Source organism: Bufo bufo, chromosome 11, assembly GCF_905171765.1.
Source record: "Bufo bufo chromosome 11, aBufBuf1.1, whole genome shotgun sequence".
Classification (NCBI taxonomy): Eukaryota; Metazoa; Chordata; class Amphibia; order Anura; family Bufonidae; genus Bufo; species Bufo bufo.
In genome coordinates this window covers 84,915,506-84,987,594 of record NC_053399.1, presented here as the reverse complement: position 1 = coordinate 84,987,594, position 72,089 = coordinate 84,915,506, and the positions used below count along the sequence as shown (strand labels likewise).

The following is a 72,089-nucleotide window of genomic DNA, read 5'->3' as shown; positions in this document are numbered from 1 at the left end:
CACTGCATAGCAGCCCCAATGACCCAGTGTCCTGCTCATTGCATATGCTTGATAGGCTTCTCCAGCAGAAACATGCAGTTAACGACTTCCTGTACGAACTCTGCGGCAGGACAGCTTCTGGGAGATTTTTTTTTTTTCACCGCTCCAGTGGCTGCTAATGCGCGACGCATGCAGACTTTTGCAGCCATTTGAAGAGATTACCAAACTGGTCAGTCGCAGCCAGGGCGCCATTGTCACGCCCTGCCCTGTGGGTGTTCTGAGGAGATCTGTCAGAATTGCTGCACATGACTCGATCTGACTGTTTGTTTTGTTATGGGTTTGAGCATAATCACACCTCCTCCCAGGTGTTTTTCTTTATGTAATTGGTGAGGCTATTTATTCCTCTCTCTCCCTATAGCCTTTGCAGGTTATAGTTCTGCCTTGTGTGAGCTCTGGAAGTTTGGTGGATCGTCTGCTCCAACACATCTCTAGATAAGCCCTTTTGCCTTTATCCTTCTGTGTCTGTTTTGACTAGGCCTCCAGGGTGACGGTAGCTACTTCAGTTCTAGAAGAAGCTAGGTGTCTCTTTCCCTCTTCCCTACAGCTGAGGGTTTTGTTCATTGTGTTATAGTCCTATGTATGTGGGCATGTGCATATCTACCATCCAAATATGCACATGGGCATAGCAGCTTAGGGAAAGTGTTTTAGGGATTGCTAGGAGGTGACCCCTTTGTTCCCTAGCATCTGGGGCCTAGTCCATTGTTTTGTTTGCTTTGCCATGTTTTGTTTCCTTCCCTTATCTTACCTACCGTAACAGCCATTAGTGACATCATACCTTACTCCTTCTTTCTGGAGCGTACATTGCGTTGTGTCATTGATCAAGCTGTCGAGGAGCAGGAGCAGGAAGATGAGGAAGTCGCAATGCTGGATGAATTCCCAGGGGGCTACTTCATCTGAGACAAGTCAACAACAGGAGTCTGAAGAGAAGTCAGAGGAGGATGGTGGCAGGGCAGAGGAGGAGCAAGAAGAGCATGCTTTAAATGTTTCTAGGATCCCTGGTGTTGTCTGTGGCTGGGGGGAGGAGAACGAGGACGACATTATCCTGGATGATGAGCAGGAGCCAGGCCACCCTACCACTTCCAGTTTAGTGCAAATGGGGGCCTTCATGCTCCAGTGTTTGAAGAGGGACCCTCATATAAAAAGCATAAAGGGCAAGGACCAGTACTGGGTGGCAATTTACTTAGACCCCCGGTACAAACAAATTGTGGAAATGTTACCACCATCACAGAGGGCTGTCAGAATGCAGCACTTCCAGGCCTTGCTTCGAGAAATGATGCATTCTTCTTTTGAGGGCCCTTGCAGAGGAATTTCCACTCACAGAGAAACAGTTGCAGGTACCAATCCAACAGCGCATGCAAGAAGAGGGCGTTTTGAAGATGTGTTGGTCACTTCAGATATGAGATCATTCTTGCAGCCAACCCATCGACAGCCGTCCTCCTGGTCCAGCCTCAGGGAATGCCTAGACCGACATGTGTCTTACTACATCGGGTTAAGGCCGATGTGGACGCTCTGAGAAGCGATGAACCCCTGGACTACTGGGTGTGCAGGCTTGACCTGTGGCTAGAGCTGGCACAATTTGCCATGGACCTGTTGACTTGCCCCTCGTTCAGTGTCCTGTCCGAAAGGACGTTCAGCGCAGCAGGGGGGATTGTGACTGATAGCGCACTCGCCTAGCTCACGACAGTGTGGACTACCTCACATTTCTAAAAATGAATGAGGCATGGATCTCTGAGGAATTCAACACATGTGACGAGTCGACCACGTTTGATTGAATTTCCTCATGACAGCCCACAAATATCCGCCACCACCCAGAACAAATCATGGTCCCTGTCCTAGGTAAATACAGCGGCATAAAAGGCCTTTTATGTCCGTTGAATGCCTAATTTTTGTGGCCTGTACTGGTCGACAGTTACATATTTATCCTGTGACTACCTAATGTACCTCCAGCCACAGAATCAAAGTTCTTTGCTGTCAGGTGAATGCCTATTGACTAATTTTTGGGCCTGTACTGGCCGACAGTTACATTTTTATCCTGTGCCCGCCTAATGTACCTCCAGCCACAGAATCCAAAGTTCTTTGCCTATTGACTAATTTTTGGGGCATGTACTGGCCGGCAGTTACATTTTTATCCTGTGACCGCCTAATGTACCTCCAGCCACAGAATCCAAAGTTCTTTGCTGTCAGGTAATGCCTATCGGCTAATTTTTGTGCCTGTACTGGCCACAGTTACATTTTTTATCTCTAGCCGCATAATCACACCCCTGTCTCACTCCTCTGTTTCTCATTATGGTGGCGTATAAACCGCATTCACCATAAGGGCCTTCTAATATCACAGGGTCATGTGACTTTGCCCCCCACCCTGTACTGTGAACCTCACCCCATACTGTGCCCCCTTATACCCTGCATTGTACCCTCTTACCACACCCTGTGCAGTGCCCCTAGTCATTCCCTGTACTGTGCCCTCTTATACTCTTTTATCCGGTCACGGTATGGCGGTGTTATCCCGTCACTTTTTTTTAGGTGTTATCCGGTCAATGTATGGCAGTGGTATCCAATATCTGTATGGCCATAACTTTATCCCTTTCCCTGCCCACGCCATCCTTTTTTAGACCTGGCATGAGCGGGAAAAATATGCAGATTGCGGTGCTAAGGACCTTTGCGCCACAATCTGTGTCAAAAATACGCCTAACATACACCTAATTGTATTATCATTCGGAGGTAGGGCTAATATCTTTATATTATATAGATTCTAGTGTATTATAATGTGCCCTGTATTTCCCAGTAGAAAATGATCCTTGGGAAACAGTTCTCATTCCTGACCACCAGGACCAGGTAGCGCTCTATCAGTACATGGCGGCTACCCCTCTCCGCCACGCTGCTCCGCTGTGTACTGGTGCTTATTCTGACACCAGGGCTGGGTTCACATCCTATTTTTGCCATCCATTTATTGCATACCAAAAATGTGTGCGTTAACAGATGCCTCAGACTGACACCGTACAGTGGCGTCCGTTCACCATACAGTTCCATGGTAGAAAAAAAATTGTGGGACTATTTGTGTACTTTTAGTAAGTATTTGGTGACTGCAAATATGAGCTGAAGGTTTTTCAGGTTCGCCTGCTATTAAAGTGAATGGGGCCCGCCACAAACTTGTGGTTTGCTAACATTTGATCGCGTTCACGCGTCCGCGAACCGTGCCGGCCAATGTTCGTCCATCACTAGTTAAAATCTCCCATTATGACCACTGTACCTGCCGATGCCGCCCGCACTACTTGGTTATACAGTTGCGTTTCTATCTCCTCTGTGATGTTAGGGGGTCTATTGATTTCACCAAGTATTATTTTTTCAGTGTTTTTATCCCTTTAAACCTATAAGGTTTCTACATCCTCACCCGCAATTGCCTCTTTCACACTAGACTTCAGATCACTCCTCACATACAGGCACACGCCACCTCCTTTTCTGTTGACCCGGTCTTTCCTAAATAGTGTAAAACCTTCAATATTTACAGCCCAGTCATGCAAAGAATCCAACCATGTCTCAGCCACACCAACTATATCTGTTTTCTTCTAGTACCATAGCCTCCAGCTCCCCCATTTTGCTAGGTAGTGTATGACCTCCTCAGAGAAAACAAAGGATCAGACATGTCATATTATATCATAGGTTGATGCCAGAAGTGTTTTCGATTGCAACTTACTTCTCTCTCTTTACAACACACACTTTGTCAAACCATGCTTGCATTTAAATGTGTGGAATTTGAAGGAATAGCTGTTTGGCCTACAGCTATTGAAGGCCACCTTAATAACCATTAGCTCATTTCTAGGATATAAGTGTTGCTGAATAGTGGTATTTAACCCTGACATCAAGTTTAAACTGGAAAATCCATACAAAACGTTGGCCAAACATTTGCAATTGGTGTTCTTTTGCCTTTATGTAAAGTCATGATATCTTGGGCTCTTACAGCCCCTTATAGTACGGTTAGCTGTACAATAGATCTTGCCTTGATGCAACCATTTCAAAGGGTCCCACCAGTCACTACCACTGAATGCTGTGCAACGTTAGCCTTAGCGGTAATTAACCTGACCTGTTTTTCCCATATTCCCTTTCGCACTTTACCAAAACATTTGTCCTCAGAAACCCCAAGTACATTGAAGTGCACAAGTGAAGGTCGTGATCAGAATATTTCAACAGTGGCTTAAATGAAGAAGTCGTTCCATATTTTATAGTTACCCTCTACTGTAGGATGGGAGATAACTTTGCAATTGGCAGGCGTGATTGCCAAGACCTCAACAATTCCAAAGAATGGGGTCCCATTCCATTGTCCTAATGGAGTGGCAGGTTAAGTATGCACACCTCCACTATCTTCATTCTCTTAATTAGGATGGGGGAATGGGATACCCATTCTTGTGATCATAGTGGTCTCAGCGGTCACCCTCGCCTATCCAAAGTTATTCTCTATCCTTTGTAGTGGGGAAAAAGATGGCACATCCAAAACTTGTCATAATTCTTTTAAACAGTAGCTTAGAAGTCAATTAAGAAAACTGGAAATGAAAAGGTAGTGTGTCACTAGACATTCACTGTTACACCAGACACACCGCCTAGTAGGACTAGCTCAACTGAATGTAATGATACCTTCACTTAGTGATCTGTTGCTGAAGAAATGAGCAGCTGAGTGCACTGAGGGTGGGCCCAAGCTACTCTGTGCACCGTTGTTTATATTGCTTCCTCTGCCAGTCTCTCCTTCTTGATTAGTAGGGTCAGGTTCCTGCATAGTCATTTCAACTGGCCTGTCAATCATGAAGGAACAGGAGTAGCTGATGGAGGTAGCAGGAGGAGCAAGGCAAGCCCACCCACGGTGCACTTAACTCCTCATGATATGCATTAACCCCTTCCCGACCAGCACCACACGTTTTTAAAGATGGCGCCATCTCATGAACGCATCAGGCATCATAACTGTTTTAAATAACACACTTGGGTTAAGCTCTGCAATTGGATATAATGCAGATCTCAGAAATTTAACCCCTCAGTTGCCATGTTCAAAAGTGACCTTGACATCTCAGAGCCAACAAACTCGGAGCACGTGCTCTTGGGCCAGCAGCAGCTCCCCCTAGTGCTGATCAGGGCCATTCACAGTCTGAGGCAGCCTCAATCTCTGAGAAGGATCCGAGGCTGCTCAGGCTACCGTATGTTCCTATGGACACCCTGCCTGTATCAGGGATCCATAGGAGCATAGGGAAATTCTCATAGACTCCAATGCTAATGCACTGGAGCCTATGAGAGAAGCAATATAATGATTACAAGTTCAAGTATAAAAAAAAAAAAAAGATTTAAAAAATTGAAAATTCAAATCATCCTCCCTTACAATAAAAAAAGAGGTTGCTGGTTTGTGTGTGCATGCACACAGTAGGGTATTTCTTTGGCGCACAAAATACGACCTCAGTTGAGACTTTTGGTGAAATAGCTGTTTTATTGTTCAGTAGACAACGCGTTTCGGAGTTTATAACTCCTTTCTCAAGTCTAAAAAAAGATTATAACAAAAGTGCCGGAGCCAAAATGTATCCCCACATAGTTAGAGGGGTATGGACATACCTTATGCAATAAAATATTAGAAAGGTGTGCACGTACATATATGCATTAAAAGATGTATAATTATATACATATTAAATAATAATGATAATGGGAACTGTAGTTTACAGAGAGGAATAAAATGCAAATGTCAGTTTCAACTGTAGTTAGTTAAAAGCAAAGAGAGTCAATATGTGTTCAATGTTACGCGTATAACTCATTGACCCAGTGGTGTCTAATATTCTGCTAGCATAAAATTGTATACTCCAGTGTGTCTTAGATGAACTATGGTTCATGGACTATGGAAAACTTGGTGTCCCTAGTGTGGTGTTTGTATGGTGGCTTGTATAGTTGTGCTGTTTGTTGAAGTATAATTATGGGGAAGTGTGTAGGACAGAGGAAGGTTTACCTTGGGGGCGTCGGCAAAAAGAGTGGCCAGATGGCTGTGGGTAAAAGACACAACAGATGAATAAACGGAGAGGGTACAATGAGGCATTTCTGTATGTATGTATGGTATTGGTGAAATGAAATAGGGAAAAAGGAGGGGAATGGACTGGTGATGGCTTGCGGCGGGGTGGGGGGAATGAAAACCTGTGGTGGCTGCGGTATGATATAATATGATGTTTAATTTTGGCCATAGGGGTAATCTGATGGAGAATGGGGCCGGTGGCCGGTGATAACAAGAAGATATGAGGTGGGCGCTTTGTATTAAAATATTATTATGCTGCTGGTGTATGCCGGTTTGTTCCGGCGAACCTCTTATTGAGCGGAGAGGGTATGATGAGGCATTGATGTATATATGTGTGGTATAGAAAGGATTGAAAGAGGCGGCTATGGATGGCAGTGAGAGGATGGGGAGGATGAGTAACCTGTGGTGGGTGATAAAGGTAATCATATAATAAAATCGAATAAAGTAAAATAAATTAAATAAAGAAATTTGGCCCTATGGAGTGGTTGGATGGAGATGGCAAAACGGTTTTTGGTGGGTGCAGTGTATATTATCATAATTGCGCTGCTGGTGTATGCCGGTGAGCCTCTTACCTGGAGCCTCTTCTGGTGCGTCTGGTTGCTAGGAGCGCCGCTCTCCATGTGTGTGAGCGCGCGCTATTTGAAGATCGGGTGGCGGGGGCGGGGTTGTGATGTCAGGCGGGAAGGTTCTCTCTGCTCGCGGCGATGATCAGCTGGTCTGCTGGAGGCGGGGTGGTGACGTCAGGGGATGCCGCTCGGGAAGCGCTGGACAGCAGGGGGGTGTGTTTATGTGATGCGACAGGGATGAATGGACAGCGCAGGAGGGGAAGGGGAATAGAAGGGCTAGCACTGTGTACTAATGTGTGGTGTTGGGGTTGGTGTAATGGGACGTGTATATTGGACGTGATGTGATACGAGGGCCGGTGTATTATCAGACTAGGGCATGCATATAGTATTTAGTAGTGTTATGTGGAAGGATGGGTGATAAATTGGTGGTGGGAGTGGTGGGGTGGTAGTGGGACATGTGATATGGTGTTATGCTTGGTGTGTGGGTATTGTGTGGTATGGCTAAACCATGCAGAGGGGGATAAGAACGACCTGAATGGCATGGGGGTTGGCAGGCGGGCAGATGGGATGTTGTGGTGGAGATAAGGGGGTGTTGATGGAAATTGATGGACTGGGGTAGAGAGGTGGCGGTGGGGTAATGGTGAGTGTGGTGGCAAGGCGGGGAGGTAATGGTGAGTGTGGTGGCAAGGCGGGGGGGAAGGGGACAGGAGGAGGGACAGATTGGTACTGGGGGCGGGGAGTTGTGGGGGTGGGGGTGTGTGTGTTTTGTATGGACATGGCATGATGTGGTAAGAGAGGGTGGAGCTGCTATGGAGGGAATAGAGATTTCGGGGTGGACGTGTTGGAGCTGCGGTGTATTGAGGGGGGTGGGAGGTAGGGGTTAGGGCAGGTGTGCGTGTGTGAAAAAGATGGGGAGGTGGAGTGAGTGGTGAGGTTTGGAGAACAGTGATCTGGGTTTTAGAAACAGTTGGTAGCGGTTTCCATGGGTGGCTGAGATTTCTTCGATGGGTAATAGGGAGAGATCCCCTGGATCTTTGTTGTGTGCCTGCAAGAAATGTAGGGACACCCCATGTTTGAGGAAGCCGTTCGTGATGTTCCAGCGGTGCTTGTTCATCCTCTCTCTCAGAGTGAGGGTGGTCCGGCCAACGTATTGTAATCCACAGGTGCATTCCAATAAATAAATTATGTATGTCGATGAACAATTTAGGAAGTGCTTTATTTCAAAATTCTCTCCTGTCACATTACTGGAGAACTTGGTGGTCCGATTTGAGATGTTTAGGCAGCACTTACATCTACGGTGTCCGCATTTATAACTTCCCAGCACTTTGGGGAACAGGCTCAAAGTAGGTGAAGGATGTTTCTTCTGAGTGCGCAAGCAACTAGGAGCAATGAGATTTTTAATTGTTTGGGCTCTTCTAAAGGTTATGTGTGGTTCTGGTTGTATATGTTTTGTTAGGAAGGAATCCGCTTGTAGTATCTGCCAGTGTTTCTTAAGTATATTCCTCAGGGTCGTGTGGTTGGTATTGAACGTGGTTATGAAGGACGTCTTGTATTTCTTAGTAGTGTCTAGATCAGTTTGTTTGGTAATTGGTAGTTTAGTTTCTGACGGTAGGCAGTCCTCCTGGGTATATTTCTGTGCCTGCTGTAGCGCTGCCTTGACGACGCCGCATGGGTACCCTTTGTTGTGAAATCTTTTCTCAATCACCCAACTTTGTAGTTTGAAATCTTCATCTTTTGTGCAGTTTCGACGGATCCGCTTGAATTGGCTAAATGGGATGTTATATTTCCACTTTTTGTGGTGCGCGCTCCTGTAGTCCAGATAGCTGTTTCCATCTACCTTTTTGAAAAAGGTCTTGGTTTCGATGGTGTTTTCCTTAGTGGATAGGACTAGGTCCAGATATTCTATAGAAGTTTCGGAGTAATTGGCTGTGAAGGTGAGGTTGAAGTTGTTGTTGTTGTTTAGATGGGTGGTGAAATTGTTGGCCTCCTCTAGGCTACCGTCCCAGATCAAAAGCAAGTCGTCAATATAACGTTTGTAGAAAACCAGTTTGTCTTGCCAAGGGTGTTCGTTAAAAATTAATTGGTCTTCGAAGACCAATTCATTTTTAACGAACACCCTTGGCAAGACAAACTGGTTTTCTACAAACGTTATATTGACGACTTGCTTTTGATCTGGGACGGTAGCCTAGAAGAGGCCAACAATTTCACCACCCATCTAAACACAACACCAAAAGGTGAGCACACTCCATCTATTTCACTAAACCACATTATCGTTACCCACCACCCTATGAGCGCCTCTCCCTTCGTTTTGTCTCTCGCCGTAATTGCTGCCTTACAATAAAAAAAAAATCATAGGTATTGCGTCTGGAAATGCCTGTACTATTAAAATACAAACATGTTTATCCCGTACAGAGAATATTAAAAGCAAAATGGATGATCAGCTGTATTTTGGCCGTTTCACCTTCCCTCAAAAATTTAATAAAAAGTGATTAAAAAGGCAAACACACTCCAAAATGGTATAAATGTAAAGTATAGATTGCTCTGCAAAAAATAAGCTATCACACAGCCCCATTAACATAACGACAAAAACATTATGGGGCAGAATATGGCATGAAACGTTTATTTTTTTTAACCATTTAAAAACAAGAAAATGATACAAATGTGGTATCACTGCACTTATACTGATCTGGAGAATGAAGGTAACAGGTCAGTTTTACAGCATAAGGAACACTGCAAAAACAGAACCCATAAAACTGTGGCAGAATTGATTTTTCCACCCCATTTGGAATTTTTTTCCAGCTTCCCACCACATCGTATGCAATATTAAATGGTGCCACTAGAAAGTACATCTTGTCCCAAAAAAAAAAAAAATAAGCTTTCATATGGCTATGTGAATGGAAAAATAAGAAAGTTATGCCTTCAGAAAGGTCGGGAGTAAAAAATAGAAACACAAAAATGACAAATGGCCTGGACTTGTACTGTTAAAAACACGTTCTCTCTAGTATGAGGTGACAGATCGCTAAGTGAAAGGTATCATTAGATTCAGTTGAGCTAGCCCACCAAGGAATTGTGCCTGGTTTAACAATTCATTTCCAAGTGACAGACGCCCTTGCACATGACCATATTTTTGATCCATGTCTGATCCACATTTTTTTTGTGGATAGCACACGGACCCATTCCAATCCTTTATCCTTTTTGAGGACAAAAATAGGCGTTTCTAGAAATGGGATCGAGAAAAATGTGAACTGCATATGGAAGGTATCTATATTTTGCGGATCTGCGGTTTGTGGATCACAAAATGGATACGGTCATGCGCAGAAGGACATCAGGGCATACAAATAAGGTAGGAAAGTAAAGAGAGATAGCAAAAATAACCTACAAAGTTTATACATCTCAGACAATTCTACTTACATATAAATAACAATATCATTGTACAATACTATACCTTGAAGTGCGTGAGACCCACCAGGAGCAGGGTTTGTAGTGTCATCCACCTTAATGGTAAAATATTGAATATGAAATATATAGGCCTACTTCGCAAGAAACATTATTATATTTTATTAGTAGAAAAAAGTGTATGCCTAAATTGGCCTGTAGAGTAGTGAAATCCAATGCAAATTCACAGCAACTGTAATGTGAATTTTGTTGCAGGTTTGGCATGGATTTACAGCAGAAACATCTTCCAAGTGTGCATCTACCTTAAGAAATGTAAGTCAGCCAACTCAAAACTTTGAAAGCTTCTTCAAATCATCAAAGGGCATCTGTCAGCAGATTTGTACCTATGATACTGGCTGACCTGTTACATGTGTGCTTGGCAGCTGAAGGCATCTGTGTTGGTCCCATGTTCATATGTGTCCGAATTGCTGAGAAAATATATGCAAATGATCCCTTAGGAGCAACGAAGGCGTTGCAGTTACACCTAAAGGCTTAGCTCTCTCTCTCTCTCTGCAACTGCCATGACCTCTGCACTTGGATTGACAGGACCAGGCAGTTAAAACGTGATTTCGCCTGGTCCTGACTTCTCCTAAAATGATTTAGATTGTAGATCATGTTCTCTGTTCACATAGTGACCTCATTGTTGAAACAGGAGCTGGTCCCAGAGGTGGGGTCAGCACCTAATGAACATTTATGGCATATCCCATTGATGGCAAGAATGTCCAAGATGATGTATGTATATATATATATATATATATATATCTCTATATATCAAAAATTATCTGTACTACAAAATAGACCAATAAAACCTTAAAAAGTCCTAAACCTGCATACAAAAGCCATCATATGCATATGTAAGTAAAAAAAATAGAAGGTTATAGCTCTTTCGATTTTTTAGCAATTTTCCTAAAGGCAGATAGAGATGAGTGAATCAATTCAAATTTGACCCAAATTTTGTAAATAAAAAAATTAATTCAAGGTGACTCAAATCCAATTTTTTTTTTTATTTGAATGCAAATCACATTTAGGAGATTTGCTTATCACTAGTTCTAAAATAAAATTTTTAAAAAAGTATTACACAACTCACTTTCTCCTGTTGTTACTCACTTGTCCCCATGGTCTTAATTTCTCGCCTTAATTTCTCGCTCTTCCGATGAAGCCAGCAATTGAATAAGTTACATGGAGTATTTGGGCATATCAATGATGTGATGGAGAACCAACGCAGCAAAGCTGGAAAAGGCTCTTTTTGAAAATGTCATAGTATTCACTGCCTTCAGGAAAATTGTTTAGGTCCCCTTTTAATGCATTCCTTTTGTTATTTTTTGTTAGCAATCTACGCTTTTAAGTACAAGAAAAAAGAAAAAGAAATTATTCACATGTAAACCTCTCAGACATATGTCAAACATTTGGCATATGTCTTCCCCTATAAATGTATGAGAATGGGTTACATCATAACACGTCCTAAAAGCCAGGCAGTAGCCTGAGGCTGGGTTCAGACCTGAGCGTATTTGATATGCGCGTTTAACGCGCGTTTTTGTCGCGCGTTTTTATGCGCGTTTTTTGCAATAGTAAACGCGCGTTTGAAGCGCGTTTGTGTGATTGACTGCAGTGTCCTATGGCCACAAACGCGCGTCAAAACGCCCCAAAGAAGCTCAAGAACTTGTTTGAGCGTAGGGCGTTTTTCAGCGCGTTCAAACGCGCTGTAAAACGCTCAAGTGAGAACCAGGGCCATAGGGAAGCATTGGTTTTCATGTGTTGAGCGTTTTACAGCGCGTTTGAACGCGCTGTAAAACGCTCAAGTGTGAACCCAGCCTTAGGGTAGGGACACTTTGCAGCATTCATGTGCAGCCGAAACCCTAAGGCCTTTTTCACACGAGCATGTCCGGAGTAGGTAGCCAATTGCAGTCAGTTTTGACTGCGATTGCGTTCCGTTGTTCAGTTTTTATCGCTCGGGTGCAATGCGTTTTGCACGCGCGTGATAAAAAACTGAATGTGGTACCCAGACCCGAACTTCTTCACAGAAGTTTAGGTTTGGGTTCAAGGATGTGTAGATTGTATTATTTCCCCTTATAACATGGTTATAAGGGGAAAAAATAGCATTCTGAATACAGAATATATGGTACAATAGGGCTGGAGGGGTAAAAAAAGAAAAAATAATTTAACTCACCTTAATCCACTTGTTCGCGCAGCCGGCATCTCTTCTGTCTTCTTCTTTGAGGAATAGAACCTTTGATGACGTCACTGCGCTCATCACATGGTCCATCACATGATCTTTTTACCATGGTGATGGATCATGTGATGGACCATGTGATGAACGTAGTGACGTCATCAAAGGTCCTATTCCTCACAAAAGAAGAAGACAGAAGAGATGTCGGCTGCGCGAACAAGTGGATTAAGGTGAGTTAAATTTTTTTATTTTTTTTTTAATCCCTCCAGCCCTATTTTACTTAGCATTCTGTATTCAGAATGCTAATATTTTCCCTTATAACCATGTTATAAGGGAAAATAATAATGATCGTCTCCTAGCAACCGTGTGTGAAAATCGCATCGCATCCGCACTTGCTTACAGATGCTTGCGATTTTTACGCAGCCCCATTCACTTCTATGGGGCCTGCGTCGCACTGGAAAACGCACAAAATAGAGCTTGCTGCGATTTTCACGCAACGCACGGGAACGCCTGGGGGTTAGAATATACCATTGGATCTGAGTATACCCGGCGTATAAGACGACCCCCGACTTTTGAAAATATTTTTTAGTGTTAGAAAGTCGTCTTATACGCCGGCATATACGGTAGTTAGTGTATTGCATGCCATAGACATTAGTTTTCTTCTTGGTAGATTTAATAATGTAAGATGGGAATATGCATATACTGTATAAGCACAGAAAAAATGCTACAGGATAGTTTTTCAGGGGTTGGCTTAGGCCGCTAAGTTACAGTAAGGGCAAATCTTCATGCTTCAGCATACCAAGAGATTTGCAACAATTGTATGCTTCCAACTTTGTGATAAAAAGGATGCAAATGAGCTCTTAACAAGCTTTGCCTCTAATGCCACCAGATGCAAGCCATCCTATAAGTCAATGTTCAACCCTCCAAATAGGCCTTGAGGCATGACTAGGATATTAAATAAGCCAGCACCTCATCTGCAGGGGTGATTTCCCCGCATCAGTGCAGAGTAGAGAGTACTGTCTTAACTGGGTGAGAAGCCTAGGTCAGGATTTGAGGGTATTATCTCTCCTTGGGGAGAGAGACTAAAGCCTCTTTCACACTTGCGTTGTTGGGATCCGGCATGCACTTCCGTTGCCGGAGGTGCCTGCCGGATCCGTAACAACGCAAGTGTACTGAAAGCATTTGAAGACGGAACCGTCTTCCAAATGCTTTCAGTGTTACTATGGCACCCAGGACGCTATTAAAGTCCTGGTTGCCATAGTAGGAGCGGGGAGCGGGGGAGCAGTATACTTACAGTCCGTGCGGCTCCCCGGGCGCTCCAGAATGACGTCAGAGCGCCCCATGCGCATGGATGACGTGATCCATGTGATCACGTGATCCATGCGCTTGGGGCGCCCTGACGTCACTCTGGAGCGCCCGGGAAGCCGCACGGACGGTAAGTATACTGCTCCCCCGCTCCCCGCTACACTTTACCATGGCAAACAGGACTTTAGCGTCCCGGCAGCCATGGTAACCACTCTGAAAAAGCTAAATGTCGGGTCCGGCAATGCGCCGAAACGACGTTTAGCTTAAGGCCGGGTCCGGATCAATGCCTTTCAATGGGCATTAATCCCGGATCCGGCCTTGCGGCAAGTCTTCAGGATTTTTGGCCGGAGCAAAAAGCGCAGCATGCTGCGGTATTTTCTCCAGCCAAAAAACGTTCCGTACCGGAACTGAAGACATCCTGATGCATCCTGAACGGATTTCTCTCCATTCAGAATGCATTAGGATAATCCTGATCAGGATTCTTCCGGCATAGAGTCCCGACGACGGAACTCTATGCCGGAAGACAACAACGCAGGTGTGAAAGAGCCCTTATTCGGAGTGAGGGATCTTATAGGCCATTCATTCTCCTCTGGGATTCTGGGAAGAAAGGCATGCAAATGATCTCTTATCTTTAAGGATATTCTTACGGACCAGGGAAAATCTTTATGTCTAGGTTTATGAAAGAATTATTATTATTATTTATTATTAAAGCGCCATTCATTCCATAGCGCTGTACATATCAAAAGGGGTATACATACATAATACAGACAATTGCACTAAGCATAAACAAGATGAGTTACAAACTAGTACAGGAGGAGAGAGGGCCCTGCCCGTGAGGGCTTACAATCTACATGGTATGGGAGAAGGACACAGCAGGTGCGGAGGAAGCTGGTCATGGCGGTATAGAGGCAGCAGGGTCACTGGTTGTAGGCATGTCTGAAGAGGTGGGTTTTTAGGTTTCTTTTGAAAGATTCCACTGTTGGTGAGAGTCTGATATGTTGGGGTAGCGAGTTCCAGAGTGATGCCAGTCAGGGGCGTACATAGAAATCACTGGGCCCCATAGCAAAAATCTGAATTGGGCCCCTTAACCCCGCCCACTACCCACCATGGCCCCTCCCACTTCCTGACCTGGCTCCTCCCATGCCACACCACCATTAAATAAATTTATACATGACCTACTGAAACTGTTAGGGATAAACATTTATATTTTATTATTAACCAACTTTGTTGCAGTAACGTATAAAATGTACATGTATTTTCCAATAAGGATTTGTTCTGTTTGTTTGCGTTTTGATAGTGAAAAAAAAAAAAAATTGGACAAAAAAAAATCAGTTTTACTTTTTTGTCGCCATATTTGGACCCCTATAACTTTTTTGTAATTATGTATACGGAACTATATGGGGGCTCAAATTCTGTGGGGCGATCTGAACTTTCCATTGATACCATTCTGGGGTGTTTATGACTTTTTGATCACTTTATTTAAATTTATTGTGGAAAAGGAAGCGACCAAAAACAGCTAATCCGCCTTTTGGACTCTTTTTTTCTGTTTTGCTGTTTGCCATATAGGGAATATTTTTTTATATTTTCATACAATGGGCGTGTCACTTGCCACGCTTGCCAGAGTGGGCACAGGACAGTGGACATTAGGGCGCAATATGTATGCCACACAACTGAGCGAGTGCAAGGCAGGAACGCATACACATCACTCCTCCTGCCTCTGTACACTGTGCTAAAGCCGGACGTAAGCCATCCCCCACATCTTAACCCCTTTGCTACCTGCGCCATTTTGTCATCACTTCTCTTACCCCAAACCCCTTTAACTCCTTGCTGCTGATGCTGAGTGTGCACATATGTTTGTGTGCGTGGGGGGGGTTTGGCTGGTTGGTGAAATATCATTTGGTGGCTATGTGCACACTCAGCATTAGCAGCAAGGAGTTAATATCCATCCAACCCTGCCTAATGCCCTCCAAAATGCCCAGGAAGGGGGGGGGGGTTGTTAGGAAGGAGTAAGTGTAGGTGTAGGAGGAAAGCACACTGTCCTCTATGAGCCCCCCCCCCCCCCCCCCAACTCCTAATGCCCCGCCAAAATCTCAGGACAGTCACAGTGTGCTTTCTTCCTTCTCCCGCATGGGCATTTTGGGGCTCATAGAGGACAACAGGACTCACTGGAGTGGGATTGAAGCATGTCCCACCCTGTCCTGGCTGTCCCCCTCCCCACCCCTCCTCTCTCTTGCTGCCTGGCCTGTCAGTGTCTGACAATCTGAGTATCCAGATGGATCTGACATATATTAGTGAGTGTCTGAGTGACATAACATACGGTACCTACTAGTCTCTGCTGACTGAGTGCTGACTGAGTCTGCTCTGACTCTCTCTGTCTCACTCGTCTCAGGCAGCCAGGGCCAGGCACTGCAGGCAGTGACACGGCAGGAGTCAGGACGAATGGTTCTGACTTACTTCAGGCCAGGGAAACACAGGTGCTTCTGTTCTAACTTCTTCCTTTCCTCAGCTCAGGCACACTGTCAGGATCAGGTCAGGATCAGGTCAGATGGGGGGGGGGGTGCTTGGCAGCAAAGAAGAGTTGGGGCTGAAGATTCCTGAAGAAAAGCAGCCGCATAGCCGGCCCGCATGTCATGGGTGGGCGGGGCCAAATAATGTGGGCGGGGCCTTCTCTGCGCTCCGGGCCCCCCAGTGCCGCGGGCCCCATAGCAATGGCGTGGTCTGCCTCTATGGGCGGTACGCCACTGATGCCAGTTATCAAAGAGCACCTGCAAAGAGCTCAGGAGGCTCAGAGCAGAATTTGTAATTGATCTGCTAGGGTAAGAAGCTTCAATCCAGGGGACAGGGTGCTTATTTTATGCCCACTGTGGAATGTAAGTTCCTGGCAAAGTGTCAGGGTCCCTACGAGGTTGTTGAAAAGGTGGGTGAGGTAAACTACAAGGTGCACGAACCAGGCAGGAGAAAACTCCTCCAGATTTACCATGTAAATCTGATCAAGCCGTGGAAAAATCAGGAATCCTTGGTGGCCACACAGACCATGGTTAATGATGTGTTGCAACCAATTCCTCCAGTAAAAATTAGTGAGGCACTGTCATTGCACCAGAAACAAGAGGCCAAGGAGTTCCTGCAGAAAAAAAACAACGTTTTCTGACCTACAAAACTGTACCCACCTCATAAAACACCACATTAGAAATTATCCTCACAGTAAGGAAAACCTAAAGCCAGACAAAATACCAGAAGCATGCTTGATTGAGGAATCAACCAGTAAGCAGTGATGAGCATAAGGAGCAATATTCGAATTTGCGATATTTTGCAAATATTTGGTCGAATAGTCGAGAATTTGTGATCTCGTCATTGTTTTCTTGATTGCAAAAATTCACAATCGGAAAATTTGCGATACGAAAATTTGCGATCAACACTACTCCTAAAGTCAAAGATTTTGCAGCCTTCTCATTGGCCCACAAGCAAAAAGCAGTGAGGGTTCATGGGTACTGATGAAAAAAAATCTAGAATATTCGCGATTACGAATATATAGCACTATATTCTAGATATTTGCAAATTCTCAAAGTGCCAATATTTGCAATAAAAATTTGCGATTAGAATATTCGCAATCAACACTACCAGTGAGTGGTCGAGCCCCATTGTACTAATCCCAAAGTCCAATGGGACTTGGAAGTTCTGCAATGATTTCAGAAAGTTAAATGAGGTGTTAAAGTTTGACGTGTATCCCATGCCCAGAGTAGATGAACTGATTGAGAGGCTTGGGTAGGCAAGGTATGTCACAACACTTGGCCTTGAAAAGGGTTATTGGCAGATACCATTGTCAAAGAAGGCTAAAGAGAAGATGGCATTCTCCACTCCAAAGGGGCTATTCCAGTATGTCGTGATGACATTCGGGTTACATGGAGCCCCTGCTACGTTTCAGAGGTTGATGGACCTAATCTTGAGGCCACATCGTGACTATGCTGCCGCTTACCTTGATGATGTGGTAATTTTTTCATCGGATTAGAAAAGTCAACTCTGTAAGGTACAGGCCATGATAGACTCTAATAGTCATGCGAGCCTAACCATAAACCCTGAGAAGTGTGCAGTGTGTCTAGAGGAAGCGAAATACATAGGCTACTTTAGTGGTAAAGAGCTGGTTAAACCCCAGGTCAATAAAGTGGAGGCAATACAGAACAGGCCTAAGCCCATAACGAAAAAACAAGTCAGGGCTTTTCTTGGCATAACTGGGTAATACTGTCTGTTTGTACCAAATTTTGCCTGGATTGCAGCACCATTGACCGATTTAACGAAAGTTGGTAATGGTGAAGTGGACCCCAGAGGCAGAGAAGGCTTTTCAGGGCCTAAAATCTGCTTTGTGTCAAACAACCAGTGCTAGTTTCCCCCGGATTTCAGAAAAGAGTTTCTGGTCCAGACTGATTTGTCTAATAGAGGCTTGGAGCGGTCCTGTCACAATTAGTAAATAGGGAGGAACACCCAGTGATGTAACTAAGCAGAAAACTGACCCTAGCAGACAAAAATTATGCCATAGTGGAACGGGAGTATCTGGCCATTAAATGGGCACTAGAGTGGCTTAAATATTATCTGCTGGGTAGAAAATTTGTGTTGGTGACAGACCATGATCCTTCGGCCTGCATGACGCAAAACAAGGAGAAAAATGCAAGAGTGACTAGGTGTTTTCTCTCCTTGCAGAACTTTAATTTCAAAGTGGAACATAGACCAGGAAGATTGCAGAGAAATGCAGATGTGTTGTCCAGAATATATTGTGTGGTCGCTAAAAGTGCCCAGACCTCTGGTCTGGAGAAGGCAGGTGTGGATATTTGGTAACGTGTATGGTAAAGTAGTGTAGGGAGTGTATATCTCACTCAGGTTTCTTAGCTGGCTGAGGTATGGTAACTGAAATCCAGAAAGCTGCATTTGCTTCAGCAGAGCTCTTTGTTTAAGTTTATATGGGCTGGATTTCTTTGGACTGGAACATAGGTTTGATAGGCCTGTAGGGATCATCACTGGGGGAATAAAGCAGACCTCATAATGTCAGTCTGGGGGAATATAGTCTGAAGAGCTGACCTGTGTCGTTAAAGCTTAGAGACTGGCTGACCGTGAGGCTCAGTGAAGCCTGATCTTCCCTGGTGTGAACAGGACTCTATAGGTAAGAAAGGAACCACCTGTTTATTATGTAGAGCCCAGATGGGCAAGTATTTATTTTGTTTTATGTTATGTTATGCTGGTGCTATAACTTCAACTCACCAAGTGATGCTATAGCTTGGAAGCTACTGTTATGCTGAAGTGAATAAATAAAGCACAGTTTCAACTTTGAAACCTGCTGTTTCCATTAAAATCTGTCATTTCCAACCCTACTGCGAGTACAGAACCCTAGACACTACTAAATATACCTCCTCTTAGTGCCCCCAGTAAAGCCAATGACCCCATAATGTGTGTCATGCCCCCTTGTGTGCTAGGAAAAATATAACCCCTTAGTGCCCTCAGTTGAACTAATGTCTCCATAGAGCCCACCATACTGTGTACCAGTACAAAATGCCCCTATTTGGTGCCCCCAGTAGATGCCCCCATAGTGTTACTCTACCTTCTTCTCCATAGTGGTTCAACAGCATTGAGTGGCGCCAAATGATAAAAAAAATTATATATATTTACCTTCATGCTGCTGCCAGCCATGTAATGCAGGTCTCTTCTGGCCTCTGTCCCGTGCTTATGTTGCTCAGCTCAAGCGGCGATGATGATGTCACCGCCGCATCGCCTGTGCCCCCCTCTGATAGGCTACAGGCAATATGCCTGTAGCCTATCATATGGAAGGGGGCAGGGAGACATTGTTCCTGTGCCCCACCGCAGGACGGAGATAGAGTTCATTATAAAGAGATGAGCTCTTCCATAAAAGTAGCGCTCATTTATCACGGCCCTGCCACTGCCCTCACTTTCCCCACCTGAGGCAATCGCCTCAGCTTGCCTAATTGGCAGTGCACATAGGCCAAACATGGATCATTCACAGGCGTTTTCATGGATTAATCACTGAACATTTTATCATGGCTGTCATCACAAACATAGAAATGTGAAAAAGGCCTTATTGATAGAGGTTTACTTATGTATTATTTTAGAGCAGCTTCCACATTATTTTCTTTTCTGGTCTGGTCTGCTATAAAGTATACAGGTATCATAATATTTCTGTTGGCGAAGTAGAGAGATTGTTTTGTTCTACAGGTCATACGGTGAATTGTTATTGTACTTTTACATGTTTTCTCTGGTGAGAGAACCAATAAAAGTTATTATTTGACTACTTTAGGGTAACCACCAAAGACTAATTCGGTTTTAGAGTTGACTCATGCTCAAATTAGTTTACAGTCTGTTTCTCTTGCCAGTGAAGTATTTAGTCAAAGAAAAGGTGGCTGGAGGAGGCGGCAAGAATCCCTGATGAGCTGCCAGTGCATGAGATCTAGATGCACATTCTCTAACTTGTAGCAGAATGTAATCAGACATCTGTGTACTGGTCATCCTGTGGAGCATGGAGTTCCATCACATGAAAATATCTCACAGTAGATGATAATGTGGAAGGTGGTTTTAGGCCTCTCACAAGTCAATAATTCATATAAATGTGCACTATCCGTGGTCTACATGGATCACTCATGTATCCATTGACTGTAATGTATTTATTCACACATTAGCAGTGGTAACACCACGGAAGCATGCTTTATTTTTTCAGTTATTGATTACAGATTTTTCACATACCCTGACAGATGCCATCACAAACCATTGGTAGGAGTAGAGATGCTCTGAAAACTACTTTTCAGCCTAGTACTATCTGTGGGATATAGATGTCATCACAAACACAAAAGAGGCCTTTCTGATACCGGTCCAGCAAAGCATTTTTGGCAATATTTGTTCTTCTAAGGCAAGACATTTTCTATATTGATCAACTTACCCCTTGTGGGTCAACTTACCCAAGCAAACAAAATCACCTTATTTTTGTGATGGTCATTGGCCATTTAACAGTTAAAAGGTTATCATATCTGATTCAGGATGATATTTTCCTCATATTTACTAATTACCTACTATATAATGGGTGGAGCGTCCTAGCTCTGAGACACTGACAGTTCCGTGCTTTTTCTTGCAGAGAAGGCTCTGAAGAAGGTTCAGTGCTGAATTGGTATTGCAGCCCCTTCATTCTCAAGATTGATGATGGTCCAAAAATTTGGATCATAAAGTGATAGCATATTGTAGTTATACATATGTCACCACTTTATTAGATGTGGAAACCCTGTAAATAAGATATGGGGAAAGCCAGCAGAGAATTTCCTGGATGGACACCACCTGTCATGTAAAATCTTTTCCCAACTTCAAGAGGTACAACATAGCATGGCAGAACATAAAATCTGTAGGCTATAAGGAGATGCCGATTTTGAATGGGAAAAGGCTCTGCTATAAATAATTTTACCAGTTGACTACTGGATGGAGATGCCCATTGATGTCAGAGGTGTTTTATTGTTCAAGTGTCAAAAACTCCTACAAAGATTTTTGATACTGTTCAGCTGTAGAAGTCTTCTATCTCTGCTTCACCTCATTGGTCTACTTTATATAACAGAATCCTTTTTACTGTCCAACAGCAATGCTACAAGCATTGGTGATAACAGATGTAATGCTAATGACTCACTATAGTACCCTGTTTCTTGAGTAATCAGAGCCACTACATGATTAACTCCTTAAGGACCGGACTCATTTTCACCTTCAGGACCAGGCCATTTGTTGCAAATCTGACCAGTGTCACTTTATGTGGTGATAACTTCAAAACGCTTTGACTTATCCAGGCCATTCTGAGATTGTTTTTTCGTCACATATTGTACTTAATGACACTGGTAAAATGGAGTAAAAAAATGTGGAAAAATGTGCAAATTTCCAAGTTTCAATTTCTCTACTTCTATAATACATAGTAATACCTACAAAAATAGTTATTACATTACATTCCCCATATGTCTACTTCATATTTGGATCATTTTGGGAATTACATTTTAGAAGTTTAGAAGCAAATCTTTAAATTTTTCTGACATTTTCAAAAACCCACTTTTCAAGGACCAGTTCAGATCTGAAGTCACTTTGTGAGGCTTACATAATAGAAACCACCCAAAAATGACCCCATTCTAGAAACCACACCCCTCAAGGTATTCAAAACTGATTTTACAAACTTTGTTAACCCTTATGGGTGTTCCACAAGAATTTATGGAAAATAGAGATGCAATTTCAAAATTTCACTTTTTTGGCAGATTTTAATAATTTTTTTCCAGTTACAAAGCAAGGGTTAACAGCCAAACCAAACTCAATATTTATGGCTCTGATTCTGTAGTTTACAGAAACACCCCATATGGGGTCGTAAACCGCTGTACGGGCACACGGCATGGCGCAGAAGCAAAGGAATGCCATACGGTTTTTGGAAGGCAGATTTTGCTGGACTGGTTTATTTGACACCATGTCCCATTTGAAGCCCCCTGATGCACCCCTAGAGTAGAAACTCCAAAAAACTGACGACATTCTAGAAACTACACCCCTCAATGTATTCAAAACTGATTTTACAAACTTTGTTAACCCTTTAGGTGTTCCACAAGAATTTATGGAAAATAGAGATGCAATTTCAAAATTTCACTTTTTTGGCAGATTTTAATAATTTTTTTCCAGTTACAAAGCAAGGGTTAACAGCCAAACCAAACTCAATATTTATGGCTCTGATTCTATAGTTTACAGAAACACTCCAAATGTGGTCGTAAGCCGCTGTACGGGCACACGGCAGGGCGCAGAAGGAAAGGAATGCCATACGGTATTTGGAAGGCAGATTTTGCTGGACTGTTTTTTTTTGACACCATGTCCCATTTGAAGCCCCCCTGATGCACCCCTAGAATAAAAACTCCCAAAAAATGACCCCATTTTAGAAACGACGGGATAGGGTGGGGTGGCAGTTTTGTTTGTACTATTTTAGGGTACATATGATTTTTGGTTGCTCTATATTACACTTTTTGTGAGGCAAGATAACAAGAAATAGCTGTTTTTGCACTGTTTTTATTTTTTGTTATTTACAACATTCATCTGACAGGTTAGATCATGTGGTATTTTTATAGACCAGGTTATCACGGACGTGGCAATACCTAATATGTATACTTTTTTTTATTTATGTAAGTTTTACACAATGATTTCATTTTTTAAACAAAAAATAATCATGTTTTAGTGTTTCCATAGTCTGAGAGCCATAGTTTTTTCAGTTTTTGGGCAATTATCTTGGGTAGGGTAAGATTTTTGCGGGATGAGATGACAGTTGTATTGGCACTATTTTGGGGTGCATATGACTTTTTGATCGCTTGCTATTATACTTTTTGTCATGTAAGGTGATAAAAAATTATTTATTTAATACAGAGTATTATTTTTTACGGTGTTCACCTGAAGGGTTAGGTCATGTGATACTTTTTATAGCCGGTCGATACGGATGCGGCGATACCTAATATGTATGCTTTTTATTTATTTATGTAAGTTTTACACAATAACAGCTTTTTTAAAACAAAAAAAAAAATGATGTTTTAGTGTCTCCATATTCTGAGACATGTTTTTTTTTATTTATTGGGCGATTGTCTCAGGTAGGGGGCTCATTTTTTGCAGGATGAGGTGATGGTTAGATTGGTACTATTTTGGTGGGAAAACGCCTTTTTGATCGCTTGCTGTTGTACTTTTTGTGATGTGAGGTGACAAAAAAATGGTTTATTTAGCACAGTTTTTTTTTTTTTTTACGATGTTCATCTGAGGTGTTAGGTCATGTGATATGTTTATACAGCTGGTCGATACAGACCCTATTTTTTACCAATTTTCTTTTAACTTTATATTGGGAAAATTACGTTTTTGTTTATTTTTATTTAAAACTTTTAATTTGGGGGGGGGCGTTATTTTTTCAACTTTTCTTTTTTACCTTATTTTTCGTCCCACTTTGGGACTTCAACTTTTTGGGGTCTAATCCTTTACAATGCATTCCAATACTTCTGTATTGGAATGCTTTGGCTGTATGAGTAATACAGCGAGTATTACTCATACAGCTTCCGGCCTGTGAGATCCAGGGGGCTGGATCTCACAGGCTCGTCACAGGAAGGCAGCACCTAGTACCCTAATAAACCTACATAAATTCATATTTAGTATAATTAAAAAGTGGACCTCCAGAATTGTATTAAACAGTATTATATCAGCCCTATCATGCAAGCAGATATACCTAATCCATATATTAATATTGGGTTAAAATCCATGTGTCTGCATTGTCATAGCTATTATAGTATACTTTACTGTGCCTTAGCCCATCCACACAGTATGTAACAGTTAACATTTAAGTCAGGTCAAGAGGGACTACAGCATTTACACATAGCTAAACACCTACTCCCCCGGGTGTCATAACATTGAAAACTACTGGGAATATCACTAACGAACCCATGTATAAATTGCAGGCTGCTATAAAGTCATTGCAATAGAGCTAGAAACATGTATGTTTAAGCACAAAGTAGAATTTTCATTAAACAGATTCTGTCTATAGCAGCTTATACTAGATCAAGAATGAAGAACTTTCACAATAATAGCCACATCACAGAGTTTCTTCTACTTGGGTTTTCAGAAGTTCCAGACCTCCAGAGGTCACTTTTTGCTGTGTTCTTGCTGACATATCTTCTCACTGTTTATGGAAACCTTGTTATTATTCTAGTCATCTGCATCAGCCATGAACTCCACAATCCCATGTACTTCTTTATCAGTAACCTGGCATTTCTTGACATATCCTACTCTTCGGTTACTCAACCCCAGCTTCTCTCCATCCTTGCAGGTGGTCCGAGTGAGATCTCATTCGCAGGTTGCATCATACAGCTCTATGTTTTCATGTCATTGGCTTGTACTGAATTTGTTTCTTTGACAGCTATGTCTTATGACCGGTACGTGGCCATTTGCAAGCCTTTACATTATACAACTTTAATGAACAAAAAGGTGTGTTTACTCTTGGCAGCAACTTCTTGGACGGTGGGATTTTTGGATCCATTAGCACACACAGTGGTCATATCACAGCTGCCTTTATGTAAACCAGGCATCCTTGATCATTTTTACTGTGATTTGTCAGTAGTTTTAAACTTATCCTGTGTTGATAAGTTTTTCATTGAAATCATGACTTATGTTGTTGGCTCCGTAGTAGCACTTCCAGCATTTTTGCTTACATTGACTTCATACATTTTTATCATATCCACTATCTTTAAAATTTCTACTTCAGCTGGAAGACACAAGGCCTTCTCCACATGTGCATCACACTTAGCTGTTGTAATTCTGTTTTATGGATCTGTTCTAATTATGCATATGAGACCTTCATCCCAAAATCTCCGTGCTCAAGACAAACCATTGTCTGTGTTATACACTGCCATCATCCCCATGCTAAACCCTCTCATTTATAGCTTGAGGAACAAAGATGTAAAAAAAGTTTTGTTAAAGCTCATAACTGGCAAAAGGTTATCTAAGTAATGTTCTAGACATTTTCTAAATCAATTAAAGGGCATACCAATAAGCAAATTTATTTCACATTTTCTAGGACTTTAGTGCATTTAATCCATTGGTTTTAAGAGATTACCAAAGACTAGTCCCAGGATGCATGGTCACAGTACTCCATTCTTGTAAGCAGACCTGTATTCCCAAACATTAACATATTATTCTGTAGATATGACATACATATCTAAAAATTAAAGTGTAAAAGGATTTTCAGCTATACACAATAATAGGTTATCGTTGTGTGGGGAAAGAAGAGGTCTTGTCCAGACACAATGCCTTGAATATGGCAAAAGAAAGTTGAGAATTTCATAGGCTTGAGGAGGGATGAGTGAATTTCCCAAAATCAGTTTCTGTCTGATTACTCCGAATTCAAAAATAAACTCAATTCAGGTACAAACCAATTCTACCTGATACAAAAGTGCTTTAAAGGTGTTGTGCTGCGATTTATATTGATGACCTATCCTCAGGATAGTAGTAAAAGCAGTGTGAAAGCAGCACTAATATACCTTCCAGACCTCCTCAGGAATGCCCAGACAGTCAGCAACCCCAGATCCTCTAAGGTTGCTCCTTAGATAATCCAAACATAGTCGACGGCAGCATGTCCTTCAAGGATTTCTTTAATATTCAAATCAAGTCCATAAAAATGTACAAAAAGTGCCAAAGATTGTGCAACGTTTCGACTCTAACATAGTCTTTTTCAAGCATAATGTAGAGTCTGCCATAATAACATATATAGCCCAAAAAGCAGAGATTTTTGTAAATTTTTATGGCTTTAATTTGAATATTAAAGAAATCCTTGAAGGACATGCTGCCCTCGACTATGTTTGGACTATCCTAAGGATAGGTCATCAATACCTGATCAGCGGGGTCCAACATAGTGTAAAGGCCAGAAAGTGGCAATGGCAGCTGATCGGTGGAGGGTTCAGGTGTCGGACGCCTGACGATCATATATTGATGACCTATCCTGAGGATACGTCATCAATATCATTTACTTTTAGAGTAAAGCAAAATGTTTTGGAATCATATTGATTCCTTCATCAAGCTTATAGGGGCCCTTGCATAGAAAGGGGTACTCCATATTTTTAGAATTTTTTTATTTTTTTTCATTTTGGAAGTACAATGCAACTGAAAATGAAATACAAAAAAATTGTCCTTCTGTAGCAGTACAAATGATAAGACCTCCAATATATAGTGTAAGCCCAGCGGTCTGTGTCGGGCGCCGGACTCCCTCTTTCCCTGAGCCGTGCTGACAAGCGTGGGCAGCACGTAGCTTAAATTTTGTATCTGTGCTCCATGCCATAGTTTACTTTCTGTTGGAGACCCTTACTAATGTTAGGGCTTGTATGGGTGTGTCTCTCCCCACGTACACACCCTTTGTCTCACAGCCTATGGCTGGATAGCAGGAAGTATTTAAAGGCACTTCCTACCACAGGAAGATGCCTGAGCAACTCATGGTCCAAGTGAGAAGGTGTTTTTACAGGCCTTCCTAGAAGCCTTCCGCAGGGTGTTCGACGAGCCAGGACGCATCACCTCAGCCGCATCCTATATAATGTGGTTGCATCAAGGGAGCCAATCCGTAGGCCGGTATGCAGTCCAGTACCTTACGCTGGCCTCTGAACTAGGCTGGAATAATAAGGCACTCGTGGCTGCCTTTTGGGAAGGCCTCTGTGGGAAAATGATGGACGAGCTGGCCGGATGGGATGTTCCTTCTACCTTGGATGACCTCATCTCCCTGGCTACTCGAATTGATTTGTGGTTCCAGGAACGTGCCAGAGAGGTGACATGTGAGGGGAGACCTTTTCGCCTGGCATCTTCCCTTCAGCAAGCCACTACCCCTCAGCCTTCCACGGTGTCTGCAGCTCCAGAGACTATGCAGGTCGACCGAGTTAGGTTGACTGAACAGGAACGTGATCATTGCCGTGCTAAAGGGCTTTGTTTCTATTGAGGTGCTTCCGATCATTTTCTCTGTGCTTGTCCCCTGAAGCTGGGAAACTCCCGATCCTAGGGTCTGTTGTAGAGGTGGCCCTAGGTGAAGATAATTTCTCTCTACCCCGACTCTGCCGGCAACTTTGTCACTTGAAGATAATCGGTTCACGGAGACGGGTCTTCTTGATTCTGGATCAGCAGGTAACTTCCTGCAGCAAGCCATAGTGGATCGATATCGTATTCCAGTCTGACCCCTGCAGAGACCATTGATGGTGTCATCTGTCGATGGAAGGGCTCTATCTGAGTCCATACAATTTTCTACTGAACCTGTAAAACTTTTAGTGGGAGCTCTCCATACGGAAGAAATTTTGTTCTTGATTCTTCCAAGTCTGTCTCATCCTCTCCTTTTGGGCCTACCATGGCTCCGTATCCATGAACCTGTTCTTGTTTGTGCTTGAGGTGCTTCATTGGGGACAGTCCTACCTTGGAAAATGTCTTTCTCCTGTTCAGCCTGCTCGGTTACCCCGGGTACCACCAAATCTTGAAGATCTGCCTGCAGCATACCATGCCTATGCCGACGTCTTCGATAAGAAGGAGGCTGAGACTTTACCTCCACAAAGGCCCTGTGAGTGTCCTATTGACCTGGGTCCTGGTTCTTCACCTCCCCGTGGTCGTATTTATCCCCTGTTGCCAGCAGAGACATAAGCCATGTCTGAATATATTAACCCCTTCAGGACCCTGCCATTTTTCACCTTAAGGACCAGGCCATTTTTTGCAAATCTGACATTTCACTTTAAAACGCTTCTACTTATCCAAGCCATTCTGAGATTGTTTTCTCATCTCATATTGTACTTCATTCAGTGGTAAATTTGAGTCAAAATATTTAATTTTTGTTTATAAAAAAAATACCAAATTTACCAAATTTCTCTGCTTTTAAAACAAATAGTGATACCTCCTAAAATAGTTATTACTTTACATTTCCCATATGTCTACTTCATGCTTGGATCACTTAAATGACATTTTCTTTTTTTGTGACGTTAGAAGGCTTAGAAGTTTAGAAGCAAATTTTGAAATATTTCAGAAAATTTCCAAAACCCACTTTTTAAAAACCAGTTCATGTCTTAAGTCACTTTGTGAGGCTTACACAAACCACTCATAAATGGCCCCATTTTATAAACTACACCCCTCGAGGTATTGAAAACTGATTTTAGAAACTTTCTTAGGCTACTTTCACACTAGCGTTCAGAGAGGATCCGTCTGGTGTCTGCCAGACGGATCCGTTCAGATGGATCCGTCCAGACTTTACATTGAAAGTCAATGGGGATGGATCCGTTTGAAAATTTTGCCATATTGTGTCTTCTTCAAACGGATCCGTCCCCATTGACTTACATTGTAAGTCTGGACGGATCAGTTTGCCTCCGCACGGCCAGGCGGACACCCGAACGCTGCAAACAGCGTTCGGGTGTCCGCTTGCTGAGCGGAGCGGAGGCTGAACGCTGCCAGACTGATGCATTCTGAGCGGATCCGCATCCACTCAGAATGCATTAGGGCAGTACGGATGCGTTCGGGGCCGTTTGTGAGCCCCTTCAAACGGAGCTCACAAGCGGAGCCCCGAACGCTAGTGTGAAAGTAGCCTTAAAGCGAACCTGTCACCATGATTTTGCACACAGAGCTGGGGACATGGGCTGCTAGATGGCCACTAGCACATCTGCAGTACCCAGGTCCCACAGCTCTCTGCGCTTTTATTGTGTTAAAAAAACCTTTTGAGTGATATGCAAATTAGCTGATATGAGTCCTGTAGCCGGAGATGAGTCAAGCGTCAAGGAGCCCAGCACCGCCCCGCGTCCTCCGAATCTCCTCCTTGCCGGCTGACGTCACAGAGCTGGAGCGCCGAAATCTCGCGATGCGCGAGCTAGCGCATGCGTAGTTCGTTCCCTGTGCTGATGCCAGCACAGGGAATGAACATGATGCCGACACTGCGCATGCGCTAGCTCACGCATCGCGAGATTTCGGCGCTCCAGCTCTGTGACGTCAGCCGGCAAGGAGGAGATTCGGAGGACGCGGGGCGGTGCTGGGCTCCTTGACGCTTGACTCATCTCCGGCTGCAGGACTCATATAAGCTAATTTGCATATCACTCAAAAGGTTTTTTTAACACAATAAAAGCGCGGAGAGCTGTGGGACCTGGGTACTGCAGATGTGCTAGTGGCCATCTAGCAGCCCATGTCCCCAGCTCTGTGCGCAAAATCATGGTGACAGGTTCCCTTTAAACCTTTAGGTGTTCCACAAGAATTAATATAAAATGTAGATGACAATTTTTTGAATTTTACTTTTTTGGCAGATATTCCATGTTAATCCATTTTTTTCTGCTAAGAAAGCAAGGGTTAACAGCCAAATAAAACTCTACAGTATATTTATTTCCCTGATTCTGTAGTTTACAGAAACACCCCATATGTGGTCATAAACTGCTGTACGGGCACACGGCAGGGCGCAGAAAGAAAAGAACGCCATATAGTTTTTGGAAGGCAGATTTCACTGGGATAATTTTAAGTTGCCATGTCACATTTGAAGACCCCCTGATGCACCCCTAGAGTAGAAAATCCAAAAAATTACCCCATTTTGGAAACTACAGGATAAGGTGGAAGTTTTGTTGGTACTATTTTAGGGTACATATGAATTTTGGTTGCTCTATATTACACTTTTTGTGAGACAAGGTAACATAAAATAGCCGTTTTGGCACAGTTTTTATTTTTTATTTGCAATGTTCATCTGACAGGTTAGATCATGTGGTATTTTTATAGAGCAGGTTGTTACGGATGCGACAATACCAAATATGACTACTTTTTGGGTTGTTTGTTTCAGTTTTACATAATAAAGCATTCTTGAAAAAAATGATTTTTTGTGTCTCCATATTCTGAAAGACAGTTTTTTTTATTTTTTGGGTGACTGTCTTATGTAGGGGCTAATTTTTTTCTGTATGAGATGACGGTTTGATTGGTACTATTTTAGGGTGCATATGACTTTTTGATCGCTTGGTATTACACTTTTTGTGATATAAGAATAGCTTTTTTTGACACACATTTTATTTGTTTACAGTGTTCACCTGAGGGGTTAGTTCATGTGATATTTTTAAACAGCAGTATCTATACCTAATATGTATACTTTTTTTTATAAACTTTATTTTATTTTTTCCAGAAAGCGGGAAAAAGCCAAAGTGTACAAAATATTTAAATAAAAACACAGTACAGTGTAGTATCATAAACCTTACAGCCAAGGCTTTTTCTCCTATCTTTAAATCCCAATCCCTTCCCAACCCTAATTTCTGCTAGGAGCCACTGTCACCCCTCAATTACCACCTAATTCCAATTAATTCCAATTACCCCAAATCTCTAACCATATTGATTTTCTCCCTTCTGTCTGAGCGAGGCTAAATTCATATTGCTTTACCCTGTCCATGTACTCCTTCCATTCCTGGAAGGAGGGATATTTAGTCGAACCCCATTACTTCACTATTTTACGACTTTGGTGAGGGCAGTCCCCCTAAAGCCAGAGTCGTTGCTCCCTTTTTTTGTTAGTGTCCGGGAAATTACCTAAAATCGCATATTCAATGCAGGCATCATATTTCAAGGTGGAGCAGTTCTGTATTTTCCCAAAGACCTTGGACCAATATTCCCTTATACCTAAACATTCCCATAGTAGATGTTTATAGTCCCCCCTGTCCATATAACATTTGTAGCCCTTCGGTTCTTTATCTCTGTAGATCGTGGATATTAATAGTGGTGTGTATTATAAGTAATGTATCATTTTAAGAAGAATCCACATATGTGCATGAGAAATTGTAGCCTTTTTAATATTCCCGTAGATAGTGTCCCATGGAATGTGCTCATTACATTGTACAGTAGGTCTATTTCCCATTTAGCTTCACTTTAAATGTGATCTGTTTAGTACATTCGTGCTTCAGCTTTGCATAGATGTGTGATGTAACAGGACTATTTGGTGACGTATCATAGCAAAAATATAAAAAAGTGTTGTGCAATTTTAAGGTAATTCTTATTTTCGGTGTATTTTACAGCGTGGCGTAGCTGTTCATATCAAAATGTGTCAGTAAATCTTAGTGTTGTGTCCGGGAGGATTTCAGTTAGTGCTCTAATCTGCCCCTTAAAGAAAACCTGTGAAATTAATGAAACCCCCCGTTTTTCCCAGTATTGAATATCCACTAACTTCGTAATATGCTGTAAATTAACAGTCCTCCAGATCGGAGTGACCTGAACAGCTTGTATTAGTCCTACAATACGCCTAACCTGGTTCCAAACTCCCCTAAGCATTTTACTAAACGGGCATTCTCCCCCTTTTTTCTCCGTAATCCCAGTTACAAGAATGTGGAAAATGTCCTCCCGGGGCCCCTTATGATTCCCAAATAGTAGCCTGACGCACTCACTCTAACGGTTTTTAATGCACCATTTCAGTTGTGCGGCAACAGGATATCCTTTGAGGAAGGGGAGGGAAAGTCCTTCCTCTTCTTCATTATTATATAGATACTGTAATTTAATTCTAACCCATTTTTGGCCCCATATTAGCTCATTAAAGAGGCTCTCAAATTTATTAAAGAACATATCTTCGAGCATTATTGGGCTTGCATTCAATACGTATAGTAACATTGGAAGTAGTGTAATTTTTATAAGGGCTATACGGTTAATTTGTGACAGGGGGAGTTTTAGCCAAGTTTTGATTTTCTCTTTTACTTTATTTATCATTGGAGAAATGTTCAACTTCGTATAGTGTTCCAATCTGGTCCCGATATGAATACCCAAATACAACAAGGAGTCCGCTGGGTCAAGTATACAGATTTTAAACTTATGTCCAGGAGGAACCGGATGTTTTAATGGGAGGAATTTAGATTTCTCCCAATTAACTTCATGGCCTGACAGGCGTCCAAAGTCTATATTTTCCATGACTTTGGGGAAGCTAGCATAGGGCAATATCATCTGCGTATAGGCTTATTTTATCAGCGTTGCCATCACACCCGAAACCCATTATTTCCTCGTCTGCTCTAATTTTACATGCCAAAGGTTCAAGAAAAAGTGAAAAGAGCATTGGTGTCAGGGATGATGTTGCAGATAGCTGGACGTTATGGATAAACATCCGACTGGCTTGATCACAAACTAAGGAGCATAAAGGTGACCCCTATACAACCCTAAGAGCTCACCCTGACTGCTAAGCACATACAAGGGTCTCAGAGGTAGACGATTGCATGCCCTCGTACCTAGACTGTGTGACACCTGAAAACCCTATAATAGTGAGGGGACACGACCACCGTCTCCCTGCACTTAATACGGATGGAGTCAGGGTCACCTAGAATCAAGCCAGCAAGGAAACACAATACATGAAAGGACTTATCTGAACAAGCAGCAACAGAAGTCTCCAGCAGTGAACACTTCAAATCCAGGAAGTAGTATAAACCGCAAAGTGAGGCAGTATGAGAGGGAATATAAAGGAAAGAGGATTAGTCTAAATAGGTGACACCTGGGAGAAAGAAATGAGATGACAAAGTGAAACCAAAACAAAGAACATCATGCAAGAGGTAGAAAAGGACGTCTGTCAGATCTTCTCACAGAAGTGGCGGTGACAATTGGAGAAAGAGGACATCCCTGTCGTGTTCCTCGTGTCAGGGAGAGGAGCGCAGAGTATTCCCTGTTTATTCGAATTCTGGAGATGGGGCTCCGATATAAAATCTGAACCCACCTAGAGAAATAACTGCCGATTTTCATTCAGTTTATCACTCTCCAGAGGAAGGGCCACTCCACCCTGTCAAAGGCTTTGGCTGCGTCCAGAGGCAGGATGGAGCGGTCCTCTCCCTCCCCCACCTGGATGTTCATGAATGTTCTACATATATTATCCTGTATGTTCCTTTTGGGGATGAAACCAGTTTGATCAACATGGATAATTTTATGAATTACAGATTTAAATCTATTGGCCAGGAGTTTAGCAAGGATTTTATAGTCTGTATTCAACTGCGAAATCGGTTGATATAATGATGTTAGTTGTGGGTACTTTTTTTATTTATTTAATTTTTACACAAAAAAAGCATTTTTGAAACAAAAAAAATCATGTTTTAATGTCTCCATATTCTGAGAGCCATAGTGTTTTTATTTTTTGGACGATTGTTTTGGGTAGGATCAAATTTTTTGTGGGATGAGATGACGGTTTGCTTGGTATGATTTATTTGTGCGTATGACTTTTTGATCGCTCAGTATTACACTTTTTTTGCTTTTTTGACAACGTTTTATTTTAATTTTTTTACTGTGTTCACCTAAGGAGTTAGGTCATGACATTTTATAGAGCAGTTCGTTACGGCCGTGGCAATACCTAATATGTATACTTTTTTTATTTATTTAAGTGTTACACAATAATATCATTTTTGAAAAAAATAAATCATGTTTTAGTGTCTCCATAATTTTTTTAAATTTTTTTGGGCGATTGTCTTAGGTCGGGTATCAATTTTGTGGGATGACATGACGGTTTGATTGGCACTATTTTGGGGTGCATATGACTTTTTGATTGCTTGCTATTTCACTTTTTGGGATGTAAGGTGACAAAAAATTGCTTTCTGACACCGTTTTTATATATTTTTATTGGTGTTTACCTTAGGGGTTAGGTCATGTGATATTTTTATAGAGCAGTCCGTTACGGACGTGGCAATACTTAATATGTATACTTTTTTTATTTATTTAAGTTTTACACAATAATATCATTTTTGAAACAAAATACAAAAAAAATCATGTTTTAGTTTCTCCATAGTCTGAGAGCCATAGTTTTTAAATTTTTTGGGCGATTTTCTTAGGAAGGGTATCATTTTTGCAGGATGAGATGATGGTTTGATTGGCACTATTTTGGGGGGAGTACACCTTTTTGTTTGCTTGGTGTTGCACTTTTTGTGATGTAAGGTGACAAAAAGTGTTTTTTTTAGCACAATTTTTATTTAATTTTTTTGACAGTGTTTACCTGAGAAGTTAAGTCATGTGATATTGTTATAGAACCGGTCGATACGGACGCGGCGATACCTAATATGCCAACTTTTTTTTTTCCCCCTATTTTTTATAAAAAATTGTAACTTTATTTTGGGAAAAGGATGCTTTTTTTTTTAAACTTAATTTTTTTACTTTATTTTTTCACTTCATTTTTTGTCCCACTCTGGGACTTCAACTTTTGGGGGTCTGATCCCCTTTACAATGCATTACAATACTTCTGTATTGTAATGCATTGGCTGTAAGTTTATTACACACTGTAGCTTCCTGCCAATGAGAGGGCTGGATCTCACAGGCTGTCACAGAAGGCAGCCAGGATGCCTAAGTAAGTCATCGGGATGCCTTCCCTGTCATCGGGACCCCGTCACAGCAGCGTGGGGACCCGATGGCCACCCCGCACCGGGCAGGATCCCGCATGTGCAGCGGTCAGCGCTGACCGCGGCAGTGCGAGGGTTAATGCGCCGGCATCGGAAATTGGGCGCTGATTGGGCGCTAATTGGCGGGTCCTTAAGGGGTTAAAGAAAATCTTGATAGAGGATTTATCCGGAAATCATCTTCTCCGGCTGGTGCTGGCTTCTTCTTTGTAAAGAAAAAAGAAGGTTCTCTCTGGCCATGCATCGATTATAGGGGTCTAAATAAGAACACACTCAAGAACAAATACCCTCTTCCCCTTATTCCAGAGTTGTTTGACCGCCTCAGAGGAGCTAAGATGTTCTTCAAATTAGATCTGTGTGGGGCATACAACTTGATCCGAATTCGTCAAGGGGACAAGTGGAAGACCGCCTTTAACACCCATGACAGTCCCTATGAATATCTGGTGATGCCCTTTGGGCTAAGAAATGCCCTGGCAGTATTTCAAGAATTTGTCAATGATATCTTCAGAGACTTACTCTATCTTGATGCTATTGTAATCTTCTCTCCCTATTTGGCTACTCACCGGAGGTAGGTTCGTCTGGTTCTTCAAAGGCTTAGAGAGAATAATCTGTACGCCAAATTTGAAAAATGTATCTTCTAACAATCCTCGCTTCCATTTCTGGGGTACATAATATCTGATACTGGCCTGCAGATGGATCCTGAGAAACTGTCCGTGATTTTGAAGTTTGCTCGTCCTTCTAGTTTATAGGCAATTCAACGTTTCCTGGGGTTCGCCAACTATTACCGCCAGTTTGTGCCACACTTCTCTTCTTTGAGAGCTCCCATCTCAGCCTTGATGTGCAAAGGGGCAAATTCCAAAAGTTGGACTGCTGAGGCTGAATCAGCATTTTAATCCTTGAAGCAGGCCTTCTCTACGGCTCCAGTACTCCATCGTCCTGATGCCAGTAAACAATTTTTTCTGGAGGTGGATGCATCATCTATTGGAGCTGGGGCAGTGCTATCACAAAAGTCTCCTTCAGGTAAGATGACAACCTGTGGCTTCTTCTCCAGGGCCTTCTCCGCTCCTGAGCGCAACTACTCGATTGGGGACAGAGTTGTTGGACATCAAGATGGCATTGGAAGAATGGTGATAGCTTTTGGAGGGAGCTAGTCATCCTGTGGTGATCTATACTGACCACAAAAACCTCACCTATCTGCAGTCTGCACAGAGACTTAATCATCAACAAGCTAGATGGTCCCTGTTCTTTGTGCTTTACTTTCGTGTTGCAGATATGAACATCAAAGCAAATGCTCTCTCGAGATCCTTTATTTCTACCAACCAGGAGGAGGAGCCCCAATATATCATTAATCCCGCTAAAATCTCGGCCTGTCCTGTAAAGCTATCCGATATTCCTTCTGGAAAGACCTTTGTTGCAGAGTCTCTCAGAAAGCAGGTCTTACTATGGGGCCATTCATTTAAAGTGGCGGGTCATGCTGGGCAGCCAAAGACCTTCAGATTTATTGCCCAGCGGTACTGGTGGCTGTCCATGTGACAAGACATCCAAGAATTTGTTGCCGATTGTCCATCCTATGCGCAAAATAAGACTTCCAAGCAACGTCCAGCTGGCCTTCTGCTTCCTCTTCCTGTTTCTGAGGTTCCCTGGCAACAAATAGCTATGGACTTTATTACGGATCTACCCACTACCTCTGGTTGTTCTGTGATTTGGGTAGTGGTAGACCGATGCTCCTAAATGGCACATTTCGTTCCTCTGCCTGGACTCCCTTCTGCTCCCCAACTTGCCAAGAAATTTATCGAGCACATTTTCTATCTACATGACTTCCCACTACGTATTGTGTCCAATAGAGGTGTACAGTTCATGTCAAAAATCTGGAGAGCTCTCTGCAAGCTACTGAATGTATCCCTGGACTTCTCTTCAGCGTATCATCCACAGTCAAGTGGAGCATGTCAACCAAATTCTTACAAACTATTTGCGCCACTTCGCTAATATTCATCACGACAACTGGGTTGAACTATTGTCCTGGGCTGAGTTTTCGTACAACAATCATGTCAGCGAGTCTTCCAAGAAATCACAATTTTTTGTTGTTTATGGTTAACAACCTAATATCCCACTCCCGGTGTCTTCTGCATCTGGTATCCCTGCTGCAGATACAGAGTTCTCTAACAGAGTTCTCTAAAATCTGGGAGGAGACTAGTGTCACGGCTGTATGTGAGCAACAATAGTATACACAGTAAAAGAGCTACTGACCGGACCCAAACTAGGGAGGATAAAGGGTCACCCCTGTCAGACCCTCAAAGCTCTCCCTATTCTGCTAAAGCACATGCCCGGATCCAAATGGCGGAACGAGTCATGCCCACGTGCCTAAGACTGATGACCACTGTAACCCCTACAATAGTGGAAGGGGCACGGCCACCGGTGCCCTACTCAGTATATGGAGGGAACCGTGGCCACCTCAGATCCAGTCAGAAAATAATCAGGTAAACAACAAAGTCTGTACACTTAGCTGAAGGTGTTGCAGCCGCAGAGAAGACGGATCCAAGGACAGCTGGCAATATCCGGAGTGCTTGCTGCAGCAGAACACAGGTCCAGTGAACTGATAGCTACAAGTGAAGATACTAAAGCAAGAGCTACAACTGAAATGAGAACTATAATCCACGCCCTACAAAAGGAGGAGGGGTGATATAAAGAGAGGGAAATCAAACGCATGAGGAACAGCTGGGAGGAAGGAAACCAAAAGTAAACAGAGCAGTGAGAACTCCTCCCAGCTCTAGTAGTGCCATCATCACAGGGGTGGAGAAACAGAGCTGTGAGAACGTCCCAAAGCTCTGGTAGTGACAACTAGGGAAACTGTAAAAAAGGCTTCTGTGTGCATGAAGAAGGCTGCTGATAAATAACGTAGAGATTCTCCTAAATTTCATCCTGGTGATAAACTGTGGCTTGCCTCCAAATACATCAGGCTCAAAATACCCTTTTACAAATTGGGTCATCGGTCCATTTGAGATTCTTGAGCAAATTTATGATGTTTCTTACAAGCTTCAGCTCTCCAGGTACCGAATTCCTTCCACATCTCCCTGCTGAAACCTGTCATTCTGAATAGTTTTTTTCAAAAAACCTGTCTCAGCTCCTGTTGCGGTCAGTGATAAAAACGTCTATGAGGTAAAAGCTATTCTGGGGATGAAGAAGAGTAGAGGTAAAACCCTTTTTCTTGTGGATTCGAAGGGGTTTGATCCTCAGGAAAGATCTTGGGAACCTAAAGAGATCATCAATGCCCCTCTTCTTTTTTTTTGTCTAGAGCCAGGCCTGAGGAGAGGGGGTGTAAGGGGGGATGCAGGCTCCCTCTTTCCCTCCTGCTGCCATGCGCCGTGCAGGTAGCTTAACTGTTGCATCTGTTCTTCATGCCAGCGTTTACTTCCTGCTGGAGACCTATACAGTTGTTAGGGTCTCTCCCCACTTGTGAGGCAGCGCGTACACACCCTTGGTCTGACAGTCTATGGCTGGATTGCAGGAAGTATTTAAAGGCGCTTCCTACCACAGGAAGATGCCTGAGAAACTCATGGTCACTAGCTTGTCTAGTTCAAAGTGTGAAGGTGTTTTTCAAGTTCTGCTTTGCTGTGTACCAGACCCTGCTTTTAGAATTATTGGATTTTGCCTGTTTGATGCCTGCCTCTGACCTCGGACTTCATTTACGGAGAATATGGAAGAGAAATATATTTCAAATATATTTTGCAAATAAATTTATATATGTGACATATTTTTTCAGAACATTGTAAGATGTATTCAAAAAATGTAAATGAAAATATATTTTTCATATATTTGAAAATATATTTTTAAAATAATTTTTTAGATATTTTTTTAACATATAAAAAAAGACATTTCAAGATATATTTTGAAATGTATTTTGGAATGCATTACAAAAATGTAATTCAAAAGTATTTTCCAAAGACATTTATTTGAAAATATATTTTAAGTACATATTTTCCAGATATTTTAAACATAAAAAAAATTGATCTTAACTTGTATTTTTAAATATATTCCAAAAACGTAACCTAAATGCATTTTCCAAAGACATATTTTAAAAAAGATATTTTGTCATTTTTTAACATCTAAAAAGGCATTTAGACATTTTTTTAAAAATATTTGAAAAATTGACTTGGAATGTGTATAAAAAAAGAAAAAAAAATCGCTATAAAATAGCTAAAGATTCTGAATGTCAAAGGGACATTTTAATCTAGTTTTACTGTTTTAACATAAATCAATAACAAAATATATTAATAAAGTATTTTATTTTTTATAACATTTTAAACACAATAATTAAGAATAAATAATTAAACTGTATTCTTTATTTATGCCAAGTGGATATATGCATGGAATTTAACACTGGGCAGACTGTAAACAGTACATGAGTGGTCTGGAACAAATGGTATCGGTGCATCCCTAATTATAAGTTTACTTTACACTTGCATCTGTTACAGAGCTTTTAAACATCTAATGAGTTTAATATTTTACATTTACTTTGCAACTTTTGAAAAATTTCCGGGGACTTCAAAAGGTGTCATAAGTGATGCTGTTAGCAGGAAAATTGCAGAATTAAAATATCGACTGAAGGAAACAGTCAAGACCTCAGCAGATTTACATAAATATTTTTTACAATGCAATTAAGTTTCAAAAATGTTGACTGAGTGTTGTACAAGTGTTTTTCTATTGTATTCTTACATGATAATAATATAATAATACAAGATTTGTTTATTGTACTGTTTTCATCTGGAAAATACTATACATTTTTTAACGTAGTGGATTATTTGAGTATTTGTAATGAATTGGAAATACAGTGGATATAAAAAGTCTACACACCCCTGTTGAAATGTCAGGTTTCTGTGATGTAAAAAAATGAGACAAAGATAAATCAATTCAGAACTTTTTCTACCTTTAATGTGACCTATAAACTGTACAACGAAATTGAAAAACAAACTGAAATCTTTTAGGTAGAGGGAAGAAAAAATATAAAAATAAAATGTGGTTGCATAACTGTGCACACCCTTAGGCCTCAGGCACACGACCGTCTACTGGTCCGCATCCGAGCCGCAGTTTTTGCGGCTCGGGTGCGGACCCATTCATTTCCGTTCCGTAGCCCTGCAAAAAAAATATAACATGTCCAATTCTTCTCCGTTTTGCAGACAAGAATAGGCATTTCTACAATGGGCCGTCCGTTCCATTCTGCTAATTGCGGACTGCAAAAAAGCAGAGCGGTCGTGTGCATGAGGCCTTAAACTAATACTTTGTTGAAGCACCTTTTGATTTTATTACAGCACTCAGTATTTTGGGGTATGAGTCTATCAGCATGGCACATTTTGACTTGGCAAGATTTGCCCACTGCTCTTTGCAAAAACACTCCAAATCTGTCAGATTGCGAGGGCATCTCTTGTGCACAGCCCTCTTCAGATCACCGCACAGATTTTCAATTGGATTCAGGTCTGAGCTCTGGCTGGCCAATTCCAAAACTTTAATCTTCTTCTGGTGAAGCCATTCCTTTGTTGATTTGGATGTATGCTTTGGGTCGATGTCATGCTGAAAAATGAAGTTCCTCTTCATGTTCAACTTTCTAGCAGGAGCCTGAAGGTTTTGTGCCAATAATGACTGGTATTTGGAACAGTTCATAATTCCCTCTAGCTTAACTAAGGCCCCAGTTCCAGCTGAAGAAAAACAGCCCCAAAGCATGATGCTGCCACCACCATGCTTCACTGTGGGTATGGTGTTCTTTTGGTGATGTGCTGTGTTGTTTTTGCGCCAAACATATCTTTTGGAATTATGGCCAAAAAGTTCAACCTTGGTTTCATCAGACCATAACACCTTTTCCCACATGCTTTTGGGAGACTTTAGAGGTGTTTTTGCAAAATCTAGCCTGGCTTGGATGTTTTTCTTAAGAAGAAGCTTTCGTCTTGCCACTCTACCCCATAGCCCAGACATATGAAGAATACGGGAGATTGTTGTCACATGTACCACACAGCCAGTACTTGCCAGATATTCCTTCAGCTCCTTTAATGTTGCTGTAGGCCTCTTTGTAGCCTCCCAGACCAGTTTTCTTCTTGTCTTTTCATCAATTTTGGAGGGACGTCCAGTTCTTGGTAATGTCACAGTTATGCCATATTTTCTCACTGTGTTCCATGGTATATCTAATGCCTTGGAAATTCTTTTGCACCCTTCTCCTGACTGATACCTTTTAACAATGAGATCCCTCTGATGCTTTGGAAGCTCTCTGTGGACCATGGTTTTTGCTGTGGAATGCGACTAAGAAAATTTCAGGAAAGACCAAATAGAGCAGCTGAACTTTATTTGGGGTTAATCAGAGGCACTTTAAATGATGGCAGGTGTATGCTGACTCCTATTTAACATGATTTTGAATGTGATTGCTTATTCTGAATACAGCTACATCCCCAGTTATAAGAGGGTGTGCACACTTATGCAACCACATTAATTTATTTTTTTGTTTTGTTTTCTTCCCTCTACCTAAAAGATTTCAGTTTGTTTTTCAATAAGTGGTACAATTTATAGGTCACATTAAAGGTGGAAAAAGTTCTTAAATGATTTATCTTTGTCTCATTTTTTTACATCACAGAAACCTGACATTTTAACAGGGGTGTGTAGACTTTTTATATCCACTGTATATTATAATAAAAACTATCAGAAATAGTTGACGATTTTATAGGCCTATGATATATAAAATACATTACAAATGTATTTCAGAATATAATAGTTAAGTGTATTTTGCATTCAGAAGTACATTTAACATAATATTCCAGAACATATTCACAGCATATTTCACAATGTCTTCCAAAATACATTTTGAAATATATTTATGGCCACAGTAATATATTACTAAATGCATTTATAAATGCATGTAATATATATTCTATAATATATTCAAAGCATATTTCACATTGCATTCCTAAATACATTTTAAAATATATTTAAGGATGCATCGGGACATGTATTGAATAATATATTCATTAATATATTGCAATATATTTTTGAAATAAATTGAATATGGCCAAAATTGTAGTATTTCAAAAATATGTCAATATATTTGGAAAAAATGACCACGTACTTCCTGACCACGTACTTCCTGACCACGTACTTCCCCTCGTTGCTTGCACTGGTATCTCTGATCCCTAGTCAGCTGCCACTGACTCGGGGACTGCTCTGGAGTGGCAACTGGCAAGTTCCCTAACAGCCCAAGCCTATCCTCACCATTAGAGGCTCTAGTGAAGACCAGGTAGTTGCTTAGTCATGCCCCTCCAGAGTATAGCCAGTCAGTGGCGCAGTGGGTCCACATCCACTTGCATAACACATAGATAAGCAACCCTTTGTCAGTTAGTGGTCAACCAATATTAACCGGACAGAATGATATCAAAACATCGGACCCCCAAGGAGTCATAATAATCACCCAAAAAAATGAAACTAACTTTCGTATGTATGAAAATCCAAAAAGCTTTATTGTAAATATATATAAACAGTACATACATGTATTATAAAACAGGCAGCACAAGGTGGGACACACAGATGAGGAGCAGGACCCAAGGAGAGGCCGGGAGATCAGTGCAAAAAAATACAGGGAAAAAGAATACTAGCTGAAAGAGCATACCTCAGAGTCTCATAGCAGCAACGCCCCAAACACAATGCAACAGAGGCGATTGTGGAGACTGAAGTTTAAGATGGAAGGAACACAAAGGAACACAATTAAGCATACCCTGAATGGTGCAAAGATCTCTCGGCCAACTCCTGACCCAACGCCGTTTCGCCAGGTATCCCCGGAAGAAGCCAGATCTACTGGCGAAACGGCGTTGGGTCAGAAGTTGGCCGAGAGATCTTTGCACCATTCAGGGTTAGCTTAATTGTGTTCCTTTGTGTTCCTTCCATCTTAAACCTCAGTCTCCACAATCGCCTCTGTTGCATTGTGTTTGGGGCGTTGCTGCTATGAGACTCTGAGGTATGCTCTTTCAGCTAGTATTCTTTTTCCCTGTATTTTTTTGCACTGATCTCTCGGCCTCTCCTTGGGTCCTGCTCCTCATCTGTGTGTCCCGCCTTGTGCTGCCTGTTTTATAATACATGTATGTACTGTTTATATATATATATATATATTTACAAGAAAGCTTTTTGGATTTTCATACATACGAAAGTTAGTTTCATATTTTTTTGGGTGATTAAAAAAAATCACGTTGTCAGTTAGTCTGCGAGGAAAAGATCTACTAGTATAATTGTAAGTGTAGAACTTGGATGACAGCAGAATAGCCCAATTGTTCTCTGGATAGGCCTAGATAAATATGCTCACAGAAGACCTTTTCTGACATGATGATTTTATGTTTTTGAGTTGACTCCCTGCCTTCCTGGAACCATAACTTTTTTATTTTTTCCATTTACATAGTCGTATGAGAAAATGTTTTTGCTAGACAAGTTTTACTTTCTAATGGAAACATTTAGTTTTGCATACAATGTAGAGGGAAACTGAAAATAAAAATCCAAATGGGGTTCGAATTGGAAAAAAAGCAATTTGGCTACAGTTTTATAGGTTTTGTTTTTATAGTGTTCTCTATGCAACTGTTCTTCATTCTGTGGGTCAGTACAACATTTGCTTAGTTTTTCTTATGTTTTAACCTCTTACAGACACAGGGCGTACAGGTACGCCCTGATGTCCCGTACTTAAGGACACAGGGCGTACCTGTACGCCCTGTGTATTTCCGATTCCAACCCGCCGAGCAGGCACCCTGGGTCAATGCCGACGGGGGTCCTGTGACCCCCCCGTATCGGCGATCGCTGCGGATTAACCACTTCTATGCCACTACCGTGGCATAGAAGGGGTTTGTGTTTGAGGGAGTTAATCGAGTCCCCGCGCTGCTGTGGCGGGGACTCGATGAAGTTCACCTTTCCAGGTTTTTTACCTTTCAGATATCGTGGTCATTTGACCACATTATCTGAGTGGTTAAATGCCTGCGATTGGCAATGCTTTAAAGATCGACATTAGTCATACTATTGTGGCGGATGTCAGGAAGGGGTTAAACACTGGCCTAATCTGTGATTAGGCATGGTCAGCTTCTCCCCAACCTGAATCTGTTATTACAGCTCAGCTGTTTCCAAGTGACTGAAGCCCAGGGGCAGGGCCATTTTAATACATTACAGGACCAGTGCAAGGTTTTCATGTGTACCTCCCATCTTAAACATTCTATATTATCTCTCAAAGGCTCACAGCCTAAACATTAACAATTATATGTAGGTACAATTATTTAGACACATGAATGGCAAAGTTCAAACATGACATTTTCTCCGATTGGAGCTGTTCATTTTCTCTTTCCTCTGTCCCACACCATCATAACAGCTTCTTCTAGCCATGACTAGTCTCTGTAGAGTTTGCCGATTTCAGCTGTTCACTTTTCCTTTTCATCTCTATTTGGCCCACACCATCATGACAGCTCCTTCTAGCCATGACTCGTTTCTGCAGCTTAAAAATCTTTGGCTCCTTACTTTTCCAGCAAGAACCCCTCCCCCCCAATCCTACTGATACCCTGAACGCTCTGTTTGCTACTTCCTCATTACTGTACCTAATGTGTTGCCAAGTGTTTCCAAATCCTGTACATCAGAAATAAATAGTGCCAGAAATTGTTTGAAAATTAGTACAGTCAAGCAGATAGGGCCATAGAAATTAATAATTCCACAAGCATAAGTAGTTCCCTACAAGATAGCAGTGTCTAAAGGACACTCTTGTTTTGTTCCAAGAAGTGATATTACCCTTGTATTCCCTACAAAAATATTATTGCTTCTTTTAGTGCTTCCACGGCTCTTATATTATCCACAACTTTTCCATGTTTTGTGTTCCACATATAAAAAAAAAACCTTTATGCCATTAGAAATTATAAAAACCTTTGCTTAACTATTCAAAATTTCACAATGAATAGAACAGTCTTCCCTCATCTCCGTTTTTTCTCCCAGCAAAATGGAATGTGGTGATGCTGTTGAGCCACCCATGGCACGATAATAACCTCATTTAGGTTGGTAGGCTGAAGGTGTATAGTTTCCTTTAAAAGGAGTTGTTAGGACAAGGAGCTCATGACTTCATGTTCTGCCATAATTCAACTCCATGTACAAAAGATGCAAGTACATTTAAAATGGCACAACCAAGATGCCCACAGAAGATGCAGTAATTGATCCAATGGTTAATGCAGCTTTTTTAGGGTGCAATGCTATACACAACCTGTAGTGACATTGGAAAAAATGCAGAGTTTTTAAATATAAAACTTTTATTTAATTCTTAAAATGAAATTTAAAGGGAGTCTTTCACCTAAAATAACCATTATAGAACACTAACATCAGGATCTCCATTACATTTCCCATATTAGAATGCTACCTTTCATATTGCTGTCCATCACCGATTTTCTCCGAAAAACGCTTTTATTCAATATGATAACTAGCTTCTATAGATGCCCAGGGGCGGCGTTCATGCGGCCGGTGCCCATGCCTCTCGGCGCTTTTCATACCAAACCCCTCACCTTTCACCACTCTGTCCCGCCCTACGTTCTTCTGATTACCTCCTCCCTTCAGTGAGAAATTCCGGCTAGATCGGGATGTATGGGCCGGCACATGCGCATTAAACGCTCTGGTGCCTCTGCCCATAATGGGTAATGCTGGGCGCAGGTGTAGGATTTCTCACTGAAGAGAGGAGGTAATCAGAAGAACCTAGGGCAGGCAATAGGGGTGAAAGCAGAGGGGTTTGGTATGAAAATCGCCAAGGGGCACGGGCACCGGCCGCATGAACGCTGCCCCTAGGCACCTATAGAAGGGTCGTATGTGTCCTTTTCTCAGACTCTCAGAGATATAAGCACGCATAGCGACCCTTTCAGGTTGGGAAAGATTGTATAAACGAGATTTAGGCAGTTTGGCGCCTGGGATGAGATTAATAGGGCAATCGTACTCCCTGTGCGGGGGCAAATCCTGAACTCCACTCTCAGAGAAGACATCCGAAAATTCAGAGAGGAAAGGTGGTACAGTCTTAGTAGAAACCTCAGAAACAGATGTCATGAGGCAATTCTCTCTGCAAAAGTCACTCCAACCATTTATTTGCCTCGCTTGCCAATCAATGGTGGGGTTATGTTTAGTGAGCCAGGGTAGCCCCAACACTAGAGGAGTAGGCAAACCGCTAAGGACAAAACATGACACATCCTCAACATGAGCATCACTCACAATTAAACGAATATTGTGAACAATGCCCTTTAATGATTTGAGAAAGTGGAGCGGAATCAATAGCAAAAACAGGAATATCCTTTCCCAAAGTGCATACCTGGAAACCATGAGTTATTGCAAATTGATTATCAATGAGATTGACAGCTGCTCCACTATCCACAAAAATCTCACAAAAAAATGCTCTTGCTCTCTAGCGCCACCCTAGCAGGCAGGACAAAACGGGAACTACAAGCAAACGGAAAACCTTCCATTTCTGCCTCAACCCTGCCAATAGTAACAGACGGAACATTTTTAAAAGATTTTTTCCTTTTTGTTTCTTTATTACTCCCAGAAGACTGCCTGAATCTCCTAGAGGGACAAACATTTACCAAATTATTTATACCTCCACAACAAAAACAAACCCTCCCATGCGGGCTGAATCTTCTATTGTCAGAGGCAATCAACCCCAGCTGCATGGGCTCCTGCTCAGAAGGGGCTGACAGCGACTGAGACCCCTGCGCACAGAAAGAGACCGCTGCACTGTCCCGGGACTGAGTATGACAGGAAGGAGAGATCTCTCCTCTCTCTCTAAGACGCCTGTCAATACGAACAGCCTGAGACATAGCAGAATCCAAGGAGGTAGGTCTCATGAAAAGCAAATGCATCTTTCAATCCCTCTGAAAGACCATGGCAAAATTGACTTCGGAGTGCAGCATCATTCCAACCAGTATCAGCTGCCCATCTCCGAAATTCTGAGCAGTATATCTCTGCGGATTGTTTACCCTGGCATAACAGACGTAGTCTAGACTCAGCCAGAGCAATACGATCCGGATCATCATATATCTGACCCAGGGCTAAAAAGAATTTATCCACTGAACGGAGGGGCCGTGCCCCTTCCGGCAGCGAAAAGGCCCAGGATTGAGCGTTACCCCTGAGCAGCGATATAATGATCCCCACCCTCCGTTCTTCATCACCAGAGGAATGGGGAAGAAGGCGAAAATGGAGTTTGCAAGCCTCTCTAAAACGCACAAAATACTCACTACCCCCGGAGAACGTATCCGGGAGCGAGATCTTAGGCTCAGAACAAACTCCATGAACGCAAGCTGAACCGGTCACTTGAAACTGAGAAAAAGTCTTACGGAGATCAGCTACCTCCAATGAAAGACCCTGGAAGCGCTCAGCCAAAAGTGAAACCGGATCCATGCTTGAGACGGTTTTGGCGGCTTATAATGTCACGGATGGTGTACAGGAAACAAGACAATACAATATAAACAATGACTCACTGGATCCACAACTAAGGAACAAAAGGGAGACCCCTGCATGAGACCTGCCGCTTTCCCCTATTGCTCAGCCCATGCGACCACCCCAAAGGTGGATGGGCGCATATCCACGCACCTCGACTATCCCACACCCGAAGACCCCACAATAGTGAGGGGACACGACCACCGGCTCCCCACACAGACACGGAGGGAGTCAGGGTCACCTGGATCCAGAAAACAGAAAATCATAAATACATAAACAGCACTTATCTTGCAGACGACTGGGGACTGTGGACTGAGAACTAGGAACAGCATGCACACACACTCCAGGAAGTTGTATAAGCCGCACACTACTGCATTCTGGGGAGGAACTTAAAGGGCAGCAATCAGTCCAACTGCATGACAGCTGAGATAGACTAACGAGATGAGGAACTCAACCAAAACAAAGAAATTCAAGGAGGAGGATCTGAAAGGCTCCTGTCAGAGCTTCTCAACTGTCTGGTTGTGACAGATTACTTGACTGTAGTTACCTGCTTATCTGTTATTCTAATCCTGCCTGTAATGATATCACCTCTGTGATATCGTGTGCATGAGCCCTTAAATAAATGTTTATGACCTTTTAGTAATTTAGAGATAAGGTTTATTAAATGACCAGGACAAAGTAAAATTGAAAGTACGATTCACACAGCTGGAAAAACAGTTAACCATCTGTGACAGAAAGGCTGAATATTTTTAATAAAGACAAATTGAGAAAATAATGTTTAGCCCAAAATGAATAAAATGCAACCGCAACAAAATGCCGCCAAAGGTGGACATAGCCTTTAAATAAATGCACTTTCTATAAGCAATACACTGTGTAATTTAAAGACAAAAAGGGTTCTTACCTGCATCTCCAATATTAAAAATGAAAATGTATAGATATTGCAAAAGGGTATCAGTAGAATGTCTTGCCAAAAAAAGGTCTCATTCAGCTATGTTAAGGCATAAAGTGAAAAAACATGATACTGAATGGCAAAATGTGTCCTTGATTCTAAAAATGGGGTTGACCTTCATTGGCAACGGAGGAAATGTTTTACTATATTAGGCAGATCATGTCATTTAATACAAATGCATTTGGTCATCAAATTTCGCGATTTGGAGTCTTCGATTTCTCTATCTGGCAGCATTGGTGTATTTTCGTCTGGATCTTTCCAAAGACAGTGTGGGCAACCATCTGAACACACATGAATATTTTCATGAATATCCCAAATGGAGAAAAATGGATATAATTGAATTGGGCTTTGACCTTTTCTATGAAATGAATGGATAATGTGGCCTTTATCAGCATCATAGAAAACAATCTTCTCTTTTTTCAGTTGTACATATACTCCAATGTGGCAAGGCTCTGAAATGTTAATGTCTTTAGGACGATCTTCATAAACTGTGTAGGTTTCCTTATTTAATTCTATCACCCAAAATCCTTCTTCTGGTGACAAATTCAGCTTTCCTTTCCTGGGTATATTTTCAGAAGCTACTCCAATAGTCCAGTGTTTTAAACCTTGTACATTCACCATCCAGTAGTTATGCTCTTTTGAAAGACCTTCGTTTCCAAGGACATATAGTCGTGTATCAAACCTTTTCTCATGGTCTGACACATTTTGTCTCTCTGTCCCCCTTGACAAACACTTAAGGTCATCTGACACCTTTAGCTCAGGATGAGCAGTTTCCGGATCAAGGCTGACATCAACTGGAAAATGGAAAATCGGGAGAAAAGAACTTGGACGTGGCTTTTAAGTGAAAGCAGAATGCAAGTAGTTCAAAATGGTATCTAATTCCTTAAAGTAACACTCCAGACAAATTGTAACCTACGCTATGCTTAGTGTATGGAGAAAGGAGAAGTACATGACCTCTATCTTCGAAGTCTTTGAATTTCTGAGTTCTGTCCCTTCATCTAAAGTCATGGAATGTTCCTTTAACAAATTGAGTTCTTCAAAGTGGAAGCAGACTTTCTTTATTTTACAAGGGCATTTTTTTAGATAATTGATATTCATTAACTTATTAATCATGAGGCCCCTTTTCGAAATGTACAATGTGGGTATTTTATGTTATACAGTTTTACATTGATTATTTTTGTGTTAGTTATGAAGTATCTTTCAAACAAAGACAGAATAAAATACCCACAGTTGGTCTGATAGCTGCTTCTTGATAAACAAACCTCTTCTTAAAGGGGTATTGCGGTTATATTGTTATCCCCTATCCACAGGATAGGGGTTAACTATTAGATCGGTGGGGTTCCTACCACTGGCACTTCCATCGATCACAATAACAATGTCCCTGTACCATGTAGAGTCCCTGAAATAAACGGAGCGGCCAGTCCAGCATATACGTGGCCGCTCTTTTCATTTCTATGGGAATTCTGGAGATAGTATAATAGAGGGCGCACATTAAGGTCCCCAAAACAACAATACCACTATGGCTCTCGATCTCAGCAGGATACAGATGGGAGGGAATGCTGGCTGACTCAACTGTGCCCCTGATCCCAGGATTGGCTATTGGGTGGAACTGAGCCCCAGGAATGGACGATCCTTTTAGCATTTAAGGAGGACATTCTGTTTCCTACCTGGACACTGCCATTCTGAACCTGACATACTGTCTACATACTATGCCACTACCTGATGAGCCAAGTTTACTTGGCAAAACAAGTCGGAGGAGGGGGTAGAAAAGGCTAAGTTATCGCTCTATGTAATAATTAAAATGCATGGCATTCACTATGGCTATATAAATTTACAATTTATACTGGATAAATAATTATTCTACAAAGAATCAGAACTGAAAACCATCAGCAATCCTTGTGATCATTAGAATGATTCAGGAAACATTATTAGTCTCTGCATTATGGAAGCTAAGCTGAGTGATGTGTCTGTCGACAAGCATGTCAACTCTTTCCAATGATTACCAGCAGAACTGTGAATGCATCTCTGGGCTGCATCTTAGGATACTTTCACACTAGCGTTAATATTTTCTGGTATTTAGATCCGTCATAGGGTCTCAATACTGGAAAAAACGCTTCCGTTTGGTCCCCATTCATTGTCAATGGGGACAAAACGTAACTGAACAGAACGGAATGCTTCAAAATGCATTCCATTCCCTTCTCATACCGGAGAGCAAACCGCAGCATGCTGCGGTTTGTTTTCCGTCCTGGGATGCAAGTCAATGGGGATGGATCCGTTTTCTTTGACACAATAGGATCCGTCCCCTATTGACTTTCAATGGAGTTCATGACGGATCTGTCTTGGCTATGTTAAAGATAATACAACCTGCTCTGTTCATAACAGGCGGTTATATTATCTGTAACGGAAGCGTTTTTGCTGGATCCAGCAAAAACGCAAGTGTGAAAGTAGCCATAGTTGATAAAGCACTATAATGCAAAAATAAACAACATTTTATGTAGATTATTTCTATGTACAAACTAAATTGGTGTCCAAGCTTAGGAATAGCCACAACTTCACGTCAAGTTAAAATGTTCTTCTTGTCTCAGGGCTGCTCTAAAAGCCAAATGTTCTTCTAGATTTTGAAGCATTTCACAAGAATCAAGAAGTACATGCAACACTTTCATCTGAAATCTGTTCTCATCGTGACAACCTTTTTCAATATGGACTAGGTCATAAAATGCCTCAATTTTACCAGCTATAGTAGAGAACTACTAACCTACAGTGGTTTTTGCTCTGGCAGACCTGGCCATCTATGTACATCAATATGTAAATGGCTACTCATGTGAATGCAGTGCTGGACTGGGGTTCCATGGAGCCACCAGAGGAAAAGATACTTGAGGTCCAACATCTGCATCATAAATAAAGTATAATAGGTTTGGAAATAAAGAAATGGACACTAGTGATGGCTTATTGGCTCCAAAGGTAGTCAAATGGGTTTGTTTCTCCTGGACCTTTACCACTATATTATCTGAGCTTGGGCCCACCAGAGGAACATCTGGTATTCTGGTGGGCCAGTGCGACACTGTTAAGTATAACATAATACTACGTTTTCTTATGGAGCCATTGCTGAAAAGAAAATGCATGGCCTAGTGATAAATATTGTTCAGATACAAGCCAAGTTATACATACCCACATGTTGTTTTGCTTGTTCAAATCCTAGGAGAAGATAAAATAATATATTTCGTTATAATAAGGAAAATACATTAATATTCTAAATTAAAATAATGAGTTTACTTTAAACTACATTTTATATAAAATAAAACCCATTGTTCCACTAACTGAATGATGACATGTTCTGGTCATCCAAATGACATGCTGTAAATACTAGACTTGTTACGGACCTGTGCAGCCATCTCTACAGTCACCGCTATGGGACTTCTGAAAATAACTGAGCCAGTGATTAGCTATTTTTGGAAGTTGCATAAATGTAGGGTGGCTGTGAATGTGCAGCTTCATGTAAGCTTCAATTAAGAGTCCAGTCTTGAGGTTTAAGCCATCCCAGAGGTGGGACCCACACCTCTAGGACAGTTATGACATATTATATCGATATTGTCATGGTGGGGAGTGGGGGAAACCCCCCACTGTGCGGTGTCAAAGGGTAAAAGGGGATCAGCCTGGCCAAAAGGAGTAATAAGGGAGCAGGTCACCTCCTACAGCATCCCTAATCCTCTCCCTGACTCCTCACCGTATAAGCGGACCCAGATGGTAGGACGGCTCATACTCTGGATTCCTAGAGACCCTGAGTTGCCCTGGAAATCCCTCACCAAGGAGCCGGGAAGAGACGACCTGTTCATCCCAGTCATGGAGGAATAGGAGTCTCTATCTGAGGCCAGGTTGCAAGGAAAGGGGAACACATACAGCATATGGAGTTGGCAGGTAAGCAAAACCCATAACACACTTACCTGCCACAGACACACTGACTGGAACCCGTGCACAAGTGCTGCTGTCCACACTAACATTAAGGACACAGCACAAACCACAACCACACAGGAACCCAGGACACCCATAGCTGCAATAAACGTGAGACAGGGGAATGTATAGCAAACATGCTGGACACCAAACATCACCAGCCATGTAACACAGCACAAGACAAACAACACAGTGAACATAACCCACACAAACCAAAAGATAAGAAGGGAAAGAGACACCATAAAACATCAATGACCACAAGGGTGGCCCTCACATTTTGCCATGTCAAGGTTTTGTGCTAAAATAAAAAATAAATAAAAAAAAGTTTCCCCCATCAATCTGCACTAAATACCAAATTTATTAGGAAAGGAAGGACTAAAATTTGTCATGGACATACGTATTCAGACCCTTTGCAATGGCATTTAAAAGTTAGCTCAATGGGGACTTCCATTTCTCTTCATCATCTTTGAGATGTTTGTACACCTTAATTGGAGTCACCTGTAGTAAATTCACTTGATTAGACATGATTTGTAAAGACACACCCATTTCTATATTAGTCTCACAGCTTACAATGCATATTAGAGCAAAAACCAAGTGATGAGGAAGAAAGAACTGCCTGCAGAACATAGAGACAGAATTATGTGGAGGCAAAGAGAGAAGGGTACAAAAAAGTTTCTGCTGCACTGAAAGTTCCCAAGAGCACAGTGGCCTTCATAATACTCAAAAAGAATAGAATAGGTTCGAAAAAATCAGGACCCTTCCTAGAGCTGGGCGCCCCACAAGAAACTAAGTAATTGGGGGAAAAGTGCCTTGGTAAGAGAGGTGACCAAGAATGCTCACTGTGGCTGAGCTCCAAAGATCCTGTGTGCTGATTGGAAAACAAACAGAAATCCGCAGCAGCACTCCACCTATTTGGGCTTTATAGAAGAAAGAAGCCTTTCCTCTGAAAAAGACACATGAAAGTCCACCTAGAGTTTGCAAAAAAGAACCTGTGTGAAATAAGATTCTGTGGTCTGATAAAACAAAGATTGAACTTTTTGGCCTCAATTTTGGCCTCAAAGTATTTCTGGAGGAAACCAGGCACTGCTCATAACTTGCCCAACACCATCCCTACAGTGAAGCATGGTGGTGGCAGTATTATGTCGTGGGAGTGTTTTCCTGCGGCTGAGACAGGGAGAGTGGTCAGGGTTGAGGGAAAGCTGAATGGAGCAAAGTACAAAGATATTCTTAATGCAAACCTGACCCAGAATGCTGTGGACCTCAGACTGGGCTGAAGGTTCTCTTTCCAACAAGACTATGAATGTAAGCACACAGCCAGGACAACACATAAGTGGCTTAGAGACAACTCTGTGATTGTCCCTGAGTGGCCCAGCCAGAGCCCTGACCCGAACTCCATTGAACATCTGTGGAGCGACCTGAAAATGGCTGTCCACCAATAGAAGAAAATCCCCAAATCCCCAAATCCAGGTGCGCAAAAGTTGTGGCATTATACCCAAGAAGACTGGAGGCTTTAATCGCTGCCAAAGGTGCTTCAAATAAGTTCTGAGTAAAGAGTCTGAATACTTATGTCAATGCAAGATTTGTCATTATGGGGTATTGAGTGCAGACTGATGGGGGAAACTTTTTTTTTTATTTGCCTTTTTTCACTTTCTTGTGACCGTATTCTTACACTGTATATTTAGAATAATCTAGTTTATGAATCTTAAGTGTTTGTCGTAGGGCTCATGCACACGAAGGTATGCCACCCGTGCCATGCATTGGCTTTCCACTCTTTGGGTCTGCATTTGTAAAATGGTGCACAGACAGCCAGTGTTCGTATATTATCCACTGGTCATGTGCATGAGCCCTTATAATAATATGCATGCATTTGAAATAATTGTTTAGCATCAGTATTGCAGAATATTGGGAAAAAAAATTATGTACGGAAAATATTTACTTCACCTTTCTTAACTATTTCTCTTTTCAGTTCTGAAAGAAAAAAAAAAGAATATTTTATAAATAGGCACACTCATCGACAGGAGTGTATATGTGACTTTAACTAAAATTCAGGAGTTGCGTTGACCTAGATGTGTCATTTATATGGGCAAAGGTATTAACTCCTCATGACTGCAGCCAAAGATCTCTTCCCAGTAACATCCAAGTGGTGCTGGAGATCAATGGGAAAAATATAAAGAATAAGGCAATCTTCCACTGTCATCAAGGATTTTCAGATGGTGGCTAAGAAAATGTTTCTCTGATGTTTTAAAAACAAGCTGCACATCTCACAGCCATACTGACATCTTCTTCAGACTATTAGGATGTTAATTAACTTGACAAAAAAGCTACTACTGCCTCAAAAGATATAGCTTGCGGTAAAACATCAATACAACTTACTAACCACCATCTGAAAGACCTTGATGACAGCACCAGGAGAAGATCAGCTTCATGTTTTTAAATGGGGTTTCGGGTACTTAGATATTGATGGGCCAGCAGTATCAGATCTGGGAGAGGTCCAACACTCAGTACCCTCACTGATCAACTATTTCTCTTTCTAGAATCAGATTCAACCTTTCATTTTCCAAAGGAGCTGTCAAAAATGAAAAGTTGGAAACTGGTTGCTAGGGGCAACTAAGCCAGTTCTATTTTACACCAGTTTGATAAATATCCCCCTTGTGCTTCTAGTTTGATCCTCTATATAGTATCTGACACAAGCAGCTAAGAGATGATTATTGAGGGTGCTGGGTGTTGGCCCTCTCCCAGATCTGATACTGCTGGCCTATCTTAAAGAGAAGTTTGATACCAGTTTGATAAATGACCCCCAAGGTTCTGTCCTCTGTGTAGTGAAGTGTTGGGGTGCTGCAGCCCTAAAACTATTCAAGTGTAGGGAGCTGTGTTGCCATACCGTGGTGCCTGAAACTATACAGTGGATGGAGCATTCTGTCTACTGAATAGCTTCGTAATCCAAAGGCTGCTCAAAACATCTGATGTGTGGGGATGCCAAGTGTCAAGCTCCCACTCATCTGATATTGTTGACCCGTCCTAAGGATAGGTCATCGATATATAGGAACTGCAAAACCTCTTTAACTATGTTGCCCTGGATGTCTTGTTTATGCTTAGTGTCTATATTATGTATGTATACCTCTTATCATATGTACAGCGCTATGGAATGAATGGCGCTTTATTAATGAATAATAATAATAATAAACCATCCTCATATAATAAATATGTCAAAATTTAAGAGGTATATCGGTCATAACAAGTGACCTCCAATCCAAAGGATACAGCATAAGTATTAGATCAGTGAGAATCCAAACATTGCAATCCCCACCAATCATGAGAACAGGGGCCCCACACCCCAAAACAAATGGAGCTACTCCTCCACCAAAAATTCCATTCATTTCAGGGACCAAGGTCCTAATCTAATAGTTATGCTTTATTCTGTGGATAGGGGATAACTTATTATAACCAGAATACTCCTATTAATGCTATGTACACCTTCTGAGTCAATTTTTCTATGATTGCATGTTGCCCATTTTTGGCTAAAATATATATTTTTTTAATTGGCCTTTATTAAAAATATTGAGCTGGTCTGTCACAAAGGGTTATCTGTTTTTCTAGCTGTGTGACTAGTACTTTCACTTTGGTCATCTAATAAACCTCATCTCTAAACTACTGAGATATCATAAACACTTATTCAAGCCATATCCTTATCAGTAAGATAAGAATTGAGCTATAATGAGTGTTTATAATGTCAGAGAGATAAGGAGTCTGTCAGCTCCTGGTCTGATGAAAAAGACAGAAAATCCAAAGGGTGCTACTAGAGCATGTCAGCTCTGTACAGAAAAAGGGACGCCATATTTTTTAATAAAGACCAATTAAAAAATATATTTTTAGCTCAAAATGAGTACATAATTCCCCCAAAGGTCTATATAGCCTTTAAGCTTCCTATTTATAAAATGTGATATTCATCATATAGGTTTGGCCTAACATGTTTACATCTGTGTTATGTCCACAAGACCTGGACCCCAGTCATTCCACTGAACCGTACCTTGATCATCATTGGGTTCTATGGTGGTGAAAGTCTGGTTTGTTAGAGCCACAAGGGGTCCCAGGTCTATTTTTAGGCCTTGAAAAATGGGCTTTAAAGGGATTCTGTCACCTCGTTTTAGCTTATAGAGCTGCGGACATGCACGGCTAGATCGCTGCTAGCATGTCCGCAATATACCTGTCCCATAAAGCGGTGTCCTTTTATTGTGTTTAAAAATCGCGAGATTACGGCAATCTAACTGTGAAGAAAGGAGGCGATTCAGAGAACGCAGGCAGTGCTGGGCACCTTAACAGGGGGCGTGGCTGGGCACCAGGAAGGTTAGTGCAGGCCCTTGGGCACCTTACCAGGCTCATTTACATATCTCTAAAATCATTTTTTAAACACAATAAAAGGACACCGCTTTATGGGACAGTTATATTGAGGACATGTTAGCGGCGATCTAGCTGTGCGTGTTCGCAGCACTATAAGCTAAAACGAGGTGACAGAATCCCTTTAATTGGTAAAAAATAGGAACCTCTAATCTGAAAGAATTTTATCCATAAGTGGAAAAAAATTAAATTATTTCCAGACTAAAAAGACAAATTAAACTGGTGTAAAGTAGACCTGGCTTAGTTGCCCATAGCAACCAATCAGATTCCACCTTTCATTTTCCGAAGGAACTGTCAAAAATGAAAAGAAGAATCTGGTTACTAATTCAGTTCTACTTCATACCAGTTTGATAAATGACCCCAAAAATTGTTAATCTGAGACCAATTGTGAATCGTTTTTGAACATTTTAGTTTCATACCTTTGTATATACGCATTGAGTGGTAGAGAATAAATCCAAAGGTAGTTAGACCAAAAATAACAGCGATGACGGTCACTCCAATATTTCTCTCAGGAAATAATGAATCTAGGATAGATGGATATAATAGTGACTTCAAGAAACACGTGGTGGACTATATTATTACTTATGTAATAGGCATATATTGACATATAACCTTTTGTCTACTATGTGATTCTGATGTGCCGTCTGAACGGAGAACTATTTCTTGCTGAAATGTTTGGATGCAAATAGAAACTTTTTTTTTTTACAAACATAGAAGTAGAGATGAGAGAACTTTACAAAAATTTGATTCAGCTGCTGCTGAATTTCATAAAGAAATGTGCTTCGTAATGAATGACTTTGTCATGAAGTGCATTTCTTTCTAAGTAGCGGGCGCAATGACGGGGAACGACGATTGAACCCCTCAGATGCCACATTCATCGCTGATCGTGGAATCTAAGATGTAAAATTAGGGCTTTCAGGGGTTAATCAGTTAAAAAAATTATAATAATACTCAGCTTATCCATTTGAGCACGAAGAGGCCGCCGCGGCCATTAGTGATGAGCGAAGGGTTGTGAAATTCCATTGGGCTGCTTCGCAGAATATTACAAAAAAATTTGCTTTGTGACAAATGACTTTGTAACAAAGTGCATTTCTTTGTAATTAGTGGGTGCAATCAAAGGGAGCAGGGAGTGATGACACCCCTCCCCATCATTGTACCCTTCAGATGCCGCGTCCATGCATGATCATGGCATCTGACATCAATCAAACTTACCTGCTTCATTTGGTCGCAACGGGCCGGCCACCGCATTCTTGCTTTAAGACCTGGCGTGAAATCTCACTCTGCCCGAGATGACGTCATCAAGCTGGCCGGTGTGGTGATGTATTCTTCTGTTTTTTGCACTATTTCAGGTAAAATTATTTCGCTACCACAAAGCACAAGGAAATTCACTTTTGCGGTGAATCACATTTATCCTGAAATTCAGATCGAAGTCCACTTTGAAGACTTTGATTTGCTCAATACTAGTGGCCACCTTGATTGAAGATCCCACGCTGGCCGGTGTAGTGACATCATATGCCACTGTGCACGAGATTTCATGTGGTATCTTCATAAGATGGCCACGGCAGTCTCTTCACACTTAAATGGATGAGATGAGTATGATTATTTTTTTTACCGCCATTTCAGTGAAAATTGATTCGTTACCACGAAGTACGAAGAAAGTCGGCTTTGCCGCGAATCGAATTTTCCCTGAAATTCGGATTGAAGTCTACTTCGGTTACTTCAATTCGCTCAGCACTGCATAGAAGCGTGTTACTCTTAGTTGCTGTCACTTTAAGTGTAGTTGTACCCTTTTGGTCATGTGACTTATTGTCGCTGTGTAGCCCCTAGGCTTAAAAGTGTTGTAACACAGTGTTTGTAAACGCACTGGAGGGCATACAGTATATATCTCACCCAGATTGCTCAAGTGGGTGAGGTCAAAGAACTCAGGTATACTGTAGCTACTGGCCCTTTTCATTCGGGGATTAGGGAATAAATATGAGGGCTCATGCACACGGCTGTTGTTCGTCCATGCCCATATTGCAGCCCGCAAACAGGGTCCACAATATGCGGGCACTGGCCGTGAGCACCCTGCATCATGGATGCGGACCCATTCTCTTGAATGGGTCTTCAATCCGGAAGGTCAGTGCGGGACGGAGGAACAGAACCCCACTGAAGCACTAGTTTTTGTCCGTGCCTCCACACTGCAAAAAATAGGACCTATAATATGTCCTAATTTTTGTGCGGCGGACAGATCACGAACCCATTCAAGTTGAATCGGTCTGGATCCGTTGGGGCAGCAAATTGCGTCTCCCAATGCACGGAATGAACAAACAACGGTGGTGTGAATAAGCATTAAAGGGATTTTCTCATTCATTTCTATGGGGCCACTGAAAATAGCCGAGCGCTGGCTCTGCTATTGCCGTCTGCCCCATAGAAATGATTGGGAGCATGGGCACGCTCCCATTCACTTCTATGGGAGAGGCAGGGATTAGTGATTGGTGGTGGACGGAACCCGGGAACTCTGGGGTCCTCAAGCCACAGCGCTCCCTGCTCCGTTCTCGATATAGGTGCGGGTCCCAGCGGTGGGACCCGCACCTATCAGACAATGGGGGCATATCCTAGCGATATGCCCCCATTGTCTAAGATACAAATACCCCTTTAAGCCTGAGAACCTCATTTCAGCTGAAATTGCAGACATTCTTGCTGTGATAAGCTGGATCTCCCCGGTTTTTGCTAAAGCACCTAGGTGAAGTAGCCTCTGTTTAGTTAGCATCCGGATAGGCAGGCGTTCCGTTTTTGTTGTTCCTGTTTGCTGCCAGTGAATGGCTCAAAGTGACTGCATAACTTGGATGCCACTGTGTTGTGTTGGTAGAAATAAATTAGATTTGGATTTTAACTCTTCAAAGCCTGTTTCTGTCATTGCCAACTCCATCTCCATGTCAGATTGTGACAGTGTGTAAGACATACTGTATAAAATTGTTGACTGGCATGTAGATACGTTTTTTTTAGCACAATTTGGACAGAATTCAGGCAAATTTTTCCTTAGTATGTGTCCAACAATGTTTTCTGGATAGATGAGACCAACAATTCTTGATTATACCGAAAGGCAGCTTGAGGTTAATATAATACCATATGTGAGAAGATGGTGCTATATCTCAGCCAACATAGGAACTTACAACATGAGATCCTAAGCAAATCAGAAAATCTAACAAGTAATGGTAGAAGAAATGGAGGTGATTACTTGCAGGAGCCAAACTTAGTAGAATAAAAGTTCATATTCATACTACTCCTGATAATAAAAGCTCTTTAGTCCTTACCTGTTGCTGTCAGGAATTTAGCATGGCCAGAGCTGATGACAGATTTCCTTAAATTTTCCCATTTCAAGTAATAACTTTACCTGCTAAATAAATGGCAGCTCCTCTTTGATGCTCCAGATATGAATTTTTTATGATACAATATTTATTTTTGTATTCTTTTGTAAAAATGGTAGAAATGTTAATGCTGTACAATCCATCATCCGCCTTATCAATAAACTTAGAATACTCTGTCATGTTTTTCTTGTCATCACTAAACCATTGTCCGTCTGGTTGTGGATACCAACCAGATGAAGAACATGTCACTTTAAGGTTGAGTTCTTGTGGCTCAATTGAAAAAAAAAGATTTGTTCCAATTGCTGTAAAGAAACCAGAAATAAAATCTCCATTACATATTATGCTACGAATATACACTATATATACTGTATACAGATATAGTAAATGTTAACTTGAGGCTTAAATTGTTAAATACACATTTGCAGTGCATTTTTTCAGTGACTTTTCTTAAGTGCCCAGTTGAAGTTTGCTGCAATAGCTTACATATTGCAGGCATTAGGTATCACGTTAATGCTTGCCACATCTGTACAGTACAAATACTGAATAGCAATGAAAAAAATACTGAAGAACAGTACAATATTATAATTGCAATGCTAAAATACCCATTTTTAAATACCTTATGTGAGAATTTTAAATCAAAAGGTTCAAGTGCAGCCCCCTCATCTGTTAGCCAAAATGAAAAGTGGTAACTTAGAATAAAATACAAGGTAATTCATTATAAAGTTCAAAAGATTTAAAGGGGTTTTCTAAGATTTCCATATTGATGGCTTATCCTCAAGATAGTTCATCAATATATTATTAGTGGGAGTCTGACTCCCGACATCCTTTCCGATCAGCTGTTTAAAGAAACCACGGTGCTCCAGTAAGAGCCATGGCCACTTTCTAGGTCAGTGATGTCGCGTTCAATAGTAAATTGGGCTGAGCTACAATACTAAGCACAACCACTATCTATTGGACAGTACTGTGTGTTTGGTAAAATGCGATAAAGGTGCAACTCTTACGAAGCACCTATCAAATCTCATATGGCAGGTAACAGACGTGTGGTGCAAAGAGGAGGGATGGAGGGTACCCTTTCACTAGGGAGAGGGAGGAGTGGTGACCCCTAACTCACCTAGCACTGGCACCTGGCTGCCCTGACGTCCCTAGATGGGCTGCTCACCCGTACGCCGATCACGTGCCTCGTCCCTGGCTTACACTGAAAGAAGCCCATGGTAGTGAGTTGGGCGATGGGAGCATTAGTCCTTACCACTGAGACCTAGGGTGACAACCGGGAAAGGAGAAACAACACTAACACCACATACAATCCCCGAAGGTAGACAACAAACCGGAGAGAACCGGATATCCGACAACATCAGTTCAAACTGTTCCAACAGCTCCACAGCAACTCCAACTCCACAAGAGGTCAGAATAGAAAATCTGGAAGGAAGGTCTATATCTGGCAACAAGGGAAGTAGAAAGGGAGAATATATTGTATCTGGAAGTGGCTGACAAAGAACAGCTGAAAGGAAAAGCTACCGATTCCTAAATGGGACAAAAAGGATTGCAAACCTAAGCAGGAAAACCTGAACCGGAATCCATTCCCATAACTAGGTCATGGAGCGATCCCTTGAGACCCAGTGAGTAGCCACCCGCTGCGACCTTCTGACTCCAGGCACAATAGGGTCAGCGATAGGTTGTGACACCCTCGTGACAGCATTGCAGCCTCTTCACACAGATGGGAGTTGGACCCCCCCAATCAGATATTGATGACCTATGCTGTGGAAAACCTTATAAATGGTTAAGAGAATAGTCTATAAAGTACAAGATATTTCTTTGTGATCAAGAAGAGATTTTTAGAAATATGTCCAGTTCTAGGTTATAGTGGGGTCCATGGCAAAGCTGCCAAATTCCTACCCTTTAAAGCGAGTCTGTCAGCCCCTCGATGCACTAAAGTTCTGTCACTCCTCTCACTAAGTCTTTCCCTTCTAGAACACGGCCAGGCATCTGTAACCTGCTCAGGTAGAAGCCAGAGCAACAATGGTCTCCTCCTTGGCTTCGGCTGAGGTTGGCCACTTGTCCGTGACCCCTGCAGGGCTTTCTGGCTTGAAGGTTTGGGGGGGCTTTGTCTTAAAGAGAAGCTACAGATAGACTACAACCTTGTGCACATGGGAGAAGAACATCATGTCCCTATGGCTTTCAATAAAGAATGGACATGAGACTTTACACAGTTTTTAAAATTTGAATAGTATTTTACAATCAATGGGAATTTCATAATAATGATCCACATAATGGAGTATGGCAATAATTGGAAATTAAACGTTTATTTCTGATGATTGCCTGTTTGTTTAGCTGCAGTCCAGCTACATTTCTATGCAGCAATCATCTCCTCTGTACAGGGATGAGCGATCACTACTGTGATCATTCATCCTTATATATATTGTTTGTGGGCAGTACATCCCTATTTAAATAGGGCAATGTACTGCCCTCAAAAGATTATTTTAGATAGTGTATGAAATATTTAGCCATCTGCCAACTGAGAGAAAGATCATTTGTTGGGCACCTGGTGGCACTTTGCACTGGACAATTATTAGGAATGAACGTCAATACGAATGTTCATCCATGATAATCAGGAGATCCTTGACCCATGTAAAAGGAACCTTAAACAATATGCTATTTAACCAACTTATGTTACATAAATCATATACTGTATTTGACTTACACCGTGGTAGGATTTCTATTCTGGCTTTATCAAACATGAACGTACTCTGGAAGTAGCATGTATATAAACCATTATCGGAGGGCTGAATGTTGAGTATCTTTAGAGAAATATTTCCTTTTTTTATTCCATCCCTTATCAATTCTGTGCGTCCATGAAACGCACTGTTCACACCTTCTAGCTCTTCCACTCCTTTGCGATATTTGTAAATGGTTGAACCATCATTGTCCTTGATCCACCTAATCTCCATGTCCTCAGCACTTATTTCAGGATTGAGGTAGCAATTCATAATTGCATCTTCTCCGACATCAACCATCGTAGAAGTTGAGGAACTGTGAACATTGAACCATTCTATACACAGAAAAAAAATATTAACCTACAATGGACATTTGCTTAGTTACATAAATATGTGAACCCATATACAGTGTGTATAGACAGCTGCTGTAGAACTTGCCTAAAAATGCTTGGTTTTATAGTATTAAAGTTTTTTTCACAAATATTTATCAACAGGCCAATGCATAGTTTAGTCTATTAATGTCTACTTGGTTGGTGTCCAATTAGAATAAAGGGGCATGAGTGGTTGTTGAAGAACTGTGGCTATTAAGATGTTCCAGTCACACATGTATCTCTGTAAATGCCCTTGGGCTAAGTACTGCAGCTTTAGTTAATGCACCTGGTACTTGTGAATTCACCATGGCGTCTCAGTGACACCCATCTGTGCTTCGGATTAGACCACCACCAAGCATACATTGACAGACTAGCTATCTTAAAATTCTACCTCTCAATAAGCTGATCATTGCAGGGCCATTTTCTTAACCTCCGTGGATCTGCCTTTATAGCTGGCAAAATGTTTTGTGTGGTACACAAGAAATTTATTAAATGGACCAAGGGTCAAACAGAGTACCAGAGGATCCTTCGGTAGGACAGGTCTCTGAAGGTACATTGGGCCCCAAAAGTCCAGTAGTAAAAACCCTTTTGGAACTGCTTTTGGAGCAAATCATTCCCCACTAGGGTTTATTTATTTGATTGAAAACATATTAAACTTCATTGATTATATAGTGGTATGGGCCAAGAATAATTTCCTCTGGTGAGCCCAAGGAACCCGATTCTGACACTGAATGAAGGCAGCAAAAATGATACAGATATCCTGAAATAAGTAGCTCAAGAAGAGGTGGTTTGAAAAAAAAAACATTTGCTTACTCGCAACAACATGAAAAATATTTTCAAATCTGGTCCTCTTGTGCTACTCGTCTTAGGCTACTTTCACACTACCGTTCAGAGCGGATCCGTCTGGGGTCTGCCCAGACGGATACACTCATATAATGCAGACTTGGGATCCATTCAGAACGGATCCGTCTGCATTATATTGTAGAAAAAATTATATTGTAGAAAAAATTCTAAGTCTGAAAGTAGCTTCAGACGGATCTGTCCAGACTTTACATTGAAAGTCAATGGGGGACGGATCCGTTTGAAAATTGAGCCATACTGTGTCAACTTCAAACGGATCCGTCCCCATTGACTTACATTGTAAGTCTGGACGGATCCGCTTGCCTCCGCACGGCCAGGCGGACACCCGAACGCTGAAAGCTGCGTTCAGGTGTCCGCCTAATGAGCGGAGCGGAGGCTGAACGCTGCCAGACTGATGCATTCTGAGCGGATCCGCGTCCACTCAGAATGCATTAGGGCAGTACGGATGCGTTCGGGGCCGCTTGTGAGCCCCTTCAAACGGAGCTCACAAGCGGACACCCGAACGCTAGTGTGAAAGTAGCCTTAGGATATCTCAAGCCAAGTGGAAAAGTAATGAAGACTCGTGAAGAAAGTGGAAAAGTAAAGAAGGACACATCTGTATATAGTCTATTAGAGCTCTGAACTCAAGTCTGATAGCCTTGGGGCCATAAGTGAAAGCATTGACTAGTCTGACTCACTCATTTTAAACTGGTTGTCTAGCATCTTAGAAAAAAATACTAATAGTAGATGAAATAAATAATAAAAATAAAAAAAATCACACATCTGCTTCGAAGTCTTACTGGTCATTGTTGACCTGTCCTGCTGTACACGTGATTACTGCTGCACCCAGTCACTGCCTTAGCGGTCTTCTAAAGTACATTCCAGCATCAGTGCATGCATAACAGGTCATCAATGAAGGGAAAAAAAACAAAATGCTGGTATGGACCACCAGTGGTGGGAGATTTAAGTAGGAATTTTTTATTTTATTTTGCACATTACTACTTTTAGTACTTTTTTCTTTTAAATTTTTATGGAACTTGAAGTAATTCAATAGATATAAGAAAAATACTATAAGAAAAAAGTTACCTGCACAAGAAAATTTAACACTGATGACAATTAACCATATAACCCAATATGATATCAGGTTCCCTGTGGTGCTTCTGAAATAAAAAAATAAATAAAAATTATTGTTAGTTCATGAACTTTTTTTTTTTTTTTTAACATTTCCATATAATACCATCATATGAAGAAAAAAATAAATCAAGAAATCAAATGCATTTTGGAGTAGAACTACCCTGCTCAAAAAATAAAGGGAACACAAAAATAACACAATCCTAGATCTGAGTTAAATTAAATATTCTTCTGAAATTACTTTGTTCTTTACATAGTTGAATGTGCTGACAACAAAATCACACAAAAATAAAAAATGGAAAATCAAATTTTCAACCCATGGAGGGTCAGGATTTGGAGTCACCCTCAAAATTAAAGTGGAAAACACACTACAGGCTGATCCAAACTTTGATGTAATGTCTTAAAACAAGTCAAAATGAGCTCAGTAGTGTGTGTGGCCTCACGTGCTTGTATGACCTCCCTAACAAACGCCTGTGCATGCTCCTGATGAGGTGGCGGATGGTCTCCTGAGGGATCTCCTCCCAGACCTGGACTAAAGCATCTGCCAACTCCTGGACAGTCTGTGGTGCAACGTGACGTTGGTGGATAGAGCGAGACATGATGTCCCAGATGTGCCTCAATTGGATTCAGGTCTGGGGAACGGGCGGGCCAGTCCATAGCATCAATGCCTTCGTCTTGCAGGAACTGCAGACACACTCCAGCCACATGAGGTCTAGCATTGTCTTGCATTAGGAGGAACCCAGGGCCAACCGCAACCAAGCATATGGTCTCATAAGGGGTCTGAGGATCTCATCTCGGTACCTAATGGCAGTCAGGCTATCCTCTGGCGAGCACATGGAGGGGCTGTGCGGCCCTCCAAAGAAATGCCACCCCACACCATTACTGACCCAATGCAAACCGGTCATGCTGGAGGATGTTGCAGGCAGCAGAACGTTCACCACGCAGTCTCAAGACTCTGTCACGTCTGTCACATTGTGCTCAGTGTGAACCTGCTTTCATCTGTGAAGAGCACAGGGCGCCAGTGGCGAATTTGCTAATCTTGGTGTTCGCAATTGTCACTCCAATTAAAGTCTATTGAACTGACAAAAGAAGTCTAGTATAACACTTGGGTCAACTCTGGCAGTACTAGAGAACTAAATGGAGCAGCAGCTCTATTTAAATAGGGAACATGGGACCCTTAATCAGTGATCAGTGGGGGTTCCAGCAATCAGAATCCCAGACAACAGAGACTTTCATCTATCCAGACTGATTAGAGCAGAGATTTGCTGCTTTTCGATCCATGCACTCCTTAAAGGGTTGTTCCATGAAAAATGTTCATACATTTTTCAAATAAGCACCTGGACCTGGAATTATAAATATAATTTTTTTTTTGCTGCAGTCTACCTAAGCAATTCGCACATGCTCAATTCCATCATTCAAACTGCCACCAGTCAAATCTTACTATTTGAAAGCTGTGACAGTTAGGCCTCTTTCACACGGGCGTTGCTGGTGACGTGCGGAAAAAGATTGCGGATGCGTTGCGGGAAAATGCACAATATTTCCCCGCGAGTGCAAAGAGTTTTAATGCGTTTTGCACGCTGTGTGAGAAAAATCGGCATGTTTGGTACCCAGACCCGAACCCGACTTCATCACAGAAGTTCGGGTTTGGGTTCGGTGTTGTGTAGATTTAATTATTTTCCCTTATAACATGGTTTATAAGGGAAAAAATAGCATTCTTAATACAGAAATGTAAGTAAATGAGAGATGGAGGGGTTAAAAATGAAAATTTTAAATTAAACTCACCTCATCCACTTGTTCGCGAAGACCGGCGTCATCTTCATTCTTCTTCTTGAGACCTGGGAGGAAAAGGACCTTTGGTGACGTCACTGTGCCCATCACATGGTCCATCACCAAGGTGATGGGCCATGTGATGGCCAAGTGATGGCTCCGCGCTCATCACATGTCTATCACCTTGGTGATGGATCATGTGATGAGCGCAGTGACATCACCAAAGGTCCTTTTCTCCCAGGTTCTTAAAGAAGAAAGAAAGAAGACAAGCCGGCTGCGTGAACAAGTGGATGAGGTGAGTTTATTTTAATTTTATTTTTTTTAACTCCTCCATCCCTAATTTGCTTAGCATTCTGTATACGGAATGCTATTATTTTCCCTTATAACAATGTTATTAGAAAAATAATAAAGATCGGGACACCACATTTTTTGCAGCCCCACTGAAATCAATGATTCTGCATCCTATCTGTATTATATGGTGTCTGATTTTTGTTTACATAAATCTTGGGATAACCCCTTTAACTTCTATGATTTACATATATCTCACAGCATACTAAATCTGACTCAAAATATGAATTATAAAAACTTTCAACCTCGACCCACCCAACAAGCTTATCCATTTTCAACCTTGTGCATACTCACTCTTTTGGGAGCCAGACAATCTTTCAAGTTCTCTGACAAACTGCAAGTAGTCTTGAAGAATTTGGTCCATACACCACTCAGGCATCCTCTATATGATTTTACTCTTACTTATTTCATTGGGGCAGTGCATTATTTGATGTGTTTGTGACTATTGGTGTTTACTGCTATACATACCCTCCTAAGCATTGTGCCACGGCTTACTCAGATTTCCAAACTGACAGCCTTTCATTAAGCATCCAATATCTACCACTAACTGCCAAGAGGAATCTGGTAATCTCATTAAACAAGTGCCCTCCATGTTACATCTGAAGCTGCTTCAAAAATCTTACACAGGAACACTCTGCGCCCAAGATTTGAGGCCAGTACCTAAACTGCAACCTATACTGAAGTGACTAGGCTTCATGGCCAGTAAAGAATTCCTTATACAGCCTTCCCATTATGTCCAACCCACTATGGCCAGCCAACTCTATGGATTGAGTTCTGAACTATCAAGAAGTCAGGTAAGGCCTATCTTTAAAAGGGTTTCTGGTTTAGAGAACCAGTTTTCCACGGTTCTATTTGAGCATTCTGAGTTAATTGAGGTGTGTCTGACATTCATGACCCAGGAGATAAGAGCAGCTAAACCTTCTCTCCCTAGTGGACCCAGCATACCCAGGAACTGCGATTCAATTTCACGCAGAATTTGTTAAACGAACATTAGTTGTGACACAAATTGAACGTTAATGTGAGAACTTCCTGTGATTCCCAGCAGTGGAGCCATTGCATGGTCTATCTTATTTTTGAGGAACACTTCTAAGAAAGGGGGATTGCCCAATGCAGACAACTCCATCAATGTTCTGAATAGAATTAAGGGTATATATGGATTTGACCTCATGCACATGGCCATACAGTATTTACCGTATAGGGGTTTACCAATATTTTTATACTGATGACCTATCTTCATTAAAGGTCATCAGTATCTAATCGGTGCGGGATCCTGAAAGTGTCATGGTCTATCTGCAGCTTACCAAGAACAGTGCCATGCATTGTATGGCGGCTATGCTTAATATTGAATGGAACCGAGCTGTGCCTAGGCCATGTGACCAATGTACATGACATGACTGGCCTAAGGTAAGCCATGAGAAGCTCCTGAGAGCACCAATAACACAAAACTGCAGAAATTGCTCGATCACATTTTGCCTTATTATTTGCCTACTACTGTACATCTATCAGTTAATGTCTGTAGTGAATGGGTCGTTTGTTAATATCCAGTAACTAAATCGATTGAGCAGTCCTAAGACTTCTCACAGCGGAGAGTTTACTACTTAGTATCCAGCCTATACAATGTCATCAGTTCAGAAAAAAATTATCAGTCTGGAGTCCAGGCTGTTTAAAGGGGTTGTCTCACTTCACTGAGCGATAAGAACGACTAACATACTGCAGTCCACAGAGAGACAATAATCAACTTTATTTCAGCCTTCATACCAGATTGAAGATGGCTGCATTTGGATGTAAAATATAAAAAATAAAAAAATCACAAGGAAAAATAAAATGAGATTTTATAAATACAATTAATTATTACCTCCATAGAATTTTTTTTCTATAGTGTTTACGTAATAGGCTATAAAATACAAAAGGTCAAGAAATTGAAACATACGTTGCTTTAAATTATAAACTCCGACAGCCAAAGGGGAAAATTTCATTTACTCTACTTTTTTGCAGCTCATTGTCCGTTTGGAATAAAAAAACAAAACAAAAAAATAAAATTGTAAACCCAATAGTCTTTTCTACGTAGATGAGTCCTAGATCGGAAGTCAAGTTACATAAAACCTCCATGAATGGATCAACATAACAAAAATCTTTTCCATAGACAATGTATAAAGTACAAAGTGTTAAGGCTTCACAACAGCATAATTGACTAAAGTAGTAAAAGAAAACTCGGTAAACTTGCTTATCTAGTTAAGAGGAAGGTGTGGCTTTTTCTGAGACTTTGCTCGAATGGTTATTGTATATTAACTTATGATGATAAATTATTTAGTTTCGATTTAGGTTTTCAATTTTCCATCCTAACAGTGAACTAGCACAACTAAATTGGTCTAAACTTCTTCAGTTAGTCATAGGATTACATGAAAGATACCCCAGAATTGTAATTACATGGGGAATTCAAGTAGATGTTCAAACAGACATGTTAGGAGAGGTACAGGACTTTGTTAAATCTGTATTTTTTTACAGATGGAAAATTCAAAACCTAAATCGAAACTAAATAATTTATCATCATAAGTTAATATACAATAACCATTCGAGCAAACCCTTGCCACGCCTTCCTCCTAACTAGATAAGCAAGTTTACCGAGTTTTCTTTTTAATACTTTTAGTTATTTATGCTTTTCAGAAGCCTAAGGCCCCTTGCAGACGAGCGACTACTCCGCACGTACTCGCATTGCAAAAGCATTGCGCCCGCACGGAATCCGTACCTATTCATTTAAATGGGAATGTGTACATGTGCATTGCGTGAAAATCGCAGCATGTTCTATATCCTGCGAGTTTCACTTAACGCTGGCCCCATAGAAGTTAATGGAGCTGTGTGAAAATCGCATCCGCAAGCAAGTGTGGATGCGATGCGATTTCACGCATGGTTGTTAAGAGATGTTGTTTGTATACATTCCGTTTTTATCACGCGCGTGCAAAACGCATTAAATCGCATTGCACCCGCGCGATAAAAACTGAACAACTGAACGCGATTGCAGGCAAAACTGAATGACTTGGCCCGCGAAATCGCGCAGTTATCACTGAATGCATCCGCAACGCATCCGGACCTAATCCGGACAGGCTCGTCTACAAGGGGCCTAACACTTTGTACACTGTACATTGCCTAAAAGATGTTTGTTATTAGCGATCCATTCGCAAACACACAATGAACAGAGTGGAAAAGGTGGTGGCCACCACCAAACGTGCTCCCCACAGAAGTTAATGGGAGTGCACTGCTCTTGCAAGACAAACGCTCTCATTCATTTCTATGGGGCAGACGGAAATAGCCAAGCTATTTTCGCCGGCTCCATGGAAATGAATGGAGGGCATACACAGTGTGCCTCCACAACCTTCAGGGATCCGTTCTCGATGTAGATGAGGGTCCCTGAGGTGGGACCCCACATCTATAAGACAATGGATGCATATCTTAGCAATATGCACCATTGTCTGCGATGGGAATACCCCTTTAATGAAAAAAAATTATATTAAATCAGACATCATATAGTACATGTAAAATCTCTAACAAAGCTAGAACCAGCCCTATACCTCACATGGTCCAGAGATCTCCTCATTTATGGATCCAATTGCTCAGCAAGATACCTCAACCTGGGGATGAGTCCTTTCTACTGCGCTTCTCTCCTTCTATCTGCCACAGCTTCAAACAGAAGATTTAGGCCGGGTTCACACGAACGTGTGTGACCCGTGCCTGTGAAGCGGCCCGCAAATAGCAGGCCGCAATGCTCGTTTGCCGGCCGTAGGTCAGCCGCATCGGATCGCGGACCCATTCACTTTAATGGGTCCGCGATCCGGCCGTTCCGCTAAAAGATAGGACTTGTTCTATCTTTTTGCGGAACGGAAGACGGGACGTAACCCCAGGAGGCACTCCCTAGTGCTTCCGAGGGGTCCCCGTCCCGTGCGGCCGTTCCGCGATTCCGGATTAGCGACCCATTGAAGTGAATTGGGTCCGCATCCGTGATGCGGAATTCACACAGAACTGTGGCCGTGTATTGCGGCCCGCGATTTGCGGGCCGCAATACGGCCACAGATCACACACGTTCGTGTGAACTTAGCCCTAAACGGAGCACGTTTGACCAGCTCAGTGAGATGGACAAAAAAATAAAGAAAAGAACAAACAGCAGGTGGCGCTATACAGATACATTTTATTGAATATAGTTTTTTATTACATGCAATTACAAAAGTAGTCACATTCAGGTGCTGGTTTGAAAAATGTAGAATACTGTATGTTTCATGACACAACCCCTTAAGGCATTATTACCAGCAGTACTACATGAGTAGTAACACTGAACTGCGATTGATATTTTATAGGTCTATATTCCCCTTCCGCTGCTGCAGCAATGCTCCTATATATGTATGAGCATATATAGTAGAGAACCGGACTCTGTATAAGCAGTACTGCTTATGTAGTACTAAAATTAATAGTCTTTAAAGGGACACTTCCGTCAGAAAGGGATATTTACTTTAAACTAAATATTCACAGAAAAAAATAATAATAATGAAATGTTGGCAGTTTTTCATTTTCATTTTGTCAATATTATACAATTGAATATTGAATATTGTCCTTCTGTAGTAGTCTACACAGACAGACAAAACTGTTATATCGATAGGTAATCCATTGTCAGTTTACTGCTGCTGTGAGTGAATGGTGCTACCTTCTTGTATAATAGTAGGTGTAAAATTGGGATAGTAATATGACAGCTTTATTACTCTCTTGATAGGCCCAGATAAAGATGCCTACAGAAGGGAATTGCACTTATTAGTGTAATGCGTGACGTCACAGTCACTCACATTACAACATTAAATACATTAAAAACTCATATCGGGTATAATATTTGTCTAATGTTCATGTCTAATCATTAGTCCAAGGTAAGCTGATAAAATTGTACACAACAGATTAACTATTTTTGCTGCTCATGAAGGACATATCATAAACAAAAAATGTAGGAATATCGAAACTAGATTTTCGGATGAAATATATATATTTTTAATATCTGTAAAATTATTAACGTATTTCGGGGCTTGTACGATGTCCCTTCCTCTGGGCATATAGATATATGGACTTCCATACACAGAGGCATCTATATCATAAATAAGGTTAAAAATGTTTATTTTTAAAATGACAAAAAATAAACTTCAGTTAGCGGTAGGCTGAACATTATTGATCTTTTAGTATCTGCCATTGTCACAAACCAGCGGGTGTGAACCCACTGTGCTACGTATCCTATCTCCTCTAAGGGCATTGTCTAAGTAAACTCCTCGATTCTTCACAGTACCCCTGATGGTGGGGATAGCCTTTCCCGAGGGAAACACCAGGTCGCTACCTTTTGAGGAGTATAGACACACGAGGCAGCTGGTCCAGGCGGACCAGGAGGTCCCAGGGAAAGGTA

At 41.7% G+C, this 72,089-nt stretch overlaps 2 protein-coding genes across 2 annotated transcripts; one reads left to right on the top strand and one right to left on the bottom strand.

Moving 5' to 3' along the window:
• Positions 1 to 24,175: 24,175 nt before the first annotated feature.
• On the top strand, positions 24,176 to 25,060 carry LOC120981487 (olfactory receptor 6M1-like). The gene has a single exon (XM_040411025.1). The coding sequence runs from the start codon at positions 24,296 to 24,298 to the stop codon at positions 25,058 to 25,060; it is 765 nt and encodes a 254-aa protein (XP_040266959.1). The 5' UTR covers positions 24,176 to 24,295.
• A 22,219-nt stretch (positions 25,061 to 47,279) lies between these two features.
• LOC120981486 (butyrophilin subfamily 2 member A2-like) lies at positions 47,280 to 67,043 on the bottom strand (the record flags this gene model as incomplete). Its single annotated transcript, XM_040411024.1, has 7 exons — positions 66,959 to 67,043; positions 62,195 to 62,542; positions 59,523 to 59,798; positions 53,693 to 53,719; positions 50,972 to 50,998; positions 48,095 to 48,597; positions 47,280 to 47,324 (listed from the first exon to the last, which is right to left on the bottom strand). Coding segments are annotated over exons 1-7 (1,311 nt in total), but the record flags the coding sequence as incomplete, so codon positions are not given.
• Between the last annotated feature and the right edge of the window lie 5,046 nt (positions 67,044 to 72,089).

Excerpts from the sequence above, each read along its gene's own strand:
- LOC120981487 (XM_040411025.1), top strand. The coding sequence starts at position 24,296 with ATGTACTTCTTTATCAGTAACCTGGCATTTCTTGACATATCCTACTCT.